The following is a 60,948-nucleotide window of genomic DNA, read 5'->3' as shown; positions in this document are numbered from 1 at the left end:
TGGTTTGCAGTAGAAATGCAGGCTAGAGAAATGGTCACATGCTATTAAAACTGATATGCATTTTCATATATATTTTCAAGTGTTAACAGGATTAGTGTTAATTGCCTACAACATTCATGGTGTGTTTTGTGTTTGAAATCTTCTTGGGAAAAAAACCCCACATTTGTAAGCCCTAAAAGCTTCTCAGTTTAAATGTCTTCATCAGCAAGGCAAATACAGTCAATTTTTTTTTTTTTTTTTGCATTTGATAGCTATCATCTGATGACACTGTGGAATTTTATTAATAGGCATAACATGCACATTTATTAGTAAAGTGGTTATCTGCCAATATCACACAGAGAAGTATTATTTCACCAAATAAATCTTGGAGTTGCCTTGCATGCTCTTGGCAGAGTATTAAGGATCATTGATTTTTGAAAATAATTTTTTCCAAATGCTAAGAAAAAATTCTTTTTGAACAGAGAGGTAGAGGTTGTGTGCACTTTGTAGCACATTAGACTGCAAACACCTATAGAATGAAAGCAAAACTAGTGAACCTGCTCATTGAAAGAACACACTCTGTGCTTTCAGGAGGAGCCATGTGAGCAAGCAACTGGCAGGGGCTAAAAAGGCCCCTGCTAGTCCAGGCTGCCAACAGGGACCTCCCTGATCCAAATCTCCCCAAGGCTCCCCTTGTTGTACCTCTGTTGCCCAGGCCTTTTCAGCTAATGCTATCCCTGTCTGGTGCCTCGGGGTGGAAGCTTTTGGCATGCCAACTTTGCTAGAGTGCTGCTGAAAACCAGCAATAATTTCTACATGTTTTGCCAACCACTGTGTTTCCAGGTCTCCTGGGACAGCTGAGGACAGCCATCACCATGATCCCTGCCCTGCTGTTGCTGGGTCTTTCAGCCCTTGTTGGTGAGACTGGTTTGGGTTGCTGTCAAAAGCACACTGGGAGTTGTTTGCAGAAGGACTTTGGAGAGGAAGGGTGCAGACAGGCCTGAGGCTCCCTTCCTGCATGGCTCTGTAAGATCCTTTGTGGCTGAAAGTCCTCAGCTGCTGTTTGAGGCTGTTTGCTGCCCACATGTGTCTTTCAAACCTTATCCAGTATCCCTGCTTTCTCAGAAATGGTCTCACAAAAGTGGCAATCTCTTTGATGGAGGCTATTTGTTCCTCAGTTACTGAGGACACAAGGTAATTTTCCCAGACTGAGGCAAGCATTCTCCTGAATTAATTAAGTTATGGAGGGACACAGGAGACAATCCCAACTAGGGTGCTCAGCTACCACCAGCCATCATCTGAGTGGTTCCAAGCACTGGGGGGCATTGAATGGGAACAGCCCTCTGAAATAAATGCAGAGGCTCTGGTTCTCCTCTCCCACACCAGCCTTTAGACCTAACGGGGCAGGAGCATAGTCATCTAAATGGTTATTAGATCCATTTGCTTCAATATTCAACTAGAAAAGAGCCAATCTCTGTTCTCTACCTTTCTTTGACAACATTACTGATGGAGAGCAGGGGCAACCCTACAAGCAGGGCCAACACAAGGGGATCAACACAAGGGGATGTGGGCTGCAGGTCTGGACTCTCTCATGCTTGACTTGTATGCACTTGCAGGACTTGAACAATACTGCTCTGAGATCTTATGTGCTCAAACACCTCTGTTTAATATTTCAGCTCCATCCATGAGTTACAGTTGCTATGGTGACATAAGTGCTCTTCAAGCCCCCACCATCTCCTGTACACCTGTAAGAGCCTCTGACTGTGGTATGTATCATTCATTGCTTGAGTTGTCAACTTTTGTACTTGACAGAGAGATGCCTTACCTTCTGTTACTGCCAAATTAATGTGGCGCAGCTATTCAGTCAGCAAAAAGGGAGAAAAGTGACACTTCCTCTCCCAAAATAGCAGATGAAGCCTCCAGACCTGATGGGAAGTGGAAGGACAAACTTTATGTCCCATGGTCAGGATCTTCAGCCTCAAAGCAAAGGGAAATAGTACCACCCCTTTTCAGTTAAAACAGCTACTTCATCAGCCAGGACTTTAGCATCAGCCTCCTCACAAAGTCCCAGGGCTTGTCTGCTTCAAGGGTAAGTTACACAGAGCCAGGTCCTGGCATGTTGGCTGAGCTGGCCAGAGACACACTTTACAGGAGGAAAGTCCCAGGTGTGTAGCCATCCTACTCTGGTTGACTCATTTTTGGCAACTCCTTCACATTTCTTTCTTTCTTTCCTGGTGTTACTGCCTGGTGTCCCCACACTGCTGACTGTGTCACATTCACGCTGCTGATATCTCCAGGCATTTTGCCATGCTCCTCAGATGTAGTCACTTCCAGGGCAGAACTAACTGCAGGTATTCAAGAACAGATCTGGACCTGCTTGCTTGTTTCCAAACTGTTCTAAATTTGCTTTAAAGAAGCCCTTACTCTCTAGAAACAGAACACAGCCGTTACTGCAGTGTGGCCAGTTTATGGCAACATACCCCTCAATTTTTTCAAATCCATTTCAAAACTTCACTTTTCTGACTCCAGAGGTGCAGAAGTCAGAAGAAGAGGACTGTGCATTCTACCTCCAAAGAAGTTTCCCTGTTTGCCTGGTCATCCCTGGGCAGTGGAACAGCAGCTCCCTGGCCATGGTCAGAGACAATAGAGCTGTGCTTGTATCTCAAACCTCACTGCCTGATTTGATATAGATGTGATTTCTTAAAAACTTGAGTTACTCCTTTGACACAGCTGCTCCAGGGGAAAGCCAGAGGTTTGGAGAGAGGTGTGTGTAAGTCTGCCTTTTCCCACCCCACAGGATATGCCATAAGGAGAGCTGCTGAGGCAGACCTCGTACGCCTGAGGAGATATGAGATCCCCATCAAGAGAGTAGCCAGGAAACTGTGCTTGGACCCAGCGCTCATCGGTGGCATCATGTCCCAGGAGAGCCGTGTTGGCCTGCTCCTGGACAACGGCTGGGACCGGGGGCAGCAGAAGTACGGCCTGATGCAGGTACTCCAGGGTGATAAGTGTGAGAAACAGCACAGCAATGTAGTGCACACCCCAGGGCTTTATCTTAGCAAATGACTGCTCTCTGTTGGAAACGGCAACCTCTCTAAATCAAAGGCTGTGCTTCGGTGTTGTCCTGGACAAGGTCACTTCAACGAGTCAAAGCCTGGGAGTACAGTGAAGAGTGGGTAGCACTTAGAGGGAAACCCATTTTCTTACTTCTCTTTCCTAGATCAGCAGGCAGCAACTGCGACCTTATGTGGCGTGGGATAGTGAAGAGCACATAAATCAGTGCTCAAATATCCTGGTTCTTTCCATTAATGAAGTACGGGCAAGACATCCTACCTGGACCTGGGACCGGCAGCTGAGAGGTATGGAATGAGCTTTGTATTAGGAAGGGACAGACTGGCTGGTGGGAGTGCTGTGTGCTTTTTGGTGTCACTTTTAAGGGAAAAACAGCATCAGTGTGGCAGGTTTTACAGCATCTCTTGCCAAAAAAACCCCACCAAAAACACCAAACAAACAAAAGAAACCCCCAAAGCCCTGAAATAACAACCAGAACCAGAGTTTTCTAGTTTAACAGAAGCAGTACCAGACCAGCAGACTAGCAATGAGAAATGGCTGTTAGGTGAATAAATAAGATAGAAAGCAACTAAATAAAAGTCACTGGAGAATGCAGAAACTGAGGCATGACAACACAACAGAATTATTGTGGTAACCTGTTAAGTTGTGTCCAGGAAGACTGCAATCCAGTTTTCCTTGCAGTCCATGCTACCTGTGTGCTGGTTTGTTCACCCATTGCTATTTCTTACTCTTCCTTCCTTGCTCTGCTACTGCTCGTATTTGTGCTGATTACACCCCTTTCTGGTAACAGTGTTCTATTTCCACTTGCATTTGGAGGGAGTGGTGGGCTCCTTCACTATAGCAATAAAGATTTTATAGAATCCAGTCACTTTTCAACAGTAATGCACAACTGGCACTTTGTCAAGCACTTCTTGTTTGGTGAGATGCATGGCATTTTTTGCTACAAATTTTTCCTCTTAAATCTCTGTTTCTTACAAGCCCATAACAATTCCTTCTTAACTCTTTCTAGGGGGAATCTGCACCTACCATGCAAAAATGGGCAACCTCCAGGTCTACGAGGCAGACCCATGCAGCAGAGACTACAACTACGTCAATGGTGTGATTAGGCGAGCCCAGTACTTTAAGAGAAATGGGTTCTAGGTCATAAACCCACCCTGCCACTGAGCCTCCCCTCTGCAGACTGGCCCAGCAGTGATTGTAGTACCCAGAGCATTTCCTCAGGTCTCCTGGCAGGACTGATGCTGGTGGCATTGCCAATGCCACCTGGATTGCTCCTGCAAATCCCAGCCCCCCACTCACTGATGGGTGAGCTCAGCACTGTTTTCCAGGAGACTCCCAGGGATGAGATCCCACAAGCTCAGGACCTTTGAAAGGCAGATGGGGACAGACCAGCAATGTTTAAATTTTGAGTGAGGAAGGTGACTCTTCCTGTTCAAAGCTGCACCCTGGGGCTCTTTGTGCATCTCCCAGACATGGACACAAACAGCTCTGCCTGGGCATTAGCTGTGCTCTTCCCATCTGCATCCACCTCCCTCCCTCTCCATGGCCAATGCAGGGGTTGAACACCCTGTTTTCCTTCCCTTGGTGCTGCTGACTAAGGAGCAATGAAGAGACTACTCAGTGAGCTTTTGGTCTCTGCAGTAGCTGAGGATTCCTGAAGCCAGCCTGGAGAGGGACAATACTAAAACATGCTGTGGTTGGTCTCCTGAGTCCACGGCCATGGTGCAACTGGGAACCTCATCAGGGTATCTATATGGAAAATACTGCAAGTGCCACAACAGGCAAAATGCCTTTCCATCAGAGAGCAGCCCTTGGAGCAGGACTCAGGCCCATGCCTACCCACGTCAGGAGCTATATCACAGCAATAGTCTTGGTAAAAAAACCCACAGCTTTTCCTGCTTTAGTTTTGGCACATTTGTGCTGAGTTTCCTCCAAATTTAAAAGCATTTCAGCATGTGTCCCTCTGCCAGGAATCCCAGTTTCTAATAGAAGTGAATGAGCTCTGGTCTGTTTGAAAGTGGATGGGTCTCTCAGTACCAATTTATTAATTAGACAAAAAATAATAAGAAAGAAATAAAGATAAATGTTAAATCCCAGTGCTTATTTTTTTTCAGTTTCATGGGGCTCAGTGGGTGGCAATCTACAACTTGAGTAAATAACCCCATTCAGTACTCTTGGAAGGGGTCTAAAACTCAGTTTGAGAACAAGGAGAGGATAGTGGCGCTGCAGACTGGATAGGTGAGAAAAGCTGGGCCTGAGCCTAGCTGCTGACTCAAACTTGTGAACATGGTAAAAGGAATGTTCACATTTAGCCTTTCAAATTAGCATTTTGGAGGTGTCAGGGTACTTTTCTTCCAGCTGCCACCACTATGATGCAGGAGTGATGTGCCTGGCAGCCCTTGCCTGGCAGAAAGGGGCAGTGCTGTGCACGTGCCTGGGCTGCCAGGCAGGGTCAACACAGGCAGCATGAGAGCAGGATTGCAGACAGCTTTTGCAATTTTAATGTTGTGCCCCTTGTCTTGCCAGTCACTCATCTGCTTATCATCATGGCAAGAACTCTGCATGATTGACACAAGTTGCAAGCAAACTACTTTTATCACCTCTGGAGACCAGAGGGAACTCTAGGTTGTCTCAAATATCACTGATTTTTTTTTTTAAGACTACCATAAACAGTTCAGTGTTGAGCAACCACAGATATCAAGCTATATTTTAATAAGTCTTCAGTGAATTCTGCACTGTATTAATATAATTTTACTAAAATCATTACTTTGTAATACAAACTTATGAAATGTATCACATGATTGCCTACTTAACATAACTTATATAAAATTCATAGGATTAAGCCTTTGGTGCATTATGTTATGTAAACCTCTATGTTACATAAACCTCTTATGTAAAGCCTATGAATGAATTTTTGGTAGATCAGTATAAACTTCAGACGGGGCAGGAAATCTCATTGCTGCCTATGTGTACAAACCTGGGGGGTGAATTCCAAGGGTGAACAAGAGTGGAGCTTTCTTCATGTCATTCTCAGTTGCTGCCAGCAAGCTCCTTGTCACCAATACTGGTTCTGCCAACCCTGCAGATCTCTGAGCTCCTCAGAAGTCCAATTTGTACAAGCGTTACCTATGAAGCTGTTGAGGTAGCAACACCCAAGGGCCTACAGACATGCCTGCTGAGTTGTGCAGTACCACCACAAAGGATTATTTCTATTTAAAGTCTATTTAAAATTCCAAGTTATGGAAATTCCATATTTTGTTCCAGATGTTGTTTTAGGGTAACAACACTTTGCAGTGAATACAGAAAATCTATGCAGAAAATTAGTTAAAGCTTGATAAATTGGTAGGAAGGAGTAAATAATTAAGGTTTAACAGCAGCATGCTGCCTTAAGATTTGAGTGAAAGTTTTCCTGAAAAATAATGAGTTCAGATTGTTGCTCCCCTCTGATCTTTTTCTGGTCACCTTTGTCCATGTTACTGGAAGTTTCTTTTCTGCCTGATGTAGACAGAGCAACTGCAGCCGCACTCTTGGTCACCCTTTTGACCAATAGGCTATTGAAAAAAAAACCCAAAACCAAACCAAAACAAAAACAACAAACATCTTGCAAAGCAAATGATCCAATACCAAGTAACATATAAGAAAAAGCAGAAGCACAGGCAAGTAAAGAGAAAAGCCAAATCAGAGGGGAAAGAAAGGTCCAGGGAATGAAAGACCAAGACACCTGCCCGAAACATTGAGGAAGGTGCTACAGTAAAGGATTGAATGGTTACTTCAAGAGATCCTGTGGGACAACAAAGCAGCAAGAAACTGTCAGGAGGGTTCTGGCAGGCTGGCTTGGCAGAGAGAAACCATCTCAGATTGATTAAAATCTTTATCTTGGGTAAGTGGCCAAGAGAGAATCCATGGTTATGCCACATAATGAGATCGATGATGCTTTCAGCAGAAATATGAAGTACCCTCATATGTGAAGGGCTTCAAAGTAAGTAGAAAAAGCACTGCTTATCAGCAGCTTCTGGCCAAACTGGTGATATTTTCAAGTGGAGCTACACAAGTCTGTCCTACACCAGTTTCTCTGAAACTTGCAGTGAAAAAATGAATGGATAATGTGAGCTATCAAACTGTGGGCTACATGGAAAGGGAACATGAGCACTTCCATGGTTAGAAACTGTGAAAACCAGTTAGGAACCAAAGCACTGAAATCAATTAAACACAGGTGCAAAACACTCAATGAAGTCAAGCAGAGGTGTAGCAGGTGGGCAACCATCCCACAGTAAGGGCTGGGGATTTTAGTGGGAAGCAAAAAAGTTGATGTCAGAGACAGGAGAAATCAGAAAGAAGGAATATCTCATTTGGGGGGTTATCTTTGTTACAGCAATGTGTGCAAAGCACCTGGGATAACTTTTCTCAGCTATACAGCTGTCAGTCAGTGAGACTTGGCAACAGAGTTTGAGCCTGTTGCACCTACAAAAATATGCTCAGGACAATCACTGATGGAAAGTACAGCCTGTGGAAATAAGGAATTAGAGTCTACACCCGCCTCCCAAAAAAACAAAAAAAAGAGAGAAAGCACACAGTTATGATTTTCTAATATGCAAAACAAATTACCTACATACTTCCATTCTCCTTGAGGGTAAGACAAATAGAAACAAGTTTAGCAGCAGATTTGTTGGATACTTAAGAAACTTTCAGGATAATGAAGCAATGCAACATTTCCTGGGTGTTTTAAACAATATTCAAGACCAACATGTAAAAATAGCTGCACATCATATATAATCATAGAATAGCTTGAGTTTGAAAGGACCTTAAAGATTACCAAGTTCCAACTCCCCTTCCATAGGTAGGGACACTTTCCACTAGACCAGGTTGCTCAGGGCTCCATCCAACCTGGCCTTGAACACTTCCAAGGATGGGGCACCCACAACTTCTCTGGACAACTTATTCCGGTACCTCACCACACTCACAATAAAGAATGTCTTCCTAATATCTAATCTAAACCTGCTCTCTTTGCAGTCATGTTTTGTAGAGAGGGGAAATGTGATAGGTGTTGTTTAAGGACCTTTCCAGCCTCACACTGCTGAATCAAAATCAGCAGTCAGCAAATGAAAAACCAATTGCAGACAGGAAAGAAAAATCTTCTCTTTTGGGGTCCTGTGATTTGGTTTTACAACTGATTTTACTACTGGGAAATCTCTTTAGATGTGCTTCCTACAATAAAGAGCAAGTGTGAGGTGTAGTTTTTCATCAGCTTGTTAAGCTGCAGGTGGAATGAGCTGATCTCTCTGTGGCTCAGGCCTGGAGACTGGAGCTGCAGTGACTGGCTTTCATAGAAAACAGGCAGAGGGACCAATTACACAACCTCTTTCAGCAGTAACTGAAGCAGCAGGAACACACTGTCAAAACCAAGTCCCTCTTGTGACAGAGCCCTAAGCCATGTGGGAAAACAGATTGTTCTGATGGCTGATTGCAAATGCTGCAGCTGGATCTGTTTAAGCCACACGTCCATGTATCTCTCTCTGAGATTTGCAGAAGACAAAGGGAAACACCAGCACATCAATGCAGTGCTGAATAACTGTGTTTGTTCTGCTTTGTTACTCATTGCAAAACTGGGCTGGGATTTCCTAGCCAGCAACTTGTCCCTAGGATGGTGCCTCTTATATTGCCCAGGACGGGCACCAGCCTGTGGTCCCAGAGATGCCAATGGAGCCACTGCTGCAGCTGTGGGTAGCTGTTTCTAATGCCTGCCCAAGTTTATTTAATTGCCTGCCCTGGAACTAAATACTCCCATATTGGATGAACTTTTACCCCTTTCAGTGCTAAAAGAGATCACATTGTAGGATCACAACCTCAGAGCAGTTTCCCACCAATATCCCTCAAACAAAATCCCCGTGCTTCTCTCTAGAATTTGTTTCTGTGGGTTCCTCAACCAGCTCGTCCTAAAAGCAGGGATTTATCGCAACCAAAAATTCTGCTTCTGCATCTCATCCTGATGAGGCACTGATCCAGCCCACTCATGCCACCATCCCACATTTACTGCTCCTCTGGCTTCACTGACCACTCTCATAGAACTCAAAAAGGATAGTACAGTCTTACTACAGCATTTTTATCAGTAGCTACTGGGATCTCCACCCACAGATTTTTAGGGTGCTTTTCTTTTCCTGTAATATTTTTATGCTGTAACATTTTTATCACTCCTCCACATCTACGTCCTACTCAGTCATTCCTGTGAGGCTGGAAGTGCTGTATCTCATTGGTTTTCTAGCCTCCACCAAGTCTCTGAGACACCTTCTGTCTCATGGTTGTCATTTAGACCAGGCGTTTGAGTTCTGGCTTGATTTTGAAGTCTCTAGCAACTGCACAAAAACACTTGTAAGTTTGTCTTTGCTTCATTGCTTTAATACTGCAAGTCTCAAATCCTTGCCACCATCTATTTTGTCTTTCTCATGTATCGTGAAGGTGCTGTTTATTTCCCTCATGTTTTTCTTTTTTTCAGAGGTAAACTGAACATCAGCCTTGTCCACCTTGCAGATCACATGAGTTTCAAAGACCAGATACTCCTCTGTATTTGTCAGCTTTCCCCTGCTTCTAGTGGAAATGTTCCTCTAACAGCTCTACAATTTCCAGAGACACAGGTTGTCCATGCTACAGCTCAGGCGCAGCCTGCCCCTTCTATGCTGCACCTCTCATTCATGTTTTGTCAGTTCCTCACATGTCTCAACCATTTACAAATCCCTCCATTTCCCCATAAGGCCATCTTGCAGCCTCAAGATACGGACCTTCTCCCAGCATCCAGAGCACCTGCCTTCTTAACATGGGCTGGGTAACCTCCCACAGCTTAAATGGGCTTGATTGCCCTGGGAAACTTGTGTCAGCCTTGTTTCTCCCCTGAAAGCATAACTAGGATCACTCATTTCTTACCCAGCCCTTATTAAGCTAATTAGCAATTAGGAGAAATGTTCAAGAGCATGAAAAAAACCCATGTGAGGATGTGGCTGCCCTGAGACTCTATTTCTGTAGCCCTCAGTCTTACACAAACACTCAATTTCCAAGAATAGGAAAGGTTTCTTGTTTCAAAGCAGGCAAGGAGAAATTTGACTAATTTCTGTCCTTTAAATCAGGTTTTATTTTATTAATTCCCTGCTTATTTAGTCATCCCTTAGCTGGTTCAGATCAAGAAACTACCAAAGCTTTCAAAGGGTTTTGGGTGTGTGCATGGTTACAGAAACCAGGATCATAGATTCCTGTCATAATAATAAAAATCCTGGCAATCTAGGTTTTGTATTTTTGTTCTAGAAATGAAGACAAATTCTAAAAAGGGCACAGCTACATGCCTAAGCCATAAATGCCATACAGAGGACCAGATTATCCCACAGATGTTTGCCCTGAGCCATTTAATTGCCAGAGGCAATTCTTCCCTCCTGCCAGACACAGAAGAAAAGAGTGAAGAATAGCTGGTGCTAGATCTGGTCCAGTGCCCTGCAGCCTGGCTTCTGGGGAAATCAAACTGTCCCTCCCCTGTGCCTCTTGTGATCAATGGAGAGCTGACTGCTAATTGGCCATGGACACTGATGGATGTCCTACAACTATCACATGCACAAAATTTTTAGTAGCAGGGCTATCAGGTTGCTCTATATGGAGGCTGAAGAGCTATCTGAGTATAAATAAAGCCCCCAGGGAATTCAGGTGAAACCGTCTAGGTGTGGCAAAGGAGGTTCATATACAGAATATGGGCAGGGAATAAAGTTGTTCACGTTAGCAGTCCTCAATTACTGTGATGTAGAAGCAAACTAGTACATCCTTTATGTTTCTGCCCCAGAAATAAGGGAATAGTAGCACAGACCATTTGGAGATTACTGGTTTGTGAATCACCTTTGGTGGTATTTTGAATTTTTTAAATGTCACTTGTTTTGAGCCACACGTGTTCTATTCCCCTTCCTGCCAGATGCACTTTCCTCTGTTTCAACCTTCTTTACACTCAATTGTGAACATGAAGAGCCCCATGCATGAGCTAGTGTGACTCTTTGCAGCTGGTTCTCTATGGGAGGTATCAATAGCACAGCAAAAACTTACAGAATCTCTCAGTGCAATGACATGGGACAAATTCCCTCGCTAAAAATGTAAGAGAGCTGCTGAAAGAGTAAAACAGTATTTCACACCCACAAAATCTACCATGGGGGAGAAGTGGGTCAGGACAGATTCTGCTGCGGGAGTTCTGCCATCCAGTGGCTGTTTTCCCTTCTGCTGCACAGCTACAGCAGCTTTGAAATCCACACTGCTAATTTGGTGTTGTTGACCTTTGTTGTCTCTGTGTAAGAGGAGATAATAACAGGGGCCTGGCATAGTCTCTGCATATCCAAATTCTCAGCAGTTGCAGCTCTGGTAATGTTATTGTTCCTGGATCTTTGCCTGCAAAAATTAGATTAAATCCAGAAGCGCATTTTCCCATTTTCAGCATGTTATTGCTTCCAAGAACTGAAGGAGAGCAGTCATTTTCAGACAAGATTCCTCCTAGCTCCAAACTGTTAGCAATGGGGCTTTAAATTAAATTAAAAGCGATTTCATTGTTTTAATTCTAGTTGTGTTTTTGCTGTAGAACAGAATCCCTGTTGTGTTTGGGAGAATGCACAAGTTGTTAGGTGTTTCTGTTTCTTGTAAGACCAGCGGGGGTGGGAAGTGCACTGAGCTAGCTGTTCAGAACACTGCCAGCAGACATAAAGCCCATTTGTCTCCAGGAAATGCATCGAGAATGTGGGGAGACAACCTGCAGCAAACATGTTAGGTCTGTGATCTTTGTCTAATATTCTTGTAAATGATTCACTATACCAAAGTCTGTTTTCCATGAGGTGTTAGCATTGTTCGTCTCAGTTGATGTTTGTGTGTTTTCCCTCCTGCAATGGTGTGTTAAGACAACAGATAAATGCAGATACATTGCAAGTCAAACAATCTGCAAGTCAGATAAATTGTAATGGGGTAATTGAAGGATGTTTCTGTTTGATTTTCTTGTAGCTGGAAAAGCAAGCTGGAGCCAGTAAATGTGTAAGATTTCAAAAGACTCCATCTTTTTTTCTTTACTTTTTTTTTTTTTTTAATTTTGGAATAGAAAACATACCTTTTTGAGATGTCTTCCTCCACAGGCCATACAGGCAGCCCAAGTACAAGCTTAGACTAAGACAGCTAAGTTTTAGGTAATTAGGGGAGATGAACTGGGCACAAAGCACCAGTTCACCTCACAAGGTACACGTGAGCTAGCATGACCAAGAGGTAATCCCCTCCAGAGCAGGCCACACATACCACGGCTGCATCTGCTAGCACAAACACCTGCACTAGTATCAAAAAGATGCCATGGGTTTCAGTCATGGATCTGAAAGCACTTTAACAGTATGAGTCACACATTGCATGGGCCTGACATCTGGTTGTAAATACTGCTCTGTGCTGGTTTCAGTTGAAATCAGCACGTGCTCTTACGCTGTTCAGAGCGTTATGGGAATATACTGAACGTTGACACAACTGGAGCTTTGGAGGCAACTGTGAAACCAGATGGTCTGAGCTGTGTAGGTAGGCTCTAATTCAGTTGTTCATTCCCCACGCACAAGCTCATGCCTATTATGGATCCTGGTCTCTGTCAGTCATTGCCAAGCAAGCAGATTTTTTCACAATCCACAAAGGTCCTACTTGGGCACATAAGTTTATGTTGGGAATAGAGTTGCCTTTGAGATTACATTTAAGACCGTTAGAGAAAAAATTAATGTCTGCTGGGTGCATCCAACCCCTGAACCTACTTTTCTCTCTCCGTTAAGAGTTTCCCTCAAAAGTTGAACTTCTGAACATTTCTCCACTATACTTCTAAATTAAAAGGGATTAAATCTGAGACTAATCCATACAAAGGCTCAGATTTAAAACAAGACTCACTTCAGTCTCAATCTGCATGCTAGAGAATGCCCTCTGAATCGGAAGAAAAAAGTCATTTATATCATCTGTGCATTGATTTCTAAGGCATCCTTCAGTAAAATTAGTCAATTCTATCTTTGTTTCGCTCTAAACAGATTCAGAAGGATTCAAAATGTCAGCTCAGCCATAACAACCTTTAGAAAAACTGGGCTTGGATTCTAAAAATGAAAGGCAAAGTCATGCATGTCATGTTGTAGGAATTCCTGTCTCAGAGAAGACAGCTGAAGAAGATGGAGAAACACCACGCCAAGATGGCAAAAGCTGGCAATGGTAAGGGTCTTGCTCCAGCTGTGACTGATTGCTGGTATTACCTTTCAGGAGTCACATGCTGGGACAGCGCTGAAGAATGGGGCGTGACCATGGGAATGCACTTGGCCTAACCTTCTTAAAAACACAAATCTCATCCTTCCTTTGAAGCAGAGTCAGAAGAGTAGCAGGAGCCCTGCTGAAAGGCAACCCCCTGAACCTTTTCAGCCAACACTTTGGCCAGGTTAAGGCCAATGCCAACCAGACTAAGGCCAATGCTGACCAGGCTGTCAGCTCCCAGAATAAGAGAAGGACCCCACTGAGTATCAGTGCATGAGCAGACTGCTTTTACACTGTGAAACTGATGATTGCTTCCCAGCATGCCCATGGGATTGAAGAGATTAATTGTTCCTATTTCACATTTAGATAATAAGCCTTGTTTCAAAAAGCACCTTTTTAAACTGAGCACGCTGTAGGCTGCAGCTACATACCATCAGGTTAATTACACTTTACGCTCCACAGGGGCCTGGCCAGTGGGGGATCTTGCTTCATTATTCATGCCTACATTTGTGCCTAACTTGTTTGGCAAGTTGTATCCTTATCTGTAAAATCCCCAAGCATTTGCTGCATGCATGAGGTCTGCTTTTGTAACAGCTCCAGTGCCCTCAGACTTGTGCTTTACTACCTTGTGGATTATGGGGAGATCCCTATAGAAAATGGATTTTCCCACCCTTGATTCAGCTGGGGAGGAGAGAGACAGTCACTTTGCACCTGGAAACACTGTGAAGCAGCAGTAACCCTGCTTTCTGCATGCTGTCACCTTTACAACAGCAGATGTGCAGTTTTTTTAAGGCTCTGACAAACAAGGAAATAGGGCTGGCATTCCTCTTCAGTGCCCAAATGTCTGCCCTTCACACATCTGCTGGCTTTGCCTGTGCCCTGAGAAGTGCTTGTGTACTCTCCATAGAGTCACAAAAGAGTTAAATCCTGAGATTAAGGACAAAATGAACACAAGTAGCCTGTAAGCAACAAAGAGCTATGGATAAACAGTGGATAGTAAGTCTGGTGTGGTGATGTTGCTGTCTCACTTTCAGGCTGGCCAACAGTATCGTAAGATTGGTGAATCATGAGACACTGAAAAGCACAGCACAAGACACAAAGATTTTATACAGGATGATAAATACAAAAAAAAATCCCCATTTTTGACAAAGATGTGGCATCTCAGAGGCTGTTTTGTCAACTTTGAAACACTTAATACATAAAAAGTCAAGAACTATAATGCTTTCTGCTTTGGCACAAAGCTAAATACATCCCAGTCCCTATGTTCCTGTTGAATAATATTCCTTAGTATGCACTAAAAGGAATAGAGGAATAAGATTAGCCTTCTAGTAGGTTTTTTTTTTTTAAACCTGGCAAATGCAATGACATTTTTCAATTGCAAGGAGTAAGGGTGGGCTCTCCCCTCCTCTCTCTCCATTCCATTTGTTTTGTGGTTCTATACCCACCTACAAAAAGCAACCTCTCCTGGTTGCCTATCCTGGCAACTCTGAAGTATTATTTACTGATGAAGTAGCACCTCTGTTTATGTGTTTCATTCACCCTACTTCCAGATGGGATCTCAGCCTACAATGCAGATGTGAACACTGTCCAGACCTATGACAAAATGATAGTTGGCAAAACACACAACTATGACGACGTGGATGCAAGAGTCAGGCTTTATAAGAGAAATGAGTATTGAGTTCTCTGAGTAATGGTTAGATTTGAAGCCCTGATTCCACACTTTGCTTCTAATTAAAAACATTCTGAATTTCTGTCCCCAGAAACAGTAAGAACAGGGGAGGACAATGAAGCCAGGAACAAATACAAGCTTTCAATGGGGTTTATTTTCAACTAAGGCTAAAAAAAACCAAAAACTTAAAAGATAACATGGCTAATAGTCCAAACTGTCCCTTACCTTTTGCCATTTATTTTTCATCTTACTTCATGAGAATATTGAGTTTCATCTGTGCCTGCCCTTTAATTGCAAATTAATGCTGCAAGAAAGTTGTAACTACTTAACAAGATTTTATCCACCTTGCGTTTTACCTGTTGCTACATGTGTCTAACAGCAGTGCAAAACAGCAGCGCCAGCTGTCGAGAGAGGCTGAGCTTTCCTTGTCAGAGGCTTTCAACCCAACTGGACAAAAACACTGAGCAACCTCATCTGACCTCAGTGATGGCCCCATGTTGAGCAGGTGGCTGGACTAGAGACCAAAAAGGCACCTTCCAACCTGAATTTTGCAATCATCTTAAATCAGTCTGTTTGCTACCTACACAAAAAGGCAACATCTTTATCTGTGCTTCATAAAGATCTACATGGAACATTACTGAAAGGGTGTGGACACACACTGTTTGTGCACCCTGCTGGTTCAGGTTTTAGGGTTGAGAGCAAATCTTTAGACAAGGTATGCTCATATGGAGAAAGGTTGGGATAGCAGACTAACTGTGCTGGAGTAGGGGCCCTTGGGGGAAATACCATTTCAGACACCAAACGTATACATATATTAAAAAAATTTTAAGAATACAATTTTCTTTTTCATTGGAACTTTTAGCTTGTCAATTAAACATCTCTGTAAACATCTCTTGAGCTGAATCTTACTCAGAAAAAACAGGTACAATGTACTTTCCCTTCTCTCTTTGTGGGAGCCTGCTATTAGCTCTGTTTTAGCTTCGATAGTTTATCAGACACTTTTTCAGCTGTGAACTGCACCAAACCTTTTCATTAACACAGTCCCCCCGGGAGACCCTGCAGCACTCTTGTAGGCTGCAGCATCAGAGATCCATACGCATATCCATACGCAGAGCCTGTGGGATGGAGCCGGCAGAGCCCTCTGCTGGAGGCTCCCTAGGCTGCAGTGCCACGGACACGAATCCCGAACGTGCCTGGCAAGGCTAAGCCAGCCTGACTCTGGTGCTCTGGGACACCAATCCAGGCACAAGTCTTATTATTTGCTATCCACCAGTGGCAAGATCCATTTGCCTAATTCTTTTATGTCCTAGTACTTGCACCATCTCTTTAAAGAGTGCCCTGTGCCTTGGATGCACGACACATGTCCTTCAAAAGGGCTCAAATTCCAGCTTGTACCTCCCTGTGGGAATACGATCAAGACCTCACAGAGGCTGCAGCTATAACACACTGCAGCACAAGATGCTGTGCAGATGCTGGAAGAAACGAGGGAGGTGAGAAAAGCACCATTAATTTATCTGCTTCACTTTTTCCGTGCTATTTTATTTCATTCACATTCTCATTTCTGCCTTCCGCCCGGCCATAAGGGGCCATTACACTTCTCAATGCCACTGCCACAGCCCATCCTTTTCCCTCTGTACAGTGCCTCCAGATTTTGTCCCTGTACTGATATATCTATTGCTTGGAACTCCTGCAGGTGTTTACTCTTCTCTGCAAGCAGGTAGAAAGGATAAACACTAATTTTCAGTGACTGCATCCCTCTGATGTTCTCACAACATGCAGTCATTAAGATTAACTCCTCTTCAGTGTGTCTAATGTGGGAGAGGCTCACAGCGTGTTAAATTACAAAATTTATCCTGGCTGGAATGCAAACTACTTTATCATTTGATACCGCAGCAGCTTGCTAACTCTGGCCACAGTTCTTAAAACTGTAAATAAAACTACACACACAGTAGTATTTTATACGCTTGCAGCCCATAATTCTAACTCACACCAGAGGTTTGCTTCAGGTCTTTACATTTCTAATGTCTGACATTTTAGAAAAGAAAAAGCATTAACTTTCACATAGACTGCAGCTCTTAGGCTATTCTTACTGGACATTTAGGATCAGGGGATACATATAAAGACAGCAGGTTTCCTGAAAGACAAATTAGACAACTGACCAAGATGTGAATAACTCCTGTTACTCCCAAGTGGAGAGTTCACGTGTTTTTTAAGCTACAGAAGAAGGCAGATGACAGACTGTTTGCTAGGGAACAAGGATGAGATCTGAATAACCATGGTAAAACACTCTCCATGGATAGCCAGTCAATTCTCATGTGACTACTAAACAGAGGGCTCTTCAATTCCAATCTATCTTTTGTGCAAAGTCCGGCAGCATTGCTGTAAATCTTTACTATTAGCTGTGAAATTAGCCAGATCTATTCTAGTCAATTCTCTGCTTATGTAACTTCATTTACAAAGTTCTTTTACAGTTAGCCAAAAACTGCAGCAATCTAGCCACAAAATTAAAACACAGAGAGCCTATAATTAATTTAATATTTCAGGCAACTATTAACAACATTGAATTTCATATCTATACACCTGCAATCCTTCTTTAAGCACACCAGTATCACCTTTGCCATTCATACCAGAGTCAGAATTTTTACATTTCATACACAAACTTTTAACTGGGGATTTAAAGTATTTATTTTATAAAATCTAAATCCAATCAGTACACCTTATGACTTAATTTCTTTCTGCTCCACAGGTTTCAGGCGCTTTTTAATGACAAGCTCTCCCCTGGTTGTCAGAAAGGTGCTGGACACTTCCTCTTCTGTTGGCAGCCCGTGGGGTAGTTTCAGTGGCTGTATTCTACAGACAAAAAAGTTTGCTTAGTGAAGTCCTGTCACTAGAAGGGAGTTGCATTACATGTTCCAAAAACAAATAAATAAACAAATAGCTAACAAACCTTATCAGATGCTTAACAACTTTCAGTCTGGAATTCACAGAAGGGATATTTTTGTGCAGTCGTGGCTGATGCGCCTACACAAGGGATAAAACAAGTTTTACAAATGTGTTTCCAAATCCCAAATCTTTGTTCACTGAACTTTGCACACTACCAGCAAAATAGTAAACCACATTTGCAAATGTAAAATCTAGAGAAGTGTCATGCATCAAGAACATACATAAAAATATGCAATCAAAACTTGATTCCAGTAAAAAGACAATTTCAGTTTTATTCCTATTTCACTATAAATGTATTTTTCTTCCAACTGTTAAAAATACTACAAATGTAAATACAAGAGTTTAGGGGCAAAACTGCTTTCTTCAGTTATATACTATACTGAGCAAGCACTTTTTTTTTTCTCTGTAATACATCAGTGACTACACAAATCTTTTTATAATGTGCAGTTGCCCTGAAAAACTTGGATAAACACATCTTCGACACAAACTTTTAGAGTCTTGAACTTGAAAGCCTATTCACTGATAAACGAGTTTTATTTGCCTTCCTACAACTCCTGAATAATATGACCCACAGAGACTTGAATTCAAAGTGTTTACAAACCTACTTCTATTATTTTAGGAGAATTCTTAGGGTAAAATTCTCCTCAGGCAATGCAGCACAATACCATACAGAGATATTCTGAATTCCCACTATTAGCACATTTGCCACAAACATTCCTCTCAGCTCTTAAACACATCATCACCTTCTCAGATTGCTTTATGTCTGCTATAAATGTAATTCTGGTTTGTGACTGCAAAATGGAGGTCCTTAGAAAACCCACTACCTTAGTGCTACATTTCTGACACACACAAGTATAAAAACAGCAATCATACTTTATCCAGTCCCAGATCACGTATTATCTTCTTTTCCCAATATGGACGACCAACGACACTTTTTATTCTAGTAACAACATGGATTTTGTGGGGCTCCTCAGGGTCACCTCCATACTTTTCATGATCTTCAGGCCGTGGCTGAAACACCTAGAATACACAAAACCAGAGGTTTTTTTCCCTTAATATCTGGTATCAGTACTGCAGCTAACTACTGTCTAAAACATACTTGAACCTCAGTAAAAATTCTTATATATTTTTCTCTTCAGGCAGTCAAAGCAGCAACAAAGTCACCTCAAATTTAGCTTTTATAACATGAAGTCAAACATATTTCTATAATGGTCTGCTGATAAATATAGTAACTCTTGAGTTTAGCCACATAATGGCATAGAAATGCATGGACAACATCCTGTACCAGCACAACACCTAATTCACGTGCATTTTATCAGGAAGCCTGTGCTCAACCTCTGGATGGCAAGTTTTTCCATAGGCTTTAGGAATGCTTTTAAGGAAAAGAGTCAACTGACACCAGATAGTATCTTGCAAAAATAAACCAAAACCATAAACGTAAAAATGCAAAGTGCAAGTCAAGCACATACCGAGTCTGGAATTCTCGACCTGGTAAAGAGACAACGAATCCACATCGGGGACGCCATCCCCTCCATCCTCTTCCCCAGCACCTGCAAAGAGAGGAAGGCGTAACTTGTCTGCACTTTCCCTATAGCTCTGGATACGAACATATGACACAGCTACGAGTCCCAGCCCCACCTGGATACCCACCTTCCCAGTGGCAGCGGAGCCCCAAACAGGATCCCCAACTGGGTCAACCCCCACGAGACCCCGCTTGGATGCCTTTCCCAGAACCCCATCAGGATCCCCACTTTCCCGGAGGCTGCAAGCCTCAGCCCCAGCCCAGATCTCTCCACGGATCCGCACCTGGGTTCCCCCTCCCCGCGTTTCCCCTCTGGGTTCCCCCATACACCCGATACCCGTCCCAGATGCTCACCTTCCCGGTGCTTGTAAGGCCCAGGCCCGCGCGGCCCGCCGCGGCCGCCATCTCTGTGTGCGCCCTTGGTCCCGGCCGGACACTGGTGCCGCTGCACTTCAGTTCCGGGCGGGCGGAAGGACAACGGTGCGACACCTCCCCCTCGTTCCCCGGTCCGTCCCGCTCCCGTCGCCATCCCGGCCCGTGTCCCCATCCCTGTCCATGTCGCGGGCGGGCAGCGATGGCACTGCCGCGCTGGAGCGGGCCGGGGCGGAGACGGTGAAGCGGGCGGTGCAGCTGGACTTGGCGTCCCGGTTCCAGGAGTCGCTGGTGTGTTACCAGGAGGGCATCGACCTCCTGCTGCAGGTGGTGAAAGGTACCGGGCTGGGCACCGCCGTCGGGGCCCGCGGTGGCCCTGGGGACACACGAGCGGCGTTGGACCCCGGCGTCCCACGGGAGGGAGGGGGAGCTGGCGGTCTCCTCCCGGAAGAGCCGGTGTTTAACTGGCCCGTGACTTTTTCTGATTCACAGCCACGACAGATGAGGCGAAAAAGCACCGATACCGGCAGAAGATATCCGAGTACATGACCAGAGCCGAGGACATTAAAAAACACATTGAGAAAGAGAAACAAGGTATAAATACCTAAATGGGCAGCACCAAGGGGAGGGAGTCAGGCCCTTCCGGGTGGTGCCAATCACCGGGAGGCAAGGGGCAGAAATTGATGCACAAGAAGTTCCACCACAATGTAAGGAAGAACTTCTTTGTCACGGTGCGAGTGACCGAGCACTGGAAGAGTTTGCACAGAGAGGGAGTGGAGTCTCCCTCACTGGAGATTCTCAGAGAGTGTCTGGACACAGTCCTGTGCCATGTGCTCTGGGATGATCCTGCTAGAGCAGGGAGGTTGGACCGGATGTCCCACTGTGGTCCTGTTACAAATTTACTCACCAAAATCGGGTAGGTCAATTAAAAATAAGGCAATTTATTAGTTCGTTGATAAGGAACAGGCAAGCAGCACTGGGGGCGCAGGGAGCCTGCGCTCTACCAACACTCCACCAACCCCTGGTCACTGCCCCTTTTAAAGGCAGTTTCTTGATGTGCTGTGACATGCCCACTGTGCTGGGGTACCAGTCCGAGCAAGCCCAAACATGTTAGCCAGCACTCAAGCAGCAGTGGCCACAACCCCCCACTAGGTCTGGACAAGGCTCGAACATGTTGTCAGGTTACACTCCTAACAAGCAGGTAACAGCAGTGACAAGTCTGCTCCTGTCCACACAAGCGCATTTTCCTTATACATAAAAAGTGGATACAATTCATGATTATAGTGACAAAGTAAAAAATACATAAAATCAAAAAGCACAGCAAAGTGATTCAAACAAATATAATGAAATCATTCTATTTTTCTGTGTTTCATGTTCATGCTTTACTTTGAATTCAGTATTCTTGTTTATATTGGTTTCATGGTGTATTTCTGTAATGACATGAATCACTATGTAACATCTCACAGTCCCTTTCAACCTGACTCGTTCTGTCATTCCATGACCTATGATGTCCCCCTTTGCTTTTAATTATCTGTTATATGAATGTTTGATGGGCAAGCTGGTCTAACATGGAAATTACATCCTGACCTTTAGTTTAAAAGATATTTACTTTCCCTTCAGACGGCAAATACCATAAGCAAATCAGGATAGAAGAAAATGCAACAGGTTTTGGCTATGAAAAGCTTTTCAGCGAGTACCTCACTGAGATTGTTTCTGAAGTTTGGGTGGAGGACCCATACATTCGGCAGGCTCATCAGGCAAGTAGATATTTGGTGTAACTGATACAGATGTACCCACTAGAGAAATTTCAAGCTACTAAATTAAATTCTTTTTCAGTTGTATAACTTTCTGCGATTCTGTGAGATGCTGGTTAAGGGGCCATGCAAGGTGAAAACAATCAACCTCCTCACTTCCTATGATGAGGTAAGTGTCTAGATTTTGGGTTCTATTTCCCTGTAAAAATACAGACTTGTTCTTATCAGGACTTGATATACTCAGGCTATGATGCTTTCAGCAGAAAACACAGGTTAAGAGAAAAATAAAGTTCAGAGTTTTCGGGTTAACAAATCCTGGATAAGCAGAATCTTAAATTGAAATTTCTGCAAAAGTTTTGTTGTGGAAAATGTTACAAAAACTAAAGCATCTCTTGAGACATCTGTTTTTTGCTCTTCCGACAACTGTACTTGTCATTTTAGAGGCTTTCATGAGCTGAAGTCTCTCAGACTACCAATGCAGTTATTTGAACTATTACTGCACTTATTTTGGCTCAAATAGTACATATCTAGTTTCAAAGGGCTGAGAGTGAGCTCTTCCTCCACATCCCTCACCAAATACAGTAATTTCACAACTATAAGGTGCACCCTTTTGACTAAAATTTTCCCCGGAACCAGGAAGTGCGCCTTATAGTCCGGTGCGCCTTATCTGATGGACAAAGTTCAGAAATTTGCCAACCCGGAAGTGCGAGCCACGAACACCCCGAGCTGCAGGAGCCGCGGCCCCCCCCTGAGCCGCCGCAGCCCTGGCGCTGCGGGAGCCCCGTGCTGCGAGAGGGAGGCGGCACCACGGCGCCGCGGAGCCGCGAGGGACAGGCGGCACTGCAGAGCCACGAGGGGGAATGGCATGGCGGCAGCGCCGAGCCGCGGGGGACAGGCGGCAGGGCAGCAGCAGTGCAGCGCGGCAGCGAGCGAGGGGTGGGCAGCGGGGCGGCAGCAGCGCCGCGGCAAGTGAGGGGTGGGGAGTCGGCAGCACTGCGGCGAGCGAGGGGCGGGCTGAGCTCAGATCAGCCTGGCACCCAGAGCAGGGCTCAGGATCTGAGCTCAGCCTGGCACACAGAGCAGAGATGATTTGGGGACACAAAAACTTTGGCACACAGCGAAGAGTCGGGGCACCCAGAGCTTCTCCCACGCTGTCTTCACGCTGTCCCCTCACTGTCCCTGTGTCCCCAGGCTGCCTTCGCCTGCATCAAGCAGCTGTGGCAGCAGCGGTCGCTCAAGGTGTACAGTGGCCGTATGGCCAAGTCCATGCTGGCCATCCTGCGCTACATCCTGCGGGCAGAGCCCCTCCTCCGGGAGCGCCTGGGCCGGGAGAGGGAGGGAACCGTGCCTGAGGCGGCAGCGCCGCGGCAAACGAGGAGTAGGGAGTCGGCAGCACCGTGGCGAGCGAGGGGTGGGCAGCGGGGAGGCGGCAGCGCCGCGGCAAGCAAGGGGTGGGCAGCGGGGTGGCAGCAGCAGAGCTGTGAGGGGGAACGGCACGGCAGAAGCGCCGAGCCAATCGAGGAACAGGCGGTACAAGAGGAGCGCTGAGCTGAGTGAGGGACAGGCAGCACGGCAGGAGTGCCGAGCCAAGTAAGGGACAGGCGGCACGGTGGGAGCGCCAAGCCGAGCGAGGGACAGGCGGCACGGCGGCGGCACCAAGCTGAGCGAGGGACAGGCGGCACAGCAGGAGTGCTGAGCCGAGTGAGGGACAGGCAGCACGGCAGGAGCGCCAAGCCGAGCGAGGGAACAGCATGGCAGCTCTGTGGAGCCATGAGGGGGAACAGCACCGCGGCAGAACAGAGCCACAAGGCGGAGGCAGCCCTGCAGCTGCACCGAGCCACACCAGCCGGCACCAGGGGTGGGCGGGAGTGCCAGGGCCCACTGCACAGGGAGGGCGCCTGCGTCTGCCTTTGAAAGCCTATGCCGATCTGTGAAAAATGTTTCCAAATTGTGCATCTGCCAGTAAACTCCACTATTGCGGGATTCCGTTACTAATTTGTTACTTTGTTGCACGCGGCGCAGATCTTCGCTGCAAAAAAAAAGTGCCCCTTATAGTCCGGTGCGCCTTGTATGATCTACAAAGTTGTGAAATTTGCCGACTCCCGGGGGTGTGCCTTATAGTCCGGTGCGCCTTATGGTCGTGAAATTACTGTATACCTGTTGTTTGTCTGCTTTTTATCCTGTCTTTGAAACTGTAAATCTGCCTTTCCCAAGTTACCTTCTTTTGGTTTATTTTGATACTGAAAAGGTTTTGTGTGTGAGTTTAAGAAGTGGTGACCAGAAGTAGAATATATAGTTAGAAAAAGAAAACAAAACCCCATCACATTATTTTTACTTTCGATAGGGTAGTGGGAGGAGTCAACAGATGACTGCCTTGGAAGAAATAAAACAGTCCTTGCGTAATTATGGAGTAACACTAAATATTGACTTTTCGTCTTCAATACATGATCGAGAAATCAGGTGGGTAATATAACTATTTAACCCTAACTTTTGTGATAATTACAGCTGTGGTTAACAAAGTAAAAGACAGTGGCTCTCACTGGACGTAATCAGCACTCCGTAGTTTCATATTTTCTAATTGTGAATATAATATTAGTTGTCTCTATACAGAATGGTGTCTTCTGTGGTTCACACAGGTATTGGTGATGCTAGGAAATAACTGTGATTGAAACATGGAGCTTTTCCATCATGTGGATGTAATGTTTTTATTCAACATATTCACAGTATTCAAATTGTGCATTTTTAAAACAGATTCAACAATGGGTGGATGATTAAGATTGGAAGGGGTCTTGATTATTTTAAGAAACCACAGGTAAGGATGCTTTGACTTCTTTAATTAACTTAAAATGAGCTCTTCTACAGTATATGCTCACCATGTCAATTCTGTTCATTTCTGCAGGGTCGTTTCAGCATTGGATACTGTGACTTTGACTTGAGACCTTGCCATGAAACAACAGTGGATGTCTTTCATACTAAACACACAAAGAAAATGTGATCAGAAATGCTTATTTTCATAAGCATAAAAATGTGAGACTGAAAGATGCTTCTTGAGTCCAGCTGGTTGCCCACAGAAGGAACACTTCTAAGTACTTAGTGCAGTACAGCTTTTATAAACTGTGTTTAAGAATATTTGAGACTTTCCAGCGTGAGAAAACAAAACTGCATGATTCCTTCATCCTACTTCTTCTGTAATCTTAATTAATACAATCCCTGTCTAAATTTAATCTTGATTTCATAAAAGACCCTCAGTAGTGTCTTTCAAAAGCCTCTTTACTGCCATTTCTATTTTTATTGTTGATTTTGTCTTGAACCTGTTTTAAATTTTATATTCTTTACCTGGCCACTTCACAATCATTGGAAGCTGGGCTGTCACATCCTCTTTTATAAGCAGTCTTATTTATTTCCTTAAATTCCTGTATTCTTGTCATGAGTACTATTTTGCTGGGATTTTGTCAATCCTGTAATACTTTATGTCCTAGACTTTACTAGTAATCCCAATTTTCACATTCCATTTTCCTAGCTCTTTGCCTATGAATGTGGTAGTGGTTCAGTACACAGTCAATTTAGGGTTGTCTTATGTGTCTCTGCATAATGGATTTTGGACTGGGAAGGCTGCAAACAGCTATATTTTCTTCCCTGCCACTCCTATGTGTTCTTTTATTCCATGATATATGGCCATATACCTGATCTCCATCCTTTGCAGTAAGTGTGGAAAGAACTTGTGAATCTCTCCCAGTCTTACTCTCTGACTTTAAAGTCCAATGACTGATTTTTCATGCCACTCTGAACTGCAGCAAGCTATTTCACTACTACTAAGGTAGTCCCCTAAAAGGAATAAATTTAAGATTTTTCAGAAGTTGGATACCCTGAGTATCTCAGTTGGTCAGACCATGGTGTGAATATTGCCAAGGTCACATGTTTTATCCCTGTAAGGGCCATTCACTTAAGACCTGGACTTGATCCTTGTGAGTCCCTTGCAGCTCACAATATTCTGTGATTCTAAGCAATATGCTATTTAGAATAAAGATAGTCTTCCCTTGTCATTCTTTCAGCCTTTGGAAACCAGAAGGTATTAAAGGTATTACCAGAGGTGCTGCTTTTTTTTCCCCTTATACAAGAGTTCTTTGTTAGCAAGAATCTGCTGAAGTCATACACTGACATAAAAAACAGGCAGTGGCTTCTTTCAGATCCCATCAAAATCTTTTTAGCCTCAGGATTGATACGTGCCTTACACTTTCTGGCTTGTAATACAGTAGGCCTCTATATTCTAGTAGCATGTTTATTGCTAGAACTTTTTTTTGTTTCCTGTATTTCTTTTTCCTGATGGTTAATGTATTCCAGTATCTTTTTTTTTCTTAATGTGCTTAATTATTTAATTTTCTGTCATCTAATGCTGCTATTCTTTTCCTCTTGTTTCTAACAACCAAACTATTCCACAGCAACCAATATGAAATGGAGCTGGTCTTTGCCTTGTTTTCTGTGTCACAATATGCCAGTGGTCTGCCTTCTTTATCCTTTCTCATAATGTTTCAGCTTTGCAGAGTTGCATCAGCAAAATTAATAATATATATGCCACAGAGGTGTGTGCTATTAGTCATTTCACCAAACATTCCATAGGAGCTCCCTGGCTTGCTGCTATGATATGAAGTTTCTAGGCAATTGTGAATTTTATTTAGTTGTGTATGAGATATGCCTATTTTTAATGGGAATAAAGGTTATTTTTTATTATTTGTAGCTTCAGTCATCTGTTTGATTTCTTCACTACATCAGGAAATTCAAGGAAGTTGTGTAATGCCTCATAGATCCAGCCACGTTCTGGAGAAGGCTCACTGTAAATACAGTAATTTCCCAAATGTGAAGCTTTGTGTCTTTTAACCTAGTCCAGCAAACCCTAATCAAAACTGCATTACACTTATTCTTTGACAACAGTGAAATACATCGTGAGCCTTTCTTTCATAATTTTATTATACATATAGCTATTATTTAACATCAAAACTGTCAGTTTCGGGTAATTGTTGCCTTTTACAGGAAAATCTTCTGCTAGGTGGTAGCATAAGGAATCTCTTTCTCCTAGATCTGTATTTCCATTTCCAAATGTTTAGTTTTGATACCAGTACCCATGGCAGCAGGGACTCCCAGCTTTATGACAGGCACAAGACAGGCACAAGAACAGAGGAGGTACATGTGGCTTCTGTCCCAGTTAGCCTCTCCTGCCTTCATCACATCATAAACCCCCACACTGAACTCCCTAATGTTCCCCTGCTCTTGCACATGTATGGACAAAAGCCCTAACCCAGGGTGGACCTACAGTGATTCACTACCCAGTGGTGAGCTGAGCTCACCATGGTGCTTGTACAGCAGAGGCACAAGAACATGAGCACTCTGCAAGAAAGGACTTTCCATCAGAAATCAGGGAATATCCCTCTCCACACAGCTCAGGGGCTGCAATATTGCCTCTGGGCTACTGTCCACAAGGAGCAGGATGCAGACTGGGGCATCCAGTGCAGCAGCACAACACCAGTTTTACACTTACCCCATTCCATCTGTCAGCCGTTTGTAGTTTCTCTGCTACAGGGACAATTTGGGATGCCCCCACCATTTTCCCTGGTTCAAGCAGCAATGATGTCTTGTCAGCATTGCTTTCAATCCTACAGTTTGGGAACATCAGGTGCAGGCAGCGTGAAATTTAATTGTAGTATTAAACAAAAGCACAAGATTGAACATTTTGTTTTCTACAAGCTGAATTTTTCTCTTACTAGTTAACTTTTTAATTTTGTTTTCAGTACATTAAATTAAAAAGCAGCAGAAGTTTAACTTACATTTTCAAATGCAAGTCACATTAACCTTATCATATTCTCACATAGTAGACTCCACCTGCTGTGCAACTCATCGTCTTGTGGGCACACTCTCAGCAGCGTTGCTGCTAGTGTTGTGGTTTCATTTGGACAAAACTTACTGCCAGTAAGACTCCTGACCAGTTCACTGTACAGTCCTGGTGGCAGCCACTGCTCTGGCAGATCAATATTACAGACTTCAATCCTTCCATGCTTTACATCCATATTTACTTTAACGTCAAGGACAGAACCTTTATAGGCCATGTTAAGACATGTGCTAACGCTGAACTTTGGTGTCTTTCCATACACCCAGTCCCAGGTTTGTAGTTCTTTGGTTTTGTTACTAATTCCAGGAAGCAGAGTCTCATCAGCTGGATTTATTAAGGTGATATGGTGATCTATCTGGTGTTGCACAGCATATTCTTTAGCAATGGCATCCAGAAGAATCTCAGAAGTTAAACTAGGATCTTCTTCAAAGAGATTTTTCACTGAGGCAGGCACGCTAGGAGTGGCATTGCTCTTTAGTCCTCTATAAGGACTTTTTAGCACAGAAGATAAAACAAACTTGTCTGCATTACAGAGTAAGGTACAGTGGTGATAAGCACTTGTCCTTCCCAGCTTTGCAGCAGTGCCTGAGATTTTGTATTGCCCATCTAGCAAAATGTCGTATCTGTCAGTGACATGTACATCTAACTGGGGTCGCAAGGCTTTCAGTGCCTTCACAATGAGCTTCAGGTTTTCCATTCGTTCATATTTTTTTCTGGTTGTGAAGAAAGTCAAATTGATATTACCTAAGTCATGGTAAACTGTCCCTCCTCCACTTCTTCTCCTGGCTAGTTTTATATTTTTTTGCCTCAATAGCCTAAGGTTGCATTCCTGCCAGGGATTTTGATGTCTCCCTATTACCACAGCAGGGGAATTTCTCCAAAGGAAAAGGACTTGTTGCTTCTCTAAATCCATGTTGTCATGGATCCAGTCTTCCACAGCTAGATTTTGGTAAACATCATTAGAAACAGACTGGATAATGAGGCCTCCACTAGCTGTGCTCCAGAAGCAAGCTTTTGGAGTCCTGAGGACGCAGGACAGCCAAATGCAGTTTTTTAATGACAGCAGTACCATGTTTTTAATAACTGGACAGCGGATGGAAGGAACGCCTGCTCCGCTAATGCTGAATGCGGCAGGAGCGCAGCCGGCTCCTGTGACAGAAGGGAAATGCCTTATCAGTGGCGGGCAGGAGACAGGCATGCTGTTCCCACAGCAGCACGCGAGTCCCAAGGCATGGTGCTCCTCCGGCAGTGCCGCTCAGACCCTGGCGGGAGCCTCTCAGGACATCCGGGAGTGTCAGAGCAGCTGCTCCTCGAAGTCCCTGGTGCCTGAAAGACCAAAAGAAAAAACGGAATGTGTATTTTCTCCTCACTCAACGCAGCCTTGCTAATGCGGTTTCAATTTGCGTAGTGCAGCTTTTTAGGGTTTTCCACCTTCTTTTCCATGGGCTTCCTGGCGCGGCGTCCCTTCAGCCCCCGACGCCGCGTCCCCGCCCGCACAGCCCCGCCCGGGCCCTGCGCTACTCACGGCGGGGAGCGGAGCCGTCCCGCCGCCCGTCCGGGTCCCTGGGGGCTCCTTGGAGCCGGCAGCCTCGGGAACGCCTTCCGCTTCCCGGGTGAGAGGTGCTGGGGGCGGGCACTGCGCCGGCCGTGCGGCCGGGCCGGGCTGAGGGCGGTGCCGGCGGTGCCGGGCCGGGCTGAGGGCGGGGCCGGGGCCGGGCCGGGCTGAGGGCGGTGCCGGCGGTGCCGGGCCGGGCTGAGGGCGGGGCCGGGGCCGGGCCGGGCTGAGGGCGGTGCCGGCGGTGCCGGGCAGGATTGAGGGTGGTGCCGGCGGTGCCGGGCAGGACTGAGGGCGGTGCCGAGCAGGGCTGGGGGTGGTGGTGCCGGCGGTGCCGGGCAGGGCTGAGGGCGGCGGCCGGAGAAGGCTGAGGGTGCTGGGTCTGTGAGCGGGCCTGTGCTCGGTGCGTGCTGGGGTTCTGCCTGTCCCAGCACAACCACGGCGCTGGGCGGGGGAGGGAGCTTGGGAGAGCGGGAACGACCAGGTCATAGAATCACAGAACTGGTCCGGATGGAAGGGACCACAGAGGGTCATCCCAGAACACATGGCACAGAATTGTTTCCACACGGACCTTGAATATCCCCAGCGAGGGAAACTCCACACCCTCTCTGGGCAGTCTGTTCCAGTGCTCGGTCACTGCCACAGTAAAGGTTTTCCTTCATGCTCTGGTAGATTTTCCTGCGCATCAATTCCTGGCTGTTGCTTCTCATCCTACTGCTTGGCACCTCCAAGAATAGCCTGACTTCATCCTCTTCACACCTTCTCTTCAGATACTTTTGGGCATTGCCCACAATATTTACAGGGCAACAAGAGGCCGGTGCAGGATGCATAAAATAGATGATTTTTCAGATGTGTCGTTCTCTGCAGGATATTCTGTATGCTAGAAGCTTTTATGAGTTCACAAGGAGACAGAGTTAACACAAATGCACAGAGACTTGTGAAATGTCCTCTCTATGGTGCTCGTGAAGATACAGAAGCTAAATGTCAATAGCATAATTCATTAACAAGCTGGAAAGTGATCAAAGACTAGACACACTGCCAGCAGCAGATTGTCTTTAGATTTGCATTTAAGCCATTCTTAAAGTCTACCAGACCTTAGCTATAATTCTTCTTCAAAAGCTATTGTCTGTGCTTAAGCTTACGCTGTGGGATAATGTTCAGTGCTAGCTGAAGTTTTTTTATCCACAGTAGTATCCCTATGGGCAAATATGTGCTATATTTCTCTTGTTCATGGATGTGTATTTCTAAAAGGTACATGACATGCCTTTGTCTTCCATTCTGCATTTAAAGAACTTTGTGTGGGTGTAATAGGGCAAGTAAAAAGTAAGAAGCTATCATAACATGTGTGCTGATGGTGGTTAGTGAGAGAAACAGACTCTAAAAGAAGCTTCTTGATGTGATTTGTGTGCCAGCACCTTTAATGTTGTACCATCACCATTAAAAAAAAAAAAAAAAAGACTTTTTAAAAAGCCATTTGAAATGGACATGACTATTTGCTGAATTAGACTGATAATAATTTTTCACTAGGGTGAACTATTCTGTAATGCACTAACTAAAAAGTGTGTGGACTTTGTCCATAAAAATGTGCTGCAAATCAGTGTTGAAGGCAAATGACAAAATGCAAACCCGTGCATTCTAGCACTGGTCAGAATCATGGAAATGTGTATTATGGGACAACTGATGTTACTAAAACCACCAAAAATGTGGGACCATTTGTCTCCAGTTTGGCACGTGATTCTTGAGTGTTTGCAGTGTGTCATTTTGCCACAGGGTGTCCCTAAAAACCTGCTGTGAGCTGTTGCAGTCTGTATTTTTCTAGTCAAAAACTGATTTCATAGTCAGAAGCATAATTTGTTAAAAAACGTAAATTGTGCAAATTAGTAGGTGGACAGATAAAAGTATCATGGTTCTGTTTCTGATAAGCTGAAGGATGAAATAAACGTGCAACATAAATGCCTTCCTATTGTTGAAGATAAATCCAGCAAGATAATTAGAAATATTCTGTCAATAAGCAAAAAGTATGAATTTGTAAATGCACACCATGATTTATTTATCTTTTCTGGACTGGACATTTAAAATTTTTTATGTCCTAACTACTATTTTATAAATCACATATCTGTAAAATACACCAATTATTATTTCCACTTTTTAAAACAATCCTGTATATTAATTTAATTTTTTAAAATTTCATTTCCTTTTTTCTTAATTTTTCTTTTTTGATCAACAAAGCATTGTTTGGTATGCAAAAAGCAATGCAACTGTTCTGCACAACATTAACCAGCACTAAGATATAACTCACCATATGTCTCTTAGAGGATACCTTAGACATACCAGAACAAAAACAATTGAAAATGTATCATTTCACTTCTAAAATGAGTTTTCATTAAGAATAATTTTGTTAAAATTTTGAAAAAATGAAATGCCCTTTTCACATCTCTTTTGGACGTAAACATGATAATGCAGAGTCTCCTCTTCCACCATGCCAAAATCTGAAAGTAACAAGAAGTCAAGGATAGGAAAAGGGAAAAGAAAAATACTTATTTTTCTAGCTCTGTTTCTGAAAGTTAAAATCTTCCAATTTCTTCTTTGGCTTTAGGTGGAGATTGTATTTCAGAGGTGTTATTTACTCCTAATGTCTGAAAAGGCAAGCTGTATCCATGAGTGCTTAATAGTGGCTGCTTGCCAAAAACCTCTGTTATTCACCCTGCACTGTCTCCAGAATATAAAACCTGTGCTAGTGGCTAGCAGGGAAGAGAGGACATTTTGTCTGGTTTCTCAGCTTGTCTTTGGGACTAGCTAAAGCAGCCCCTTTCAAAGGCTGTTTATATCCTTGCCATGCACAGGCAGTAGGAATCACAGGGTTCACATGGCCTCCTTACCCTTTTTGCCTCACCTTCTTCACAAGCACATATCTGTTTGTCCCTGTCTGTGCTCAAGAAGAAGATATGTGCAGCCAGAAGTTTTGTAAATAAGAACTCTTATCTTGGGATATAGGAAAACATAAGAAGTAATTTCTCTCAAATTATTTTGTTGATGGAATAAAGAAAAGCTTAATTAGTCTTGTAATACTCTGATGTTTTAACTTCACAATGTTTGTAAACCAGTAATATGTTAGTCCTGGCATTAAAAATCAGGAGTAAGTTCAGATGGGAGTTTATCGTGAAGCTGGTATTTGACACTGCCAAGGAACAAGTGTAGTGCAGAGAGTAATATTTATTCTGGGTGATACAACTGGCACATAGTCTTATAAATAGATACATAAATTAGATGGGTTTGGGGTAGAAGATAAGGTTTAATTAAAGGAAGCTATTTTCACAAGATTAAGTCAGTCTTATCTAATGCTTGTTTTGTTCTTGTCAGGCCTGAGAGATTGTGTGGCAGTTGCTGGAGTTTTCATCTGTAGAAGTGTCTCCTTGGATATTAGTTTCTGGAAGAGATGAACCTAATTAGAGTGGAGGTGTTCAGCTGAGCTCCCTGAGTTCACTGTCAGTCCTGCCTGATCAGCTGTGGCAGTTTCAGGATACCCGTCTCTCTCCTGGGGCTGGACTGACAAGACTTGGCTACTTGGCTTTGTTTCTGAAATCTTCTGACCTGTAAGCATTGCTCATGCTGCCTTTCCCTGCCTTTTGCTGAGGCTTTTGCATTAATCACAGGCAAGGCCTATGCTCCATCTGTGAGCCTGGGAAGTTTGGGTTAAAAGTGCTGTAAAAAAATTCTTTAAAAGAATTCCACTCAAAACAGCAATGGGTGGTGGTATTGCATGTGTCTGAGTGTTCCAATTTATGATCCATACTCCTGTTTCCATCCCCAAATAACTATGAAGAATCTGACTACTATTTGAGGAAGTAATTTTTTTTTACCTGTCAAGGTATGTAGAGAGTGTTGTGTTACTTGAGGAGAAGCTTGGCTTAACTCCCTTCTCCAACAGAAAAGCTCTTCAAAAATGATGTAGCAGCAACCGGTCACTCTGTGTTCATTTGCACTTAAAACCAGAAAGAAATACAAGCATTTTTCCTTGTCTTTAGTAATGTTTATTTAGAAATTGTACTCTACATCATAAACCTGATACAGAAAGTTGAATTTTTGTAGATAAGAGTTATTCAAAAACCTCCCAACATGAAACCAAGTAGAGAAATAATTAAAATTTCTATGAAAGCAGTGGTTATAAGTATTTATATCAGCATTAATGGGGAAAATGGTTTACTGATAATTTTGTACAAGATTTTACAATGCATATTTTTAAAAATTATTTTTAGGAATATTTCTAACCTCTCATTTTGTTTTGCCTATAGAATTTCAGTCTTATACACCTGTAGGGACAGCAGATACTATGGTCATCTTGGAAAGCAAGAGTAAAGCATATAAAAGTGCAAAGGTGGCATGCTTGCTAGAAAGCTATTTAGGTAAGCTGTTGGGCTGGTACTGAGCCAAAAGTCAGTATGTCCATCACAGATTGTTGGCTTCTGTCCTACAGAACTCCTGGGTCAAGGAAATCAGTCATAGAATAGTTTGGGTTGGAAGGCCAAAAGACCACCTAGTTCCAACTCCCCTTTCAGGGAGAGGGACACCTTCCACTAGACCAGGTTGCTCAGAGCTCCATCCAGCCTAATGTTGAATACTTCCAGAGGTGGAGACTCCACAGCCTTTTTAGGCAATCTCTTCCAGTGCCTCATCACCCTCTGAAGAAGTGAATTCTTCTTGAAAGTATACAATTCTTCCCTATTATCTAATTTAAACCTTCCCTTCTTCAGCTTAAGGTCATTCCCACTTGCCCTATGGCTACATTCCCTTGTGGAATGCCCCTCTCCAGCCTTCTTGTAAGCTCCATTTAGGTACTGGAGTCTCCCCAGAGCCTTCTCCAGGCCGAGCAACCCCAGCTCTCTCAGCCTGTTGTCATAGGAGAGGTGTTCCAGCCCTCTGATCAGCTTAGTGGCCTTCCTCTGGACTTGTTCCAACAGATCAGTGTCTGTCTTAAAACAGAGGGCTCTAGAGCTGGATACAGAACTCTAGGTGGGGTCTCAGGAGGGCAGAGTAGAGAGAGAGAATCACCTCCTTCACCCTGCTGGGAACGCCTATTTTGCTGCAGCCCAGGATGTGGCTGGCCTTCTGGTCTGGAAGGCCACATTGCCAGCTCATGTTGAATTTCTTGTCCACTAGCACCCCTAAGTCCTTTCCCCCAGGGCTGCTCTCCATCCATTCTCCTCCCAGCTTGTGTCCATGTCACTGACATATATCAAACAGCACCAGCCCAATATCAACCCCTGATACCACCACTAGTACCTGGATATACACCAATGTACCTCAACATTGAGTCATTGACCAGTTTGAGTGCAACCATCCATCTAATTCTTCATCCACAGAATGGTCCATCTGTGAAGTCCATTTCTCTCCTAATTTGAGACAAGGACACTGTGCAGGACAGTGTCAAATACCTTGCACAAGCCCAGGCAGATGATACCAGATCCTTTTTTCCTCACCACTTACTTTACACCACTGTTGTAACCATTTTGTAGAAGGCCACCAAATTTGTCAGGCATGGTTTTCCATGGTGAAATCGTGTTGACTGTCACTAATTACCTCCTTATTTTCTGTGTGCCATAGCATAGTGTCCCAGGGATCTGCTCCATGATCTTGACAGGTACCGAGGCAAGAGTTACCGGTCTGTATTTCCCTGGGTCTTCCACATTTCTTTTCAAATCAGTGGTGAAATTTGTTACACCAGTAAATTCTTACCACTATATGACAAGTGTAGTAAGAGTGCTCTTTCAGTAGTTGGTAAAAGTAGTATTGTGAATGAGCAAATACTGTGTGTAAATTCTGTGTGTAAATTTGAGTCCTCAATGCTCAATGAGATACTGAAGGTGACAATTGCCTGATTGCTCTGATCTATTCCCTTGCCTAGGGCTAGGGAAATGCATATAATTGCAGAACTTCAGAGTGCCTCTTTCAGAGAGAACAGGGATGGGATTCACCTAATCTAATTGATATGTCAACAGTGATGATGATTGTAATAGATATCTAGGATGTCTTTATCATCAGAGGCACTCCTAGGAATGATTAATTTTAGTATGAATGCCAAAATCAATTGTAGGAATCACTTTCTAGAAATTTCTGTTTGTAGTGCCTCAAAATTACATTAGTTTACTCTTAAACAAATGGGATTTGATGTGCAATTTTGAATTTCAGAATTGCAATTTATTTTTAGAATCTGTTTTAGGCTCTTACATTACTTTCTGGATTTCAACAATACTTTCTTGCACATTACTTTATTTCCATTGCAAAAATTCACCTTTCATGGACCTTAAACAGTCATGGTGGCCTACTTTCTATTTATTATTTTAAAATTCATTAGATACTCCAGTAAAAAATCTACCCTTCATTTTGAACAGATGTATTTCAAGTTAATTAACATTTAGCTTTTATGTCTTTTTCTTTCTTATTAGATCCGTATTAGAAGGACATTCAGGCATATTTGCAATGTAACAAAAAAGAGAAAATACAGACATTCAGAAGTTACTTTAAAGTATTATATGGATATTTGTTTTAATTAGATATCTGCTTCATCTTCATTTTCAAGAGTATATTTATCCATTTTACATTGAAGTATCACTAATTGCAGAAGTTTTATTTTGGTGCTTGCATTCTCTCATGTATGCTAATTATGCAGGTTATATTATAAACATAATCTGAACAAAAGCAAGGGAGTCACCTTCAAGGCTTGGTGCCTTTATTAAGTCACTGGAAAAGGACAGAGACTGCTATAAATGTGAGACTGAGAATTTGTTGAAGGTATTAAGAAACACGTTCTCATGTCCTAAGTGAATCTCTACTTTAAAAAAATCATCCTTCCAGGTGAACTTGGGAAATCACTTTGGAAGAGGAGCAACATAGTTTTTAGAATATATCTCATGTTAAACTACTAAAGCTGTAACTACCAGGGAGAAAAGCAAAGATGGGAATGGGCCAATTAAAAAAGTTTTCAAACTAGATGCAATAAGAAAGTTTTTCAAGTTTTGTTTCTCTGCTTTAACATTATATCACCATATTTTTAAAGGGAGTGGTTTCTGGTCTAGAAGTCTTGAAAATATTGAGAAAACGTGAAGAACTTGAGTCAATGTGGAAAATAAATTAATGTCATGGTAGAAATTCAGGGTAACTTCAAAGTTTTGACAGCTGAGACAGACAAAATTATCAATTTTTATGAACAGGCAATTTTATTTATATTCATGTGATTAATTGAAATAACAAGGTAATGTGCAGGAAAAATATTTTCGGCTTCATATGAAAATTAGTTTAAAAAAAAAAGAAAAAAAAGTTGTGGAAATTCTGTGATTTGAATCTGTCAGTTCAATGCAAGTTTCTAAGTGCTGTCCTGAATTAAAAATGCTTTCCTGAATCAAAGAATGTATGCAGAAATTATTACTTCATTTTCAATATTGCGCATTTTCTGGGATGCTCTACATTACCAGCCACAGGACCCAGTAATATATTGATTATCTATTCCATGTTTCTCTTATTCTACTGTTTTTAAAAACAGGCACAGAAGGAAATATCCCAGCTTTGTCAGGAAGTTATAAAATGCCCCAGGACTCCTAAAAGCACTGTGACACCTCAAGCTGTATTAAGACACATGGAGATACAAAAGGATACAGCACTGTCAGATTTCCAAAGGATGCCTAGGGAACGTAATAGCCTCTGGGAGCAGTTACAGGTTTGATTCTGTCCCATCCCACCTCAGCCCCACCCCACAGGTTATTTAAATATGAAAATTACTTAGCAGTGTCTTTAAAGTTGCTAAGGATTTCTATTCTGGTCCTGAGAATTAATTACATTACAAATCTGTGGCGAGTTGAGACTTGTTCTGTATGTGATTTTGTTGTTGCTGTTATTTGATAAAGATTTCCCAAGAAACTGCATTTAATGAAAAGGCTCATTTGGAACAGAGAATTGAAGAGCTTGAAACTACTATTCACAATTTAAGGGAAAACTTTTATTTATGGAATTGTAAATACAATTCAGGTGATGTTCATGGTTAATCCTGCAGGACCAACCTGACTGCTATCAGGAAACATCATGCTGAGAACAGTGACTCTTTCCTCTCTGCTCTGGTAAGGCACCACCTGGAGCACTGTGTCCAGCTCTGGGGTCTCCAACATAAGGATATGGACCTGTTGGACTAAGTCCAGAGATGCCATGAAGATGATCAGAGTGGGCTGGAGCATCTCTCCTACTAAGAGTGTGAGAGAGTTGGGGGTGTTCAGCCTGGAGAAGGGAAGACTTTGGGGACATGCTTTGATACCTTCCAGTACCTAAAGGGGACCAACAAGAGAGCTGGGGAGGGAGTTTTCACAACATGTAGTGGCAGGACATGGGGGAATGGTTTTAAACTGGAAGATGACAGGATTAGATCAGATACAAGTCAGAAATTTGTCACTGTGAGGGTGGTGAGGTCCCGGCACAGGTTGCTCAGAGAAGTTGTGGATGCCCCATCCCTGGAAGTGTTCAAGACCATCTGGACCAGGATGGAGCACTCAGCAACCTGATGGAATGGAAGGTGTCCCTGCCCATTGTAGGGGATGTGGACCAAGATAAAGCCTCTTCCAACAGAAACCATTCTGTGGTTCTGTGATTTTAACACTGTACCAAGCTTTTGACAATGTTAGCCACAGTGATCTTTTATCTAAGTGAGGATAGGCTTGCTCCCCCTGCAGTAGAAGTGGCTTAAGAGGGACATGGGTTCTACCTGCCAGTAGGTATGACATCAAGAAATCATAAACAGGCTTTTTACTGCAGTGCTTGGTGGAAAGATGAGCAACAATGGGCATCCATTGATACCAGAAGGGTTCAGGCTGAATACAAGGAAATACTTGCTTCTCATGAGGGCAGTCAAGCAGTCCCCAGCCTTGGAGATTTTCAAGACTGGACTGGACAAAGCCCTGAGCAGCCTGACCTCAGAGCTGGCCCTGCTTTGATCAGGGGTTTAGGCTAGAGACCTGGAGCCCATTTAAGTTTGAATTATCTTATGACTGTGTGTTACTAAGACCTGATGCTTCAAAGCTAAATGTAATTGCACTGTTCTGGCAAGTCAAATTTAATATGGTTTAAGTTACTTATGTGTGCAATTGTTTGCTAACAAATGGCACTAAAACAGAAAATGAAAACATTAACGAAATGAATCTAAATCTTACAGTCCTAGTAGAACTTGATTTTAAAATAAATTAACATTGATTTCTGCAGTATATCTTTCCTCTAGATCTTATGGTTATAAATTCTGGTTTATCTTCTTTTTCTGCCTCAGCCTTCTAAAATCCTGCCAAGCTTATAAATATAATACCACAGTTCATAATATTAAACGGAGTACATCTGATATGAGCAATACTCTGTAGGCTGAAATAGCTCTGAGTAGTAAATTAACTTTAATCACACGCCTACATATGACGTGTAGTGAGTATTGGGAGCCCTGTTTTAGGTACATCATCCTATTTCTTCAGTTCTTTTGGTACCCTTTGAGGGTGATACATCAAACATGAAAGTTATGGCACTTGTATTGAAAAAGCTGCTGTGTACCAGAGGCTTACTGACTTGCCCTTTAGAGGCCTGACCTTTGATTATAGTAACACAAAAATTAGTACTGAAAAATTTGGTAAAGAAGAAGAGAGATGAGGTACTTGTACTTTAAAAGAGTTGTTTCAAATAAATTAGAAAGGGCACTCCATTGAATGTTAAGTGTAAGCATTTTAATAAAAATATAGAGGTTTCTTTAAACGGAATATTTCAAACCAGCTTTGCTGGAGTCTGTGCAAGAGGCTTTGGATCTGTTCTTTGTTTTAGGTACAGACCTGAAGGCCTCATGGTGGTAACTTGGTTACATATGCTTTATGCAAGTGATTTCCCTACCTGATTTTTAGCATAGATGTGTAACTTAATAGAGGCCTAAAGCCATTATTGGTCATGTTGTGTCCCAAACAATGATTTCTCCCTTCATACACTCATAATAATGTTTTCTTTTATGTTATTTTGCAATGAAAACTTTTAATGTCGATTAATGACAAACATTTTTGCCCTTGGGCATAATTACCAACCAAAAATTTACATGAATAAATTAAAATATTCCCGGAGACCTAAAAGATGGGAAATTGATTTACTTTCAAAAGAAGTGAAAGCCACAATGCAGGTATTTGCCAACTATCGTCAGTAAAATGAGGCCTTCAGTAAATGAGATGCTTGGATATTTCTTCTTCAGCAAAAGATTTATGCTAAAAACAGTAAAAATTGAAATAAATTATATAAATCAGCTCTTTTTTTCCCCCTCATCTGATAATATTTCATTATATTTATAGTTAGATGGTGAACAGTTAGAACAGATGTCCAAAGTGGCACTAGTGTTAGACACCATTGATTCTCTGGAAATTGAGATGAAAAGATTTACAAGAAAAGTACTGGATTCTGAAACTGAGCTGAATTGACAGGAAGCTGAATATGCTTCTCTTAGGTAAGTAAAAGTATGTAATTGTATTAATTTGACTAGTAACATGTTCACATGTTCGCCCATGTTCACTGGCTTTTGTAACTGCCATATGGCTCAAAGGGAAAGGAATTTATGAAAAATAAGAGCCATCCTTCATTTTGGAATGAAATTGTTTTCCTCATTGCTTATTTATATGTAAATGTTCTTGTCTTATTGAAATGATAATATGGTGGAAACCATCTTCAGTGAAAAAGTAAAATTCACTTCATTAGAGTTAGGCTTTCTATTAGAAATGACAGGGATTGATGGGTTTTGGTAAATAGCATATGAATAATTTTATTTTCATTTAAAAATTTTTTTTTAAAATAAAAGCAGACAAACATGCATAAACTAGTGAATGTCATGTCCTTGGCTTTAAAGATCCATTTCTTAGTCTTGGAGCCTTTTCATGAGTGGAAATAAAATTGAATCTTTGCATAGGGCTTATGGTCTGCTGCTGAACTGGAGTTCCCAGCCATGTTCAGAAGCATAGTAGGACTAGACTCAATGAAAGCCTTTAGGGAATAAAAAGTCTGTCAGTGAGTGCTGCTTTATAATAAATTGTCAGATTTATGAACACTGATGAATTGTTGAAAACTACTGAAAAATCTTTTTCTTTGCACCCCCAAAACAAACTGGTAATTCTTTTCAGTTTCTTGAACAGTGTGAGAATCATTAATGTTACTACATTTGAACAGATAAATTGGTTATAACTTGATACAGGTAAAACATTTCAATGGATGTCCCAGGGGATGATTTTTATTTTAATTATTTTTGTGACTTTTTAATAATCACCTGTTGCAAATAAATCTTACTTTTCTGTAATTCTTTACATGATTATTTGTAATTTAATATACTGAGATTAGAATTAACATTAATAAAATATCTCAGTCTAAAATAGACTATCTAAATTTTTCCTATCTTTTGCAATTCTAGTGACCTTTCCAGAAGAAAAAAGCAATAATAATATATCAGTGTCTGAATTCTCCTGTTTAATGCTTCTGCTTTTCCAGTTTATTGAATGAAAAGACAGAACTGAATCTTTCAGAGATTCAGTGAAGCCTTGTGAAGAGAACACTTGAAATGTAGCTTAGTCAAGAGAAATGGTGAGAGATCCATTTTTTATAATAAAGTTTAGTAAGCTAATTTTCGTATTCTGCAGTCATCTTTTTTTTATGGGTTGAAAGAAAAGGCATTGAATGGAAATAAATATATTTCCTAAAGTTTTAACATTCTGAATTCAAAACCCTTGTTTTCTTTTATTACTGAAAGCTTTTTGCATTTTAAAATTATGTGACAGAGCTCTGGCAAGTGTAAGTTTCAGTGACAACACATGTTGTCAGCTGAACAGCGTGTGCTGGTACCAGTGTGCAGTGTCTGAGCATATCAGTTATATTTGTGATTTACTAAGGCAGTGGTAGCACTTCTCAGCACCATAAAATACTGATGGTGGAAATCAGGAAAACATACTTCATAGTATATAGTATATTGCAGTATATATTCTGTACTGTGTGTTGCACCTTTTTTATATTATGGGAGTAAAGGAGATGGATACAAGGATTATGATTCCTTTAATAATAATGTTCTTCCAGAACTACAAGGAATATGTTCTTCCAGAACTATGGCTGTAGAGTGGTGCTTTCCCTAATGCAGAGCAAGATACTGCTTGCCTTCTTTACAGCAAGGGCACATCATGTTCAACATGATGCCCATCATGACCCCCAGCTTTCCTGCCAAGCTGCTCTCCAGCTGGGTGGCCCCTAATGTGTACTGGTGCCAGGGGTTGTTCCTTCCTAGATCAGGAATTCTTTTTATTGAACTTCATGAGGTTGTTCTCAGCTCATTTCTGCAGCTGGTGAGGGTCCCTCTGGATGGCAGCAGACCCTCTGGTCTATCAGCCACTCCTCCCAGTTTATTATCTCCTTGGTAATATTAGGAAAACACTCTCTTACTTCATCTGTAATTACATGCTGCAGTCTACATGTTGCTTCTGTCTATAATGATTCTGTTGAAACTCGTTATAATACCAAAGAAAGTTATTTTTAATGATCTAAATATTTTTCTTGAAAAACAGATGTGTTCTGAGCCATGTAATTTAAGGCCCTGATCTAAAGAAGAGTCCAGTTCTAGAAATACAATTTATGGATTATTGTTATTATATTTTTTAAAGGTGCATGCTTCAGTGCTTTCTTCAAGGGGAACTTTTGCCTTGTTCTTTTATGCTTTAGAAATGTATTAAAAGAATTTTAATTTCAAATGGCTTGAGTTAAACTGAGATGCTTCTGATTGCATCCAGATAACTTTTCAAGATAAAGTCCTGTACAGCAAGGGGAGATCTGTACTTTGAAAAAAACAATTGCACAACTTAAGTCATCTTTGCAAGACTGTGTGGAAGAAGGAAAAGAGAGGATTGCTACTTTTCAGGAAAGCCTGGCAATTAAAGTATGTTCTAATATTCAAATAGTTGCAGAAGGTAAATAGGGAAAGGATTTGTTGGGTTATCACACCTGTCCTGTATTGGTGTCTACAGCAGTGCTGTGTGCTGGTTACTTCTGCTCCAGTTTAAGGGCAACAATAAGAACTCACGTTGACTCCAACAGCAGCAGGTTTGACCTGTGCTGATCATCTCAGTTTAGGTGTTTTGCATCAGTTATACTTACTGAGAGAGAAGACTTTATGTACTCTCCTGAAGACAATTAGCAAAAAAAATATTTTGTTTGTCATAAAAGTTAGCCTCACATCTTCCTTGGGGTCCTGTGATGTTAAAGATGTTGGATACTAAATAATATTGCCTTGCTTGTTGTGGAAGAAACATCTGAAGTATCTTCTTTTCAGTGTGATTTGAATCTATATAATGAAGCTGCCTAGTTACTAGTTGTGAAACTTCATTTTTCACTTCAGTTTAGGTGGCACGGATGTTGATTTAAGGTAAACTAAACAAGGCATTTTAAAATTGTTGGCGTTTAATTCAAGAACTTTCATTGATTTTTAACAAAATCTTAAAGAAAAAGGATTGCAGCAGTTCCTGCCATAAGCACTGGCTTTGCATTTTTAAAACAGCAAATTGTAAAACTGTGTCTGTTTTAGAGAAGAGATGGCTGTCTCTCACCTCTCTTGTGTCTCCAGTAAAATAAATTCTCTAAGCCTATGCTTCTCCTACTGTCTGTGTCCAAAGACAAGGGAGTAAAGTAATATACTTAGGAATGAAGTTCTTTTTATAAATTAATAACTACCTGATCAGAATAAACTACCAGTTTATTCACTGTAGAAGAGCTGTGTTAAGTTACCTAATAGGCAGAAGAATCATTTAGGTTTGTGACTTTGAGCCAAATGCTATATTTAGAAAAAAAGGATTTAAAAATTTAATTAAAATTATTATATTCTACAAGAAGATAACATTTGTTTCTTTATTTGCCAAATTAAAAAAAAAAGAAAATTCAGCTCTAAACAATATATAAGGAAACTTGGAAAATCACAATCCATATTGCATTAAAAAGGTAATTTATTCAGTTAGCTGAATAAAAAGAAATATATTATTTTACTTTTTTCACATTTATTTGTGAAAATAAATGCAGTGGTGAGAGGTTTATTTTAACTTTGCATATCTTTTCAAGTACAAAATTATTTCAGATTTCAAGATCCTGATTTCAGAGTTGGAGCATTCCACAGAGCAAGGACAAAAATTCAAGATCACTATAAAATTTTGATTAATTTATAGCTTTAAATAAAAAATGGAATCATGTGATAATGTGTTACAGCTTTGTTTCATGACTTGAAAAACACTGGAAAAGCAATAATTTATATTTGCTTGGGCAGTATTGTTATATCTGAATAAGTTTTTATTTGTTGCTTAGAGAATCAGTTGAAGAAGTCTCTATCTGTGAGAATGGTATCACCAGTTTGCATCAACAGCTGCAAGAAACCAACAAAGAACTCAGAATAACAAGAACAGAGAATCATTATCTTAGGAGAATGACAGAGTACAAGAGCATCTTTCTAACATTAAGCAAGAAATTCAGGTATATTTGTAGAGGGAGGCCTTCACTAGAAAGAAAAAATGGTGTCTTTTTCAAATAGCACTGAGAATTGGTGGATCCTCATTTGTAGTAAATTCAAGGCTAGTTTTTAAGTTCATGTTTCAAACTCAGGATTTTCCCCTTATTGCTCAGCTCACTTGTGTAAAGAGGACCAGCTATTCTTATGCAGTAATTTGGATATTTGTCTTGAGGAACAGCTAATTAGTGAGTTTCCCTCCTGATCTTAAAGTAAAAACAACAAGGCAGCTATAATTAACACTTACATGGAAAAGTACTATAAAGGAAGCAGCAAGTACTTCTTACAGTGTGCTGTGACTGGTCTAGAGTACAGTAATTTCACGATTACAAGCCGCACCATTTTGACCAAAGTTTTGGTGGAAACCCGGAAGTGCGGCCAGTAATCCGGAGCGGCTAATATATTAGCAAAAATGTGATATCTGCCCTTACCTGGTACCGTGCCGGTCCTGCCCCAAGCAAAAATGGTTTAAAATCCATGGTTTCCCGTTGTTCCGACGATGAACCAATCAGAGAACAGCTTATTGCCTGCCTGTGGATGACGGCGTTACTGAGAGGCAGGGGGGGTTATCAGGGTGAGTTACCTCGGCGAGTTACCTCGGCAGTTCGATAAAAGTGTGTGATATTTCTCTGTACTTTTTAAAGTGTTTTCAGTCTTGTGCGGCTGCGCGGCTGGCCGTGCTCGCGCGGATGAGCGGGGGGGTTGGGCTGGCGCGGATGAGGGGAGGGGCCGGGCTGGGTCTGGCCGTGCTCGCGCGGATGAGGGGGGTGGCTGTACCGGCACGGAGATGCAGCTCCACTCAGAGCTCGGCTGTTCATCCGCACGGCTGAGCAGCTGTTTAAAGGCAACACGGATCTGTTGGGAATGCTCGCAAAATGACCACACTATTGTTCATGTCTTTTTCAGCTTGTAAATAAAACTTGCAGGGTACACTGCTGCAGCTATGGTCTGTGTCTTTTTTCACTTGTAAACAATGTTTCCAAGGTCAGCACCTGCCAGTAAGCCCCGGCGATCCCGCGATTCTGTTACTAAATTACGACTTTGTGAAAGTTCGCCGCGAATGAAAGTGCGGCTAATAATTGGGTGCAGCTTGTGTGTTGACAAAGACATCAACGTTGCCGACACCCTGGAAATGTGGCTTATAATTGGTGCGGCTTGTAATAGTGAAATTACTGTACTTAAAAGCTTATGACCTTGACTTGCTAATAATTCAACACAGTACACGTTTTAATGAGGTTCCAAACATTATTAAAAGTATTGTATTTATGTTGCTTCAAGAGCTACTTTTGAATAAAAGATACTAGAAATAGTGGGTTATAATATAGCCTTACATTATCTACTGGGTTATTTATCTGTGCAGTTCCTGGTGAAAGTAGTTAAAATATTTCAAGTGTCATCTCATGCACACAAAGTACTCCTGAACTGGTATGTTTCCCAGGCATCTGGAAATGCATCTTAATACCTCTAGGAGCTCCTCTCTTCTGTGGCTGATGTGGGTTTTCTTCTTTTTCTTCAACTTCTTGCCTTCATTTAGGTTTTCTGGTACTTAATCTCTACTGCTCACTTGACTTTCTTTCCTCTAGAAGTGCTACTCAGTTTTAAAGGAGCAAATGAACTGTACCTGATGTCAGGTATATAGACCGTTCAAGTTATTAAGGGTCCCTTTTAAGTGAAGAAAAGTCCTCCAGAAGATTCATCCCACCCCAGTTTTTAAAGTGATTAATTTTACTCCTCTCCCTTCATTATAGAGGTGGTATAGCTAATGGCTTTAGATCAAGTGCCTAATTCTTAGGTGAGACCAAAAATTTAGGTGAGCCCACTTGCATTCTAAATAACTTTTCTCCCAAACATACTAATTTTTTCTCTTAAGTGCACTCCTGGAAAAGATGAGGTTGGTAGTGGCTTTGACTGCCAAAGGTTCACCAGAGAATCACTTCTTCACCTTCTCTTGGAATCACAGTTTATAAAGATTATATCAGCTGGTACAAAATGCAGCTTCCTGTTGTTCCCAGCTAGTTTTGAAAGTTTCACAGTTTTCTTTGCAATACCTGGATGCTTGTTGAAGCAGTTGGAAACAAAAAAAAAAAATCTTAGTCTTATAAGATGAAGTACTTTTTAGTAGGATTGCCTCTAGAATATGTATTGGTTCCTCTAGGCCCTTCCATTAATAGAGGTGATACTCCAAGTATTTAAAGTATTATCATTTCTTTGCTTGGGTTTACTGGAAAATTTCCAGAACACCTTTCTCAGTAACTCACAGCCTTTTTGCAACAGGAATAAGGGTTTCTCCATAGAGCCTTCCCCACACTACCACACCTTCCCCAGTTCTTTCAGCTGAGTTCTCCTAGTAATTTTGCACAGAAGAAATTTCTGAACTGTGCAGTTCAAGACAGCCTCTCTGCAGTTCTTTTTCCTTCTGTTCACTTTCTCAAGCAATAATTCTCCGAAGTTCTGTCTCTGTTTTCTCCTAATACTGATTGGGAGATAACCACTTGATTAATTAACATGTAAGCAATTTTGAAATAATTAAATTAATTAATTTTTTATCTATCTTCTACTTTTTAAAATATAGGCTTTTAAAAAACTGTAATGTAAAACGAGATGGAAATGATTGAGTTCTGCTTTTTAAATGGGACAAGCTGGTTTTTAGTGACAATCTAGTTGCTAAATAAACCATCTGTTTTTTTTTTTTTAACTGCTACATTCCTTACAGACTTTTTTTTTCCTTTCTAAGAAGAATTAGCATTATTTTTAAGAAAACAATATTTTTTTCACAAATGAAAATCTTGGTTTATAAAAATACACATAATTTACATTTCAATAGCCTTTAAAAACAAAGCTTTAATAAAGCCATAGACCTTAGATACACACTAATTTTTTTTTAAGGTACAAGCAATATACCTAAACCATATGGAAAAAACCTTTCTTCATAGGTACTGTATAAAAAATCAGCAAAGTACCAAACTGAGCTTGATGATATGAAGTTGAGAGCCCAGGATTCAAACTGAGATATTTTCAGGCTGAAGCATGTGTTGAAGTCTAAAGTGAGTATATAAATTAAAACTGTTGTTTATTAACTAAAAATAAAATTTTTTAGGTATCCATGGAAGAATTTGATTGCTAACCAAAAATTATTTGCATTCCTTTAATTTGATTTTAGTAGTTTGAACACATTGTAATGGCTGTTTTTGCAGTACAAAATTAATGTAGAATATTTAATTGTGGTTATATATATATATATATATACACATATGTGTGTGTGTTTATTAAACTTAAAAAATCAGATAGGGAATAATACAGAGACTTGGAACTCTTTTGTCTTTATTACTTTATGGGCTATAGTAAAAAGAAATATTACTGCACTATATTGCTATAACTTGTATGTCTAATGCTAACCTAGCCATTCTTAACAGATGTCCATTGATCATTAAAATGACTCATGTTGAACAAAACTCTGGTTCTTGAGAAGTCTCTAAATGTTTTAGCTAAATGGCAAAATTTTCAGTGGAAAGAGTATATCCAATACTATATCTGTGGATCTTTAAATATCCCTGTTTTTTGGAGCTTACTGTGAATTATTAAGTAAATAAACTTTATGTGTTAGGAGAGAGAACTGCAAGCTCTTGGAGAATTATCACAAAACCCATGAACAAGGAGGAAGTTGGGAAGAAAAATGCCATGAAGCAGAAACAGAATTTTCCTGTTAGACTGGCACTGATCAGTGCAGTCTGAGAGCCACAGTTGGAAAGGGAAAATAGAGTCCCTTGAAACACAGATGCAGCAAGTAAGTTGAAATCATTCTTTCCATAGTTCACCCTTGAAATGGTCTGGTAATATTTTAAAATTATGTTTAATGCCACTTCTATTTCAGGGAGATTTTCCACCATGAACTGTATGCATTTTACTTTACATAATAATATGATTAGAATTCCATTACTCACACTTGGAAAAAAAAATCCTAAAAAAAAAATCAAGGAAAACCAAAAAAATTAAATGCTCTCATGGTTTGGAGTCCTGAAGGCATGAAGTCATACAAAACTCCACAGCATATCTGAATCATATCCAGTACTTTGTCACCTGTCATGTTTCTTTCCCTGCTCTTCATGCTTTGAGCTTCTCAGCCTTCTTTCCACTGCTTTAAATGTCCCAAATTTTCCACTTGAAAATCTGAAGAACATAGAGAAAAATTCATAGCTTGACTTTGGAAATACGTTGTGAGCATATAAACATGATTTGGGTGTTCTCCAGTTTTTGTTGCAGATCATCTCTGCTTCCTGAAGATTACATAAGCTGCTGAGGACTACTCAAAATATTAGGTATTCTAGAGGAATCAAACTGTTGCTTAAATAGTGGATGACAGCACAGCAACAACAAAACAGCACAGGAGGGTGGTGTGGCAGATTTTGGCATTCTTTTAAGATATAACAAAACTTGTACATGGTTTTAGTTTGTCCAACAAGCCTGAAGCCAGCAGACATTTCATCCTTGTTCCTTCCCACACACCTGCTACTAAAGTATAAGAATAAAGAGGCCTCTTCATCAACACTATGTCAATATATTGGGTCAGAATTCCAAATGTCATGTTCCAGTTCATACAGTTACATGCAAGACACATATATAAAACACAGAAGTTTGTATTCAAAAATCTCAATGTGCTTAGCAGTGCTCTGTGTTCCTTGTGCTTTTTTTTTTTTGTGAGACAGAGCTAGAGTTAATGTGATGTACTCCCATAAAATAATCTCTTTGTATGTAGTTTCTAGTAAATCCTTCAAGCAAATCACAGTGTCTTACCTCTCACTTTGCTCTGCTGACCTCCCACACTCATTCTGCCACCTACTAAAACTTAAGGAGTTGAAAGTGGCTGACCAGGAATATCACTGGGCAAAGTACAGGCATTTTTCAAAAAGGAAGAACCTAGGTTATGCTAATTTTAGATGTACAAAGTTCTTAATGCTTTTAGTCAGACCTGCTGCTGCTGCCTTGTAGACTCCACTTTAATGTGACTCTCTCATCTCTTAGTCATGCCTGAATTTACAGGTGACAGCAGTATAAATATGATTGACAGAATCTCAGCATTCATGGATCATCTACATACAAAACCAAATTTTATTGCTAAAATAAGATGATCTCATCTGAAATTAAAATGTGGTCCATGGCAGAATTTTCAAACTTATTAACTCTGCAAAAGGAGTAGATTTCTAGGAACAGAGTTTAAAATGCCAGTAGCTAATTTTGCAGTCAGAAGCAAGAACTCTTCTAGTTTTTATATACAGGAGTTATTTAAAAAAATAACTTGAAAGTTTACTGTAGAATAAATTACTGCGGCCTCTTAAAATTTGCCACAATTACATATGGATATTTTGTAGGATTTTGGAAGCTGTTTTAATTCTTTTTTTAGTAGACTTTTATATTGCTTTACTGTAGCATTTAACAACAGAAGCAACATGCAAGTCTCCTATTTCTGCCTTAAACAACTCTCTTGTGAAAATGGGCCAAGGGGCTCAAAACATACATTAGGAGAGAGTCACTGTACTTGCAAATGTCACATCTACACCAGAATTTTGCATTAAACTAGATGCAAAAAACTATTAAGTTAACATTTAATTTCCACAGCAGAGAAGGTAGAAAGGGTATGTGAAATATATTAGAAAAGTAAGTTTATGTTAATGTTATACTTAAGGGATCCAAACTTACTTTAGGATCATGAATGATCACTTTTTCAATTTTTTAAATGTTTGATTTGGCATTTCTCAGGGGTTTACTCCTCAAAGCGTATGAGTCCTCTAAAAAGGACACTGCTTCACTGCTTTGCAGGGCTTTACTATGAACACTTAAAAGTCAGGGCTTAAAATTACTGTAGTTTTCAAGAAGGATATCTTGGATTTTACATCTAGTCACCAGGTAAGCAGAATAGCTGGAACTGTTTATTAGCAATGAAAATTGGCATGACTTTAAAATGATTGACTATTTTAGGAAGCATCAATATCATTAATATTTTCTTAATTTCCCTTAGAAATCAGTTTTTGTTGACCTTGATTTTTACAAAACCTACAAAATGTGATACACACATTTTTTGAAATTCAGTTTGGATAAACTATGAAAAGTTGCTCATACAGACTCGGATTTTTCCACTATTTTCAGTATGATTCTATTACTGACCTGTCCATCCTCTGCTCCAGCTGAGATAATTTCTTGCTCTTTATAGGTTTCCAGCAGTGTCTTTAAACCTTTATGTCTTTTGGAAGCACAGTGGGTGAAGCTGCTGTTTGCCAGTTCCAACCAAATGTGTGTGATATCTTTTGTATCCTCGAGAAATCCTCTATAGGGAAGAGTTCCAGCATATGACATTTATCTGAAAATTTTATGAGATCTAATATGGCTAAGCCTTCCTGGATTCTTCTATGAAGGGGATTGATGGGACTGTGAAGAACAGCAAGTTTCAGGAAAGAAAACTGCAGAAATGCAGTTGGAGAGTTGGAGAAAAGTCAGAAGTTAGGAAATTTTCACTAATTTTTCTGTATCTTTCAACCAGTAGTCTTTCATTAGCTATGTATAACCTTCAGATAATATTCTTACTTTATACAGTATTCCAGTGCAGAATCTGCATTATTAGATTGCAGCATATTTATATTCAGAAGTGGAAACTAAACCTGATTCTGAATAATATTGTTCTTTCAATGTTTCTGATACTGTTTATTTTCCTATATATTCTCTGTCTACAGTTTTCAGTATTCTTTTGTTCTGAAATAATGTAAAATATCAAAACCGTTCCTCTGCAAAGGGACTAGATTTTTGAGTGACAGTTCATAGAAAATAGGGTCTTTAAAAATGAAGAAACCTTTCAGTTTAGTTTGGTAAAAGGAAAAAAAATTGACTTTGGTTTGATAAATGACAAAATCTTTTTTTCTTGTTTTTTCTTTTTTTCCCCCTTCTGTTTGCCTCTGATCTGAGTTCTTCCAGTATCTCCTTTGAATACACAAATGGTTATCTCCTGAAATTCCTGAGAAATGTGCTGGAGATGTGGAGAGTTTGTTAAGATGTCTCAGTTCATAGATTTCCCATGACATTTGGCTGAGCATTATTGTGCTTAATGTAAACTAGGCTTGAGTAAAATGCAGATAAAAGTGTTGCAGCACCCCAAACAAACTTAGTCAGACCACAATGCATACATGAAAAGATGAAGGGAAAATAGCATCCAGCTTACATATGTTAAGATTAAAACAGGCAGTTTTCTTTGTCTCTGTAGCTAACCCAATACTGATTTTCCTGATTCTCAGTCTCTAGAATTATTTAATGTGTATGTGTAGTTATGTCTCAGGTATGTCCATCGTTCCTTCTGCAGTGGAATATACTAGGTTTTTAGGTATTCTTTTGTAGCTTCCTCAAAGAAATATAGATATTTAATCTCTTTGTTTGGATTTTATTAATTTTCCCTTTCCCTCCAGTTTATTCTTGCTGCTCCTGTAAGTTCAATAAGGATAATCTCACTCTGCTGGTGATGCTGGTATTAGTTTGTAGTTATTTCTTGCATGGAAACAGTGAATCAATACCTTCTTGCCTCAATAAAATGTAAAACTTCCTTCCTCTGCGTTAATAATTCTGTCTACAGAATCCATCGATCCATTGCATAGCATTTTGTCATTTGTAGTAAGTACATTTCTGTTAAGATATATACCTTGGATGATTTTATAAGTCTGACACAGGTTTTTGACAGGGAAAACATAGAACTAATCACCCATTTTGGAGTGAAAAAGATTTTATCATTGATCCCAGACTTCCTTTTTTATTTTAATGTATTTTTTAAAGATTACTCCAATAGAATGCCAGTAAGCTTGATAGACATACACCTGAAACTTTAACATCTTTGTTTATCTGCAGAACAAGTATGAGTCAAACCATTCTGAAACAGAACTCCTGAGAAAACAACTGGAAAATGAAAAAGCATCTATGAAAAACCTGGAATCTTTGCTTGGGTCCAATTGTGAGAACGAATTTTGGTCACAGAGACCAAAGCAAGAGAAAGACTCTGAAATTCAGGTTTTCAAGGAACAGCTTGCTTTAGCAGAAAATAATCTGTGAGTAAATGACCAGGAGAGCATTGCAGTTTTCTCATTCTTTCCAAGTGTATTTAAACAGAGGTGTTTTTATACCTAGCTGCATTTTCAAATGTACATTGACTACATTAATAGTAGATACCAAAAACCTGATTTGAATTTCCCAGTTAAACCCTAATAGACTTTTCTTCATAGTGCTATACTTTGCTCCAAAAAATGTTCTTAATCTCATTTGCATTGCATAGCTGGCCTTTTCATTTTGAATAATTGCATGTGGCTACATGCTTGGAGAATTACAGTTGCTATCTAATTAATGTGTATGGACTTTACAGTGCTGTGCAGAATCAAGATTTTACTCACCTCAGAAACAGAGCAGCTCAGTTAGCGTCAGAACTGGATATCACCAAAACACAGCTGGGGACTGAGTGCTTTGATAGGCAAGTATATGTTTTTGTATTGTGCTTCCTGCAGCTAATTGGGGTGAAATGCAGTGTAGTACTAAGGCTAATTAGTCAGATAACAACAAAGTTTGGGTTTATACTGCTGTACATCTCCTATGTGTTCAGAGACTATTCATGTCACTTAATTTAGTCTGTTCAGCTGTTACACATGCTAAACTACTTGTGTAGGTTCCCTGTATAGCCAACAAAATGAGACAGTGAGATTAACTACCCTCTGGAATAGCCTGGTTTAGGATGAGGTGCGTCACTTTCCTGAAGATGCTCACCTTTCTTCACTCATTTATACTGATCCCTGTCTTGATCTATAGTGAAAATCCAGGTGACCAGTTGTTTATACAAGTGCTTTATAGCCTACTAGTTCTCTGCAACCTCTGGAATGATTTTCATCCCCATTTTCTCAGGTACTACTTGAAGTGCCATAGATGGTTCCCAAATGGCAGTATGACAAGTTTTCTTTTTTTAAATTTTGTAAGAAGAGAGTTTAACAACATGTAGGAACTATTTCACATGATTTGGCCACAGCACCAGAGAATGGTCCCTGTCCTGCTTCATGCATTCATTTATCTATGTAGTCTTGGTGTCTTACATAGTTTTCTCATCTCTGAAACAACAATACTTCCCAATTTTATGGATGTATTGAGGTTAAAATATTACAGTTTTAAGTATTATTTTGGCTATATAAAAGAGCAAGCTAAAAGAAGCAGAGTAATGTGATTTCAGTACAGGTCTGAGAATGAGGTCTGAGAACTAGTTACATTTAACTAGTAAATTGTTGATATTCTTTTCTCTCTTAAGTAAGAACGAAGGATCTGGAGAGGACATCTCTGCTTTAATGGAAAGAAATTAAGCAAGCCAGCTTCTTAGAGCCAATCTGTTTTTTGGCACAGACAAGTGAAAACCAGAAAATTGGCCATTTAAGAAAAATACTTTCATTGAAGTCAGTATCATGTTAATATATAATGGAAGCAACAGCTGTGAGTAGTGACAAGTTTGGTTTTGTTGTTAGTTTGAAGAAGTGGGTATATGCTATCCTTTTTATAACAGTGGCTGGACTAGTCATACTGATTTACTGCCATGTGCAGTATGAAATAATGCCTGAAATTAAGGGTAGAAGTGCCAACATTGTCAGACCTTGAAGAGGCACCAAAACAGTGATACCAGGAGGCTTGATCCATCAGTCTGGCTTTTCCTTCACCAGACAGGAAAAGCACCTCCCCATCCCTCCCATCCCTCTGACTGCAGAAGCAGTTTGGACTCCTGTGGAAACAACAGGTTTTAATTGTTGCCCTCCCCTGGCTGTGGTGACCAAGCACAGGGACTCTTTGGCTTGCTGGGCTGCTTTGCTAGAGCAAGTCTTTTTGTTGTTCCTAGATCCAGCTCCCTAAGCCAGTACTGAATGTGATAATTCCCCAGCAGGCTTTAGTGACCACTAAAGTGGTCAGTGGCCACTCCACTCCATGGTCTGTGGTGATGGCTGAACCACACTGAAACCCAGGGGTTGTTGTAGCCACCCTACCTAGTAGCTTCCCAATCCAACACAGACTAGATTCTCCCTTTGTAAACAACTGACAGACTGAAACCAGGATCCCAGAGGAGTATGCACCTTCAAAATTTTCCAATGGATTATCCAGTTCCACATACTTCCTTCCCATACAGCCAGATGCAGGAGTTATGGATTGATCTAATATCCAGGCCCCACCTTTTGCACTGAAAAAGACTGGACTTCCATTTTGCAACTTTCCCACTGGGGATTCCAGCATCTCTTAAATATCCATCAATGTCAGGGCACTTCAGTAGGCTCTAGTCCACTGGCCTTGCCAACTCAAACAGCACAGGAATACTGCAAGCAGCACTGTTCTTACTTTTGAATAACCTTAAAATTAGGCTCTTCCTCCCTGGATATGTTTACAGTTTTTCGTTTTATGTCTGCAGTTACCGTTATCCTATGTCTTTCAGGGAAAATTGAGACAATGGATATGTAGAAATAAATCTCAGTAAGGGAATAATACAAAGAGACTCACTGATCTGTCTTTCAGAGAAGTATATTATGAAATCTACATTTCCTTTAAAAATAAAATTTAGAAGTTGACAATCTTAGGAAAAAAAGGGCTTATACTGACTACAAGATCATTCTAAAGATTTTTGAAAAAATGTTTAGTCTCACAGTAAAATAATGTTTATTTAGGAAATTTGAGGAGCTTCATCATCAGAGTTGAACAAATTCACATCAGTTAAGCTTTACCTTCAAAACATCATGACCTCCACATTCCCATCATCGATCTCCTGATGAGTCTCTGGACTAGTCTCTGGAAGGCTAACTGGTTCCACATTTAAGTTTCAAACTGGAACTGGATAGGAAATAAAAATAAAATCACAACTCTGATACTTCTTGTCAAAATATCAATTGATTTCCATGAAATTACATTAATGCAAGAAAAGTTACAAGATTCAGGACCACAATCTTTTGATGATACTCCTTTTATTTTGTTATATTGAATTGTATCAAATTATACAGTCAACAGCAACTACTTGTACTGGGATGTTGTAGTCAAAAATTCTTAAAACATAATGGAAATAATGCTACAGAAAATTTCAACTTGTCACTGTTTTGTACAAAGTGTAGATGTAAATATTTTCATTTTTCTTACATAAAAGCTCTTAACTATCTATTCTTTCTTCTAGTTTTCAGAGTAGTTTTTACTCCATATGTGTCCATGTTTTTACAAGAAATGTAAATGCATTCTGTAAATCTTCAAGTAGTCATAATCCTGAGGAGGAGCAAGCCCAGTTTTCTTTTTAACAATTAGAGGAATGGAGTTTCCATAATATGGAGTTACAGTAATTTCACGATTATAAGCCGCACCATTTTGACTAAAATTTTGGTCTGAATCCAAAGTGCGGCTTATAATCAGGTGCGGCTTATATATGGACAAAGAACAAAAAGTTGCTGTTTTAGTTTGGAGGACAGGTGTCTGCTGAGAAAGGCAGGAACTTCTCTTTGAAATGGAGAATGTAAACCCCCTCTCTCCAAATTATTATAATTTGGAAATCAAGGGGCTTTCAGGCAAAAATATGGAAATTAGGAATAACAGTTCTTTTCTAGGGAAATCAAAATAGAAATACAGTATTACAAAGAAACAAACTCCAAACCCTGACAAAGTCAGAGTACAACCTGACACCCCGTCAGGCAGGGTGTTGGTAGCAGTCCCATTAAATGGTGGTTGCAGTCCTTTTGCAGTGACAGATGTGGCTCAGTTGGAGCAGTGCTCCTGTACAAGGTGCAGTTTCCCTCTGGAGGTCCAGTGGTGATGTGGAAAAATCCGGTTTTTCTCTGGAGTCCAGTGGAGAAAGGGGCTCCCTTAGTGTCCCAAACCCTCTGTTTTTATCTTGGTAAGAAATGTTGGGCTCTTCCCCCTGGCTGGAGCAACTTCCAATGGGATGCAGTGATTTTATCAGTCCCACAGTGGGACTCAATGGGCCATTAGCAGACAATGACTCCCTGGAGGAAGGATGGGGTGTGAAAAGATAAAGAACAATGCCCTGCCTGGTTTCAATGGATGGCCCATTAGCAGATTATCTGCCATTGAGATAAGGATCACTGTCCCCACCCTCAACAGATGGTGATAGAATAGATACCTTTTATCACACTCTGTATTGTAACATGCGGCTTATAATCAGGTGCGGCTTATATATGGACAAAAAATGAAAAGTTGCTGAAATCCAGAAGTGCGGCTTATATTCAGTGCGGCTTATAATCGTGAAATTACTGTACTCCCAGCAGTTTCAGTCCCAGGTTAGTTTCTGTTTGGTAGCTTGCATGCTTGTTGCATCACATGTTTTGATAGATTGGTGGCAGCATGCATTAAAAAAATATTGCCAGTTGAGAGGGGAAGAAGTCTCAGTTCATGATTTGCTTTTGAGATGATTATGTACTTCCAAGTTTAATTTAGTCACTGAGATTATTACCTTTGGCACTTGACTAATCTTTGCTATCAAAGGCTCCTCTAAGTATTAAAAATGGGTCCCAATAATATGAGACAAGTTTCCTCGGGGCAGCAAGCTGGTTCTGGTGTGCTTAGGAGGAAAATACAGCTGTGCAATGATGCCTTAAGTTATTTTTTAGCTACTGCCAGTCCTTCATAGCAAGTACAGGGAGTCTTCATTCCTCTGATAGAACTGTGTCTACTCCTCCTTCATCTGAGTACAGTGTAGCTATTAAATTTGTTGAAAGAAACATTGAGTCATTTGGAACAGTTTCATTTACTTTTAAATACCATAACACTTTCTTCTATTTTTGATACAAAGAAAAGAGGAAACAATCCAGTAGTCACCGCACTGATACTAACAATTATGGTGCTTTTTCTGTTTGCATTACTCCCTTTTCATGGTGATAAAATTCCATTCTAAGTAGTAAACTTCTGGCTAAATAACAAATGAAGACTAATCTTCTACGAGCTAGATTAGGAATTCAATTCCTATCTTGCTTGATTTTTTTGTTTGTTTGTTTTGTGGGGGATTTTTTTGTTTTGCTTGGTGTTTTATTGTTTTGGGTTTTGGTTTGATTTTTTATCCTGGTTGGCCTTATGTGACTTTTGCACATTCCTAAGGTACAATGAGTTTAAAGACTGAAAATGAAGTAAGTGAGCCAGATTAGTTTAAAACTTTCAGATTGTTTTAAGATAAGTTTTTCTGAATTAAATCTATGTAGCTTTTGCATGGCAATGAACTCAGTTTTTCTTCTGCTTGATTAATTTCCATTTTTGAGAATTCAAGGTATCTAATTTATATATAATAACTAATATAATTAATAACTTTTCCCACAGAATTCACAGAATGACTAGGTTGGAAGAGACCTTCAACATCATCAAGTCCAACCCGTGCCCTAACACCTCAACTAGACCATGGCACCAAGTGCCACATCCAGTCTTTTTTTAAACACATCCAGGGATGGTGACTCTACCATCTCCCTGGGCAGACAGAAAAAAAAATCTATTTATCATTTGTTTGCATTTATGACACTTAGTTGCAACCATGAACAATGTTACACTTGATTTTTAGACATATACTTAAATTTCCTCTTACCACAATATTTTTACATAGGCAAACCTGAAAAATACAATTTGTGGTTTTATAAAAAATCAGAGTATTTTAAATTCAGCAATACTGTTATGACCTAAAATCATGTGGTTTGCATAACAAAGAAACCTATAGTGTTTGTAAAAGTATTCATTATAACTTTTAGCCACTGGTTATAGAGTTGTTTCTGACTAATTTTGCTTACCTGTGGCAATGGAAACTGGTCCCACTACTCAGTAGAAGGTATTTCACTTGAGCATAACTGGTTTACAGGGTTTGTAGAAGAAAAAATTCTGTACCTCTGGTATCCTCCTCCTTATTATCTTTTCTGTATACTAGAAGAAGCAGGATGTATGATACAGAGTGGTATCTCCATTTCAATATGACATCTGTTAGTCTCTGCCTTGTTGACCACTGCCATAATTCCATCTTTTCTTTTTCTTCTTTTCAGTCACTAATAAAGCTTGAACTTTAGCAGCTTGTAATTGGAGTTAAAATTCTCCTGTCAGTGTTAAAGCAAATGTGTTTATTCTTTGAGCAGAAAAAATGTTCATGGTAAGGGGTAGTCTTTGGCAGTACTGCAACTGAATTTTTTGTTCTATCCCCTTCATTTCTTCTTGGACACACTGTTCATGCCAGTGTAGGCAGTGGAGTATTAGCAACATGGCTATCAGCATCATATATATAGTTTAGCAGTGCTGTTACTCAGTTGCTTTCTATATTTATTTAATCTTTGATATTGGCAGTTACAATGATAGAGTAGAATGCATAAGAACTTAGTATATATTCTGTATTTAACTAGTTAATTTGCATTAGCTTCTCCTTCCAAATAATTTTGGAATGAATAGCCCTGCAACAAGAAATGCAAATTGATTTACTGATACAGATTGGAGGGTCTGTAAAGAAGTGTGATCTTTTAATAAAAGAAGCAAAAGAGGCTTTTTAATGTATATTGCACTCCTAATGATCTTTCCTCTGATCCACTGAACTTTCATGTTAATTCCCAGCAGAGGGAGTAAGTGAAATGAAGATGAATGAATCATACATAGCTTTGTGGTATTAATATGCACAGTTATCTGAACACATGGAAAGATATTTCAGTTAGTTTTACATTCTGGACACTTTCCAAACAGAAGAAAAAAAAGCTTGATAAGATGGATAAAATTTTCATGTGACTCCACCTGGATTGAATATATCAAAACACAACCTTATTTCATGACAAGGATCAGATTTTTTATTAACGAACCTTGAGAAAACAAAATTTGCTTGTAATTAAAACATTATTTATGAAGGCATATGAAATGATGTTCCTTTCCAATGTTTATTTTTACCTGACTCTAATATACTGTAATTCAATTTTTCTCTAGGGTGTCCCACATTCAATTTTTATTAAAATCCATGAAGCAGTTTAATAATTTATTTCAGCAGATGCAAAAGTCTAAGCTTAGTTTTAAGTTTCCTGTCTTGTGCTTCTCTTCTAGGTTGTATTTTTTATTTCCTGAGGTGGGAGAAGAACAAACATTTTTTGTCTTGAATGCAGCCTACACCCAAGCAATTATATAGAGTACACAAAGCAGAAAACGTCTTTGTTGTCAGAGCTGTGGTGCAACCGAGCAAGTGAACAATGTACTTCTCAGGTTTGCTTTATATGATGGTATGTCTTTCCTGCACATAGAAATATTTCATAAAATCACTTTTGCCAGTATACCATGAATACTTTTAAAACAATGCTACTTGGCAGAAATAAAACCTGTAATTGAATTTCTTTTTTGACCCACAGTGCCTGCTCTGGAAGTAGTGTGGAAATGATTTTTCATTTTAAGACTAAGGCAGTGTGCACCAGCTTTCCATTTTCATTTCTGCCTCCCTTATCAGTGCCCTAAGAAACAAGCAACCTCTACAGCGTTTTTCACTCTAATGCTTTTACCTTGGATTGCAAGACAGTGTAGTGTGGTATTCATTCATTCATTTATCAGGCAATGCCTGTATTTTCTGTCCAAAACCGCAGTCCTCAGACTCGCTGACTTTACGTAAAAGGCGGTAACTCTGTAGGAGAAAAAAAAAAAAAAAGTGCTCATGTTGAAACCAGAACTCACAAGTTTGAGAGAAATTTATTGAAATAGACAAGATGCCCAAGTGGGGAACTAACTACCCGATGTTATTTTGGTCAACTCTTCCAGTCAGTTTGTCCAGCCTTCCTTTCTCACCACTTGCATAGAAGCTAAGCTTGAAACATCCCATTTGAAGATCCAAGGGACTACCGTTCACAGATGCAAGCAGCTTCAGCTAAAGCCTTTCACCCTGATACCAGCGCAAGGATCCTGGCTGAAGCTACGTGCTGCAATTACCCCGCCACCTCCAACACTCGCTCGAGAAAATAACCTGGAGATGGCTCGTCGCTACCTTAAACCACTTAGAGTAGGCGAAGGGCGAAAGAAAAGCCGAGGCAGAAAGTTGCAGCGGTGAAATCGCTCTTTCGCAGTGCCCAGTCCGCTCCCTCTCCTCACCCCCGCGTGGCTCCGTGACCCGGCCGCGGTCAATGTCTCACAGAGGTGAAAAACACCTGAGCGCCGCACCCCGCCCGGGGCAGCGCCGCGGGCTCGCCTCGCCTTTGGCCCCGCGGCCGCGGGCGGGTCCTGGGCCGCAGGTGGCGGCGGGCCCGGGGAGGAGCGGGCAGGCCCGCGGGCAGCTCTGCGGCTCGGATGGGTCCGCACCGCCCGACTCCGCCGCTCCCCGCCGCCGTCCCGGGCCGCCGAGGGCTGCGCCGGCCCACACGGGCTGCAGGTGAGTGAGGGCAGCGCGGGGCCCTCGGGCCGAGCCGCGGGCGCTGCCGTCGGGGGAGGCTGGGCGGCGGGCAGGGCTTCGCTTCCTTCCCTGCGCCTTCTCCGGAGGCTGTTTGTCTGCCAGCACAGCCACGGGAGAGGCTTAACCTGAAGCAAAGCAGGCGTTTAATTTAGAGGCCGCACGTACCTAGTGGGACACCGGTTTCCATGTACACAAAGGGCTACTTCACCCCCGGCGTTTCCAGGTTTCTCGAAGGTGTGAATTGGATTGGGGTGAGCAGGCTTGTGCTCCCACCAGCCCGGCTCCCCGTAGGAAGGCCGAGCTCAGCAGGCAGTGTTTCTTTGCCCTGAAAGGCTGTGGCTATTCCTCTCCCATTCCTCAATTATCTCTCAAAATGCTGACCGATCCTCTACCCTGAAATGAGTCACAAATGGTGTGGTTTTTCATTCTCCTTAATATATTTTCGGACACGAGACCTGAAATACCACAAATGTATTGTTTTCATTATTATGCTACCTTCTGTTGCCAAAGTTTACTGTCCATGGTATATTTAGTGTATTGAGTGTTGATTACCACTGGTGGATCCTGGGTTACTGTATAGAAATCTCTGCTATTCAAAACCTTTAAGAGCACAATGAAATTAGAGTTGTGAAAATATCACCTTCCCAGTTTTGCCATATAATTAGCTGGAAACCACTCTATATACAAAGAGAAATTTATAGGAATACCCCAACAATATAAACACTAATTGTTTGCATATTTTCAAGCTAGTAAAAACCTGCATTTTTTCCTGTATCTTTTAAAATTGTATTTAAATTGGATAAAGTAATGCATGTATTAGGCTTTATATGTGTATAGATACCAAAGTATTGTAAGTATCAGCTAGAAGCATGCAGTGGACTGTACATTCCGTCCTTTGTCTGAAAGTAAATTATTTTTCCAGATAGACACACAGGATCTTCCAGAAGCTTTTCCTGTTCTCTTATTTTGCCATTATAAATCTTAGGTACCATAA

The 60,948-nt window shown here is 41.0% G+C and overlaps 5 protein-coding genes across 8 annotated transcripts; 3 read left to right on the top strand and 2 right to left on the bottom strand.

Moving 5' to 3' along the window:
- Window positions 1-649: 649 nt before the first annotated feature.
- LOC116992159 (lysozyme g-like) lies at window positions 650-4,828 on the top strand. Its single transcript, XM_033051457.1, has 5 exons — window positions 650-897; window positions 1,656-1,745; window positions 2,777-2,970; window positions 3,200-3,338; window positions 4,061-4,828. The coding sequence occupies exons 1-5, from the start codon at window positions 855-857 to the stop codon at window positions 4,189-4,191; spliced, it is 597 nt and encodes a 198-aa protein (XP_032907348.1). The 5' UTR covers window positions 650-854; the 3' UTR covers window positions 4,192-4,828.
- Window positions 4,829-16,489: 11,661 nt separating this feature from the next.
- Window positions 16,490-19,875, bottom strand: MRPL30 (mitochondrial ribosomal protein L30). The gene is made up of 5 exons (XM_033051458.2): window positions 19,791-19,875; window positions 19,384-19,464; window positions 18,788-18,934; window positions 17,919-17,992; window positions 16,490-17,821 (listed from the first exon to the last, which is right to left on the bottom strand). Exons 1-5 carry the CDS (start codon window positions 19,839-19,841, stop codon window positions 17,689-17,691), a joined length of 486 nt encoding a protein of 161 aa, XP_032907349.1. The 5' UTR covers window positions 19,842-19,875; the 3' UTR covers window positions 16,490-17,688.
- A 116-nt stretch (window positions 19,876-19,991) lies between these two features.
- MITD1 (microtubule interacting and trafficking domain containing 1) lies at window positions 19,992-26,296 on the top strand. 2 transcript variants are annotated; one of them, XM_033051456.2, is made up of 7 exons: window positions 19,992-20,145; window positions 20,301-20,402; window positions 21,429-21,565; window positions 21,645-21,731; window positions 23,907-24,022; window positions 24,314-24,374; window positions 24,462-26,296. In XM_033051456.2, exons 1-7 carry the CDS (start codon window positions 19,992-19,994, stop codon window positions 24,555-24,557), a joined length of 753 nt encoding a protein of 250 aa, XP_032907347.1. In that variant the 3' UTR covers window positions 24,558-26,296. The 2 variants fall into 2 exon arrangements, with proteins under 2 accessions (XP_032907347.1, XP_032907346.1); XM_033051455.2 differs by having other exon boundaries at window positions 20,015-20,099.
- A 210-nt stretch (window positions 26,297-26,506) lies between these two features.
- Window positions 26,507-29,050, bottom strand: LIPT1 (lipoyltransferase 1). 3 transcript variants are annotated; one of them, XM_033051454.2, is made up of 3 exons: window positions 28,875-29,036; window positions 27,382-28,769; window positions 26,507-27,210 (listed from the first exon to the last, which is right to left on the bottom strand). In XM_033051454.2, the coding sequence occupies exon 2, from the start codon at window positions 28,639-28,641 to the stop codon at window positions 27,397-27,399; it is 1,245 nt and encodes a 414-aa protein (XP_032907345.1). In that variant the 5' UTR covers window positions 28,642-28,769; window positions 28,875-29,036; the 3' UTR covers window positions 26,507-27,210; window positions 27,382-27,396. The 3 variants fall into 3 exon arrangements, with proteins under 3 accessions (XP_032907345.1, XP_032907344.1, XP_032907343.1); XM_033051453.2 differs by lacking the exon at window positions 26,507-27,210 and having other exon boundaries at window positions 27,286-28,769; window positions 28,969-29,050; XM_033051452.2 differs by lacking the exon at window positions 26,507-27,210 and having other exon boundaries at window positions 27,286-28,769; window positions 28,875-29,035.
- Window positions 29,051-33,328: 4,278 nt separating this feature from the next.
- On the top strand, window positions 33,329-59,615 carry TSGA10 (testis specific 10). Its single transcript, XM_033051729.1, is given in 20 exon segments — window positions 33,329-33,401; window positions 35,696-35,850; window positions 36,536-36,709; window positions 36,897-36,974; window positions 39,339-39,490; window positions 40,519-40,611; window positions 41,107-41,132; window positions 41,802-41,947; window positions 43,120-43,175; window positions 43,360-43,436; window positions 43,439-43,524; window positions 46,492-46,602; window positions 47,064-47,071; window positions 47,163-47,245; window positions 47,248-47,342; window positions 48,983-49,133; window positions 49,136-49,188; window positions 51,431-51,633; window positions 51,945-52,049; window positions 59,330-59,615. Coding segments are annotated over 20 exon segments (2,211 nt in total).
- The last annotated feature ends 1,333 nt before the right edge of the window (window positions 59,616-60,948 follow it).

This window comes from Catharus ustulatus, chromosome 2 (genome assembly GCF_009819885.2).
Source record: "Catharus ustulatus isolate bCatUst1 chromosome 2, bCatUst1.pri.v2, whole genome shotgun sequence".
NCBI classification, from domain to species: domain Eukaryota; kingdom Metazoa; phylum Chordata; class Aves; order Passeriformes; family Turdidae; genus Catharus; species Catharus ustulatus.
Note: the sequence above shows the minus strand (reverse complement) of the source record. Positions and strands in the feature narration are given on the sequence as shown.

Bases quoted from the DNA above. Each gene is read 5' to 3' on its own strand.
- LOC116992159 (XM_033051457.1), top strand. From the start codon at position 855: ATGATCCCTGCCCTGCTGTTGCTGGGTCTTTCAGCCCTTGTTG. The intron at 1,746-2,776 runs GTATGTATCATT...CCCACCCCACAG, and splicing joins TGTAAGAGCCTCTGACTGTG to GATATGCCATAAGGAGAGCT. The intron at 3,339-4,060 runs GTATGGAATGAG...AACTCTTTCTAG, and splicing joins CTGGGACCGGCAGCTGAGAG to GGGGAATCTGCACCTACCAT.
- MRPL30 (XM_033051458.2), bottom strand. From the start codon at position 19,841: ATGGCGGCCGCGGCGGGCCGCGCGGGCCTGGGCCTTACAAGCACCGGG. The intron at 19,465-19,790 runs GTGAGCATCTGG...CTCTCTTTGCAG, and splicing joins GCCTTACAAGCACCGGGAAG to GTGCTGGGGAAGAGGATGGA. The intron at 17,993-18,787 runs GTATGATTGCTG...TCCCTTGTGTAG, and splicing joins GTGATCTGGGACTGGATAAA to GCGCATCAGCCACGACTGCA.
- MITD1 (XM_033051456.2), top strand. From the start codon at position 19,992: ATGTCGCGGGCGGGCAGCGATGGCACTGCCGCGCTGGAGCGGGCCGGG. The intron at 20,146-20,300 runs GTACCGGGCTGG...TCTGATTCACAG, and splicing joins CCTGCTGCAGGTGGTGAAAG to CCACGACAGATGAGGCGAAA. The intron at 20,403-21,428 runs GTATAAATACCT...CTTTCCCTTCAG, and splicing joins CATTGAGAAAGAGAAACAAG to ACGGCAAATACCATAAGCAA.
- LIPT1 (XM_033051453.2), bottom strand. From the start codon at position 28,641: ATGCCTGTCTCCTGCCCGCCACTGATAAGGCATTTCCCTTCTGTCACA.